This window comes from Dasypus novemcinctus, chromosome 1, assembly GCF_030445035.2.
Source record: "Dasypus novemcinctus isolate mDasNov1 chromosome 1, mDasNov1.1.hap2, whole genome shotgun sequence".
In the NCBI taxonomy this organism is placed as follows: domain Eukaryota; kingdom Metazoa; phylum Chordata; class Mammalia; order Cingulata; family Dasypodidae; genus Dasypus; species Dasypus novemcinctus.
In genome coordinates, this window is record NC_080673.1 from 137,190,488 (window position 1) to 137,262,576 (window position 72,089).

General features: G+C 35.9%; 2 protein-coding genes across 2 annotated transcripts in view; both read left to right on the plus strand.

The window, feature by feature from the left end:
* Positions 1–1,811: 1,811 nt before the first annotated feature.
* LOC101429936 (UDP-glucuronosyltransferase 2A3-like) lies at positions 1,812–47,968 on the plus strand. The gene is made up of 6 exons (XM_004478343.5): positions 1,812–2,590; positions 25,147–25,295; positions 29,658–29,789; positions 42,623–42,710; positions 43,171–43,390; positions 45,053–47,968. The coding sequence occupies exons 1-6, from the start codon at positions 1,813–1,815 to the stop codon at positions 45,330–45,332; spliced, it is 1,647 nt and encodes a 548-aa protein (XP_004478400.2). The 5' UTR covers position 1,812; the 3' UTR covers positions 45,333–47,968.
* A 22,727-nt stretch (positions 47,969–70,695) lies between these two features.
* Positions 70,696–72,089, plus strand: part of LOC101429198 (UDP-glucuronosyltransferase 2B31) — a 10,206-nt gene continuing 8,812 nt past the window's right edge. Inside the window, exon 1 of the mRNA XM_004478341.2 lies at positions 70,696–71,453. Coding sequence (XP_004478398.2) covers positions 70,730–71,453 — 724 coding nt within the window. The 5' untranslated portion in view covers positions 70,696–70,729. The remainder of the gene's footprint in view (positions 71,454–72,089) is intronic.

Sequence of the window (72,089 nt, forward strand, 5' to 3'; positions counted from 1 at the left end):
ATGCAACACATTAGAGTTCTCCAATCCTTGACCTTGGATTTATCTTTGCAACTGGTGAAAAATCTAATTTTTAGCAAAACAGAAAAAATATCAAGGATTTGAAATTTCAATAGTTTCTCTCTTCCACAAAATTGTGTGGCTGAATAAGAGCCTTGATATATTTTATGTCATGTTTCTTGGAACACAGATGCATCGATAAACTCTTTTACTCCCAAATAATACTTTTCAACCTGTTAAAATATCATTTCCTAAAGATGCAGCTTAATAATTATTTCATCATTCCCTTCCTTCACCAAGCAAACACTTCTATGGAATATGCCCCTCCTCATAATTTTCAAAGTCTTTGAATATAACTACTCATTATGTTTGTGAGTAGTTTTTGGTTAATAGAATGATAGTTAGTTATAATTCCATTTTAAATTGGAAAGGCATACTTTGTGTCACTTTATATCTTATGTGTAGTATAGAAATTTCACATAGTAAGTAATTTCTAAAAACTGCTTTTTGAAGGTGTGAAATGATAATGTATTTGGAAAGGAATTTAAATTGGATTGATAAATAGATATCCATTTTTAAAGCAAATCTGTATTTTTAAATACACTCTTCTCAAAAAACTGAAAGTATTCATGCCTTTCCTGGATTCAAGTGTATAGCCCAGTTTTGGCATGTTATTGGTCTTGGCTGGCACTCTGGTGGATGTGAACTCATTTTAAATGAGATAGCATCAAAATGTTAATTACAGTGAGCATGTGGCCCAGCTGAATCAGTCTTGGTTTTCAACCATTTTACTGGACTCCTTCATAAACAGAGTGAATGTCCAAAAGCAAGAAAACACCAGAAGCAAACAGAAGCTGGAAGTACACAGAACCTGAAGAAAATGAAAAAATGCCAACCTAAGTATAACCACGTGACAGAAAAACCAAAGTCTATACTCTTCTGGAAGAAACCATCCCCTTGCTGAAACATCAATTATTGACTTGTTTAACCTCAAAACCAAGAGCCAAAAATTTCCATTTTGTAAGCCAACCCACTGCATAGTATTTACTTTAACAGTTAGGAAATTAAAACAATGGGCCAAATATATATATATATCTACAGATGTGACTTATCTAATCTTTAACTTATATACTGCAGGACAAAAATATTTTCCCATAGCAATTTCTCCTTTCTTGTAAGATATCTTTGCCCAAATCATTTTAAATCTCTGGTTACACAAATTAGAGACTGAACCATTAATTTCATCTTGCAAATATTACTCACCTCTTACTTCTCATCAAAGAATTCTCATTCTATGCTTTTGATTCACACACCAGCATTATATACTCACATTTTCATCAAGTCTAGCTTTTCTGATATATATTTGTTTAACACATGACACCATTTTGTGCTCTCTTCTCCACTACTCAAATCCTATTTAGATACCATGTTTTTATTAAAGAACAAATATGTCAACTTCTAAACCTGCTTTTTAAATTTGAGTGGACATCATTTTATGAATATTAAAACTAGGCCTAAAGGAAAGGATTTGATGCTCTCCAAATTTTCCTTTTCTGTTCTGCTCCTGTGTCAAAATCTACTCCATAAATGCTGCTTTGATACCTGTCTGCTAAAGTAACCACTGTTTTTCTCATGCTCTCTGATTCACTTTTGGTATCCTCCTTCTGTAATCTTTGTATCTAGGCTCCCCTCCAGAGCAAACATCACATCATGCTATAGTCATCAACAATGCTGAACAAAGTTCAATGCAAAAATAACCTTGACAATTCCAGAAACTTAATTTTTAACTTGTTCTTTTATTAATTGTCACTTTATATGGGGACCCAGCAGCACAAAAACTACAGAGCAGCAAGTAAGAGAGCTACTGCCATGATGAGTGAGAAAAGGTTTATATCTCTTCTGCTTCTGCAGCTATGCTGTGTTGACTGTGGATTCTGTGGAAAAGTCCTCGTGTGGCCCTGTGACATGAGTCATTGGCTCAACATGAAGATCATTCTGGAGGAACTCACAGAAAGGGGTCATGAGGTGGCAGTGCTGGCTCCTTCACACAATTACTTCATTGACCACAGCAAGCCTTCCACACTGAACTTCAAGACGATTCATGTGCCAGTGGATGGAGAAAGAATTACAAATACAGTAAATGGATTTTTGGATCTAGTTATTAACGTAATGCCAAAATTGTCAAAATGGCAATCAGCGATAAAACTACTAAACTTTTTTCTTCAAACAACTGAAGATGTGAAAATCCTGTGTGAGACTATAGTGTACAATCAGACACTCATGAAGAACCTCAAGGAAACTAACTACAATGTAATGATCATAGATCCTGTAATGCCCTGCGGAGAACTGGTAGCTGAGATGCTCGCAGTCCCTTTCGTGCACACATTAAAGACTTCTTTTGGTGGCATATTAGAGAAACACTGTGGAAAACTTCCAGTTCCACTGTCCTATGTGCCTGTCCCCATGTCAGAACTAGGAGACAAGATGACCTTTCTCGAAAGGGTGAAAAATCTAATGTTTTCCCTTTTATTTGACTTCTGGCTCCAGCATTATGATGTTCAATTTTGGGATCAGTTTTACACTGAAGCTTTAGGTAAGAGACTGCTTTTCTTTTAAATTTGGTACTAAAGTGTGTAAAATGTCTACTAAAATCAAAGAAATCCCTTTTTAAAATCTGCCTATCCTCTAAAACTCTCCAAGTGATACCAATGAAATAATCATTAATAACTAATTGTGAGAGTGGAGAGGCAAGAAATAATTTACCACACGTAATCTTTCTTTACAATCATCTAAATCGTTCTGTATGTGACCTTGCTTTTATTTAATGTATGGTTATCAAAACAAAATGACAGAAAACACCCAAGTAGATATTAAAATAATGACGAGATTTTGTTTGTTACATTTACAAATAAGTCCAGTACACTGAGTTTTCAAATAGGATGAGGTTGTGCATTTATTTGGAAAGAGAGAGAATGCCTGTTATAAAAATGAGATCTTCCATGCCTGACAACAGTAATAAATGGATTGTAACCTACAGTAACAATGAGATTTAATTTGCTGCATTTTTTTTTATTTTACCTGAGCTTTCCTTAACAAACTTTAAGAATTTTTGAGAATCACTAGTTATTACACTTGATTTTAAACCATTTCTCTTGTAATAGGGTACCTGTTTTTATTAGCCTTTTCATAAATTTTGGGTGAAATTTCAGAGATTATTATGTGAACTGTTTCATCATGACTGGTCATACTGAAGAATTTTTTTGATACATTATATTTCTTGGAAGAATGTTAAACAGAGCCTTCAAAAATTAAGTAGAAAATATTAAAAGAATTTGCATTTGGAAGGGTTAAAAGAAAGAAGATTTCTCCTTCAATGATTTACTTATTCTACCTATTTTAAATTGACTACCATTTATACTAAAGGGTGTTTGCTTTTTAATTTTTATACACACAACTGTAATCTGAATTCATCAACTCAGGCAGGCTGTCACTCCCACATCTTTGAGAATGACCTAGGAATTCAACTAACAAAGAAGAGATCATATTAGGTCCTAAAAATTTTACCTAATTACTCAATGATTCTTAAATGGTAAATTGTTGCCCAGAACTAGTATTAAAAGAATCAACATAAAAAATTCACAGATTTAGACGTGATTTTGGATTTATACTGCATTGATGTCATAGTAAATAATTTACAATCAATAAGTCACCACCTAGGTGTGAGCACTGTTTGGCACAATGTATTTTAATTAATATGACAAGTATCTTGCCCTCGAGTCTGTATTCATATATAAATTGAAGAGACAGGATTATAAATATATCACTGTGAATCATCTGTCATATGAGGCATTTTAGTTTGCTAATAGCTTCTGGGAGCAATAGTTTTACTTTTATTATGGGAGTTTATTAGGTTAAAAATCTTACAGGGAAGTGGATGTGTCTCAACTGATAGAGCATCCACCTACCATCTAGGAGGTCCAGGGTTCAAACTCAGGACCTCCTGGCCTGTGTGGTTAGCTGGCCCACGTGTAGTGCAAGGAGTGCCATACCACACAGGGGTGTTCCCTGCATAGGTGAGCCCCACGCACAAAGAGTGAACCCTGCAAGGAGAGCCGCCTTGTGCAAAAAAAGCGCAGTCCACCCAGGAGTAGCAACACACACGCTGAGAACTGACACAGCAAGATGAGACACAGATTCCCAGTGCTGCCAAGAATGCAAGCGGACACAGAAGAACACACAGCAAATAGACACAAGAGAGCAGACAATAGGGGGATGGGGACAGGGGAGAGAAATAAAGTAAATCTTTAAAAAAGAAAATCTTACAGTTCTGAGGCCATGAAAGTGTCCGATTAAGGAATTAGGCAAAGCTCGTTCCTGAATTCGGCTGCTGATGATCCTGGACTCTTGCTATGTTGCAAGGCACTGTGGTGGCTCTTCTGGTCTGTCTTCTCCTCTAGGCTCACTTTCTCCCCCAGCTCAGCTGTGTGTGATCAGGTACATGTTGGTGTCCACTTGTCTCACCCCTCTCCTCTGGGCCTGGTTGCTTCAGCTTCAGGCTGCTCTGTCTGTGACTTTTCTCTCTCTTTGGGTTCTTCAAGTTCAGGAGGCTTTTCTTTGTCTCTGTGGCCTTCTTTCTGGGTCTATGGCTCTTTATTCCATCATTTATAAAAGATTCCAGCAGGAGTATTAATACCCACCCTGGCTCATGCCCTATGGAAGTGATCTAATCAAAAGAAATTTCCCATAACTGAATCTAGTGAAAAGGTCCCATTTACAATTAGATTTACATGTATAGGGATGGATTAGCTTTGAGAACAGGATTTTCTGGGTTTCACCCAGCTTCAAGGGGTCACATGAGTGTTATGAATAGATCTCTCTGGAAGGACAAAAGTTGAGGACAAAAGGAAACAGAAACTATCACTGGGGTGAGTGGGGAAAATAATTTTCCACTGAGCAAGTATCAGCAATCCTTGCACTGTTGGGATTCTCTTATTATATTAAAGTTTAAATATCATTCCACTGATGAAAAGATGTGGATGGCTCTCCATTTCCTCAGGTTTACAGTCTTACTGGCATCAGGCCCCTTACTGAACTTGTCTTTTCACCTTAGTCTCCCATTATATACATATATGTATAAACATATAACATATATGTTTGTATGTATAAACATATATTTAATATCACATGCTTGATACTCTAGGTTTTAAATTTTTATTTTCCTTACCTATTCTTTCATTTTTAAAAACTTGGAGCTAAAAATGTCATTCTATAAAATCTACTGAAATTTATTACTAATATCTATAAGATATAAAAGCATCTTTACTTCACAGATTACCAGGAGTACCAGGAGTAGAGTATCCCTCTATGCTTCCCCTGACCTTCATAGCTTTTAATGTACTTCTGTATCATAGATTTATTATATTTAAAGATATTAAAATATTACTAACTGTAGTCCATAGTTGCATTAGGTATAGTTTTCCCAAATACAACTATCATTAAAACTTGTAGTCATGGCGTGTATTTGCTATACTTCATGAAAGAAAATACCCATATGTCAGTACAGACATCGTCCCCTGCAGGATTCATTATGCTATACAGTCTCATGTTTTATCCTCTAGCTTTGCTTCTTGTAACTATGCAACCTTATACTTCCCTGAAGCAGTTTGATATGGTTATGAATTCCAAAAATAGATACTGGATTATGCTTGTAATCTGATCTGTACCTGGGCATGAGTTATGATTAGGGCATTGGTGGGTGGGGACTCACAGATAAAAGACATGGCAAAGAACATAGCTGGGGGTTTTTGATGCTGGAGTTTTGATGTTGGAGTTTGATGCTGAAGTCTTAAGCTGGAGCCCCAGGGAAAGAGAGCCATTTCCCTGAGAGTCTACAGCTGACCTTGTGGAGAGAGGCAAAGCCTACAGAGCCTCATAGTCTACAGCTGACCCTGTGGCAAAACCAAAGGAGCTGAGCCCAGAGGAACCCAGAAAGCCTGAACCCTCACAGATGTCGGCAGCCATCTTGCTCCAATATATGGAAATAGACTTTGGTGAGGGAGGTAACTTATGCTTTATGGCCTAGTAACTGTAAGCTCCTAACCCAAATAAATACCCTTTATAACACCCAGCAGATTTCTCGTGTTTTGCATCAGCACCCCTTTGGCTGACTAATACATTCCCCTTTCAACCTCATTTACATGCAAAATTCAGCAATGTTAATTATATTCAAAGTAATGTACTATCATCACCTCCATCCATTTCCAAATTTTTATGATCAATCTAATTAGAAATTCTGCACAAATTAAGCATCAGCTCCCAATTCTCTACCTATATTCTATCTCCTGGTAACCTATATTCTAGATTCTTCTTCTATGAGTTTACTTATTATAATCAGATCATAAAATATTGTCCTTTTATGTCTGGCTTATTTTCTTAACATAATGTCCTCCAGGTTCATTCATGTTTTACATGCATCAAGACGTCATACCTTCTTACAGCTGAATAATATTCTATCGTATGTATATACCATATTTTGCTTACCCAATCTGATGTTAATGAGAACTTGGGTTGCTTCAATCTTTTGGCCATTGTAAATAAGGCTGCAATGAACATTGTTGTACAAATATCTGGTTGAGTCCTTGTTTTCAATTCTTCTGGTTATATATTGAGTACAGAATTGCCTGATCATGTGGCAATTCCTGAACTGATAAGGTTGTAGATATTATGGAGCAGAGGAATGGAACTGCTTTACTTCCAGTTGATGATAATCTTTGCTTTCAGCATGTGGCTGGTCCATCATTTTGTTAGTTGTCCAGGGCAAGCCTGCAGAGTTGGCAATTCTATACATAGCTTCCTGAGGAACTGCTAAACTGTCTTCCACAGGGACTGCACCATTTTACAGTCCCACCAGCAGTGAATAAATGATTCTGTTTGCTCATATCCCCTGCAATACTTGATTTTTCTGCTTTTTTCCAATAGAGTCCAGTGTAGTAGGTATGAAATGACATATCATTGTGGTTTTGATTTGCATTTCTGTTTTGTTATAGCTAGTGAATTTGAGCATCTTTTCATGTGCTTTTTAAATATTTGTATTTTCTCCTTGGAAAAATGTCTATTCAAGTCTTTTGCCCATTTTTAAATTGAATTGTTTTCCCTTTTATTGTTGAGTAAAGGTTTTTATATATCTTGGATATTAAACCCCTATCAGATATGTAATTTCCAAATATTTGCTCACATTGAGTAGGATGACTTTTCACTTCTCGACAAACCCCTTAAATGAAGAATAATTTTTAATTTTGAGGTCTCATTTATCTAAATTTTCTTCCATTGCTAATGTTTCGAGTATAAAGTCTAGGAAATCATTGCCTAACACAAAATCCTGATGATGCTTCCCTACATTTTTGTAGGTGTTTTGTGGTTCTGGCTCTTTTATTTAGGTCTTTGATCCATGTAGAGTTAATATTTGTAAAGGGTATGAGATAGGGACCCTCTAATTCTTTTGCATTTGGATATCCAGTTCTCCCAGGACCATTGGTTGAAGAGACTCTTCTTTCCCAATTGAATGGATCAACTTTAGATTTTGTTAATTTTCTGTATTGTTTTTCTAATCTCAATTCCTGTCGTTTCTGTTTTAGTTTTTGTTATTTCTTTCTTTCTGCTTGCTTTAGGTTTAGTTTGCTGGTTTTTTTCCTAGTTCCTCCAGGTATGCATTTAAATCCTTGATTTAAGTTCTTTCTTCATTCTAGATATAAGTATTTAGGGATACAAATATCCCTTACTGCACTGCATTCGATGCATACCGTAACATTTTGCTATGTAGTATTCTCATTTTCATTCATCTCAAGATATTTACTGATTTCCCTTGAAATTTCTTCCTTGAACAACTTATTAAGAGTATTACTTAACTTCAATGTATTGGTGAATTTCTCCCTTCTATGGCTCTTACTGATTACCAGATTCATTCCATTATGTTCAGAGAAGATTCCTTGTATGATTTCAATCTTTCTAAATTTAATGAGAATTCTTTTGTGGACGAACATGTGGTGCATCCTGAGAATTTAATATGTATGCTTGAGAAGATTATATATCCTGCTGTTTTAGGATACAATATTCTGTATATGTCTATTAGGTCTAGTTCAATTATTATATTTTTCAAGTTCTTTGTATCCTTATTGATCTTCCATTTAGGTATTCTTTTTTTTTTTTTTTTTTTTGGTGAAAGTGTTGTATTGTATTCTCCAACTATTTTTGTAAAGGTGTCCATTTCCCCCTTCAGTTTTGCTCTTGTTTTCCTCAACTGGGGGTGCTGTGATTAAGAGCATAAATATTTATGATTGCTATATTTCTTCTTTGTGGGTTGTCCATTTAATATGTAGTGATTTTCTTTGTATCTTAAAACAGATTTTGATGGATATTCTATTTTGTCCAATATTAGTATAGTTACACCAGCTTTTTGGGGTACTATCTGCATGCAATATATTTTTCCATCCTTTTACTTTCACCCTATTTGTTTTGGGTTTTAAGGTGAGTCTCTTGTAAACAACATACTTGGATCATGTTTTTTAATCCATTCTGCCAATCTGTGTGTTTTGAATGAGAAGATGTATTAATTAATATTCAACATTTTTAGAAAAGTAATACTTACTTCAGCCATTTTCATCCCTTGGTTTCTATATGTCCATCTGTATTTCATCTCTCTTTTCTTTTACTGCAAGCTCCTTTTCCATAAAGTTGAACTTTTGTGATGCATCTGACTTATCTCATTCTCATTTCTGTTTCTGTATATTTTTAAAATAGTTTCTTTTTAGTTGCACTAGGGTTATAGTAACAACCTACATCAATAATTTAATTTGGAAAGAAAACAAAATAGGTTTTGTAGCATACACATTTTCTGTTCTCTCTGCTGCCCAAATTATTTGTCACACTTTACCACTTTATATTTTCCATAACAATTATCAAGAATGTAACATTTTCTTGTTCAATTGCCTTCTGATTCTTATATGAATTAGACTACAGTTTATATTGATCATACAGTACTACTGGGTATTGCAATTACCATTTTAGTTACCCTCATTGATGATCTTCACTTCTACACACTACTCCAAGCCACTTTTTTTTGTCTTTATTTATTTTTTTAATATTACATTAAAAAAATGAGGTCCCTATATACCCCCCCCCACCCCTTTGACCCCACTCTTCCCCCCATAGTAACAATCTCCTCCATCATCATGAGACATTCATTGCATTTGGTGAATACGTCTCTGAGCTCCGCTGCACCTTATGGTCAATGGTCCATATTATAGCCCACACTCTCCCACGTTCCATCCAGTGGACCATGGGAGGACATGTCTGGTAACTGTCCCTGCAGCATCACCCAGGACAACTCCAAGTCCCAAAAACGCCTCCACATCTCATCTCTTCCTCCCACTCCCTACCCCCAGCAGCCACCATGGCCACTTTCTCCAATGCCACATTTTCTTCGATTACTAATCACAATAGTTCAAGAATAGAATATCAGTAAGTCCACTCTAATCCATATTTTATTCCTCAATTTACTGTGTCACTCAATGGCTGAGTGGTCTAAGGCGCCAGACTCAAACCTTCACTTCCAAGCCACTTCCTTTGTTTCCTGTCAGTATACAGGACTCCCTTTGGCAATTCTGGTAGGGAAAGTCGTTTTTTTTTTTTCTCTTTTGGTGAACTCTCTCAGCTCTAGAGTGAGCTGTGAATATTTTACATTGAATGACAGTTTAGCCAGAGAAAGAATTTTGGACTGGCAGTTTTTGTCTTCTAGTACCTTAAATATGTCATACCACTGCTTTCTCACCTCTGTGGTTTCTGATGAAAAATCACTGTTTAGTCTTACTGAGGATACTCTATATGTGACAAATCACTTTTCTCTTGATATTTTCAAAATTCTCTCTTTATCACTAGCATATGACAATATGATTTGTATATGTCTTGGAGTAAGCCATTTAGAATGTATTCTGTTTGGGGTATATCGTACTCCTTAGAAATGTATATTTATGTCTTTCATAAGAATTGGGACACTTTAGGTTTTTATTCATCAAAATATTCTTTCTGCCACTTTTCCCTTCTTTTTTTTTAATTAGGAAATTAAAAAGAATTTATTGGGAAATGGGGTAAAAGAATAGAGCTTGCTGTGAAATGGGAGAGAGGACAGAAATACACACCAAGATTTGATGCAGGCTCCTCTAGGCAGAGAGAGCAGGCTTTGGCTTGTGTGATCATCTTTTAAGCTATTCATTATTTCTCTCCTTGCTAATGCTAAGGGGAGGGGCCCCAGCTGTTATTGGTTGCTGCACCAACGGTAGTTACCAATGGTGAGGCCTGTTTGGAATATCCAGGGCATCCTTTTGGCCCTAGACAGAATCTAAACTGAGACCCCACGATTGACTTCCAGATCTCAGCAGGGCCTCACAGCCACGTTATCTCTAGGCCATGTTGTCAGTCAGCCATGTTATCTGTTGGCCATGTTGTCTGCCAGGTCATCCGCCTTCCCCCTTTTACTATTCTAAACTCTCTCAACTCCTCATTCAGAGAATTCACACCCTATCCTTAAGGGGTACTGAGGGGCAATGATCATTCTTTCATAGTTACTTCCTGCTGGATAGGGCAGTAGTCCCTGCCTGACAGAGCATAAACCTCTCTGGCTATTCTATTGAGGTTGAGGAAGACAGGATCAGCTCTCTGGATGGAAATGGATGAAATCCCTGCATGAGTAATAAGGCTTTGATTCTGTACGAAATAAACTGAATTAGAATTTTGAAGAATACATGGTCCTCTTAAAAGGATAAAGGAGATGGTGGTAGGCATACCCAAAAGGGGGTCAGCCATAATGTACTGGACCACAAGACTGAGAAAGGCTAGGTGACTTCAATGACTGCATGCCCTCAAAGTTGATGGGAAACAGCATTTTTCCTTGAGTTCTTTTATGTTGTTGGTTAACTGTAGGGAGATATTGCGGTAGACCTGCTGGGTTTGGGTATAAATTGCCAACCCCATTATCCACAGCAGTGACTATGCTTAGAAGGGCTAGGCGAGGTATGAAGAGAGGCATTGCCCTTGACATTAACTCACAAAGACAATATAGGCAACAACAAGGCAACCATATGGCTAACAAAATTAACTCAGTACTGAAGAACACCATTCTTTTACATTAAAGGCACATTCATTAACTACTTAGAAAATGAATTAAGTTTATGAGGGCTTTTAACATGTTCAATATCCCTCTGCATATTATCTAGAATTTTAAAAATCACCATAATCACAGATATTTATCTTGAGTAGGAGAGATATAGGTACAGTACTTCATACTAATTAGTGTACTAATCAATGCATAAGTTTTTCTTTGAGCTGCATTGATAGATATAAGTTCCAGGTTTGCAATACCACACATGTCATCTGTCCTCGGGAGCAGGCCATATTGCCAATTGTGTTTAAGGTCTACTTACATTGCTCTGGTAATCATTGATCCATTGGTATGTCCTTCACACAGCCAGCATGCTGCAGCACAGTTGATCCTAGAAAGAGACTAGAAAGGTAAGGCTCCAATGTCTCATGGCCTTGTGCTTAGTGCCCTTCAACACTATGAAACAGAGCTAGTCTGGAGGCAAAGTCCCCTGCATATTTGATCATATTGAGCCATTGCTGGCAGCTGCAAGAGCCCAAAGCTCTCTCTCTACTTCAGGAGCATATTCAGAGATGTAGGAGATACTTTTATCAATTTAGGGGTCAATAACCAACCTACCCAATAACTTGAATAGATAGGCAACATACAAGGTGATAATACTGAAGTCTCTCTCTTTGGATATCTGTACACTTTTTAAACACTTCCAATTTAATGTATAACATATCAAATGAACTTAACTATTTTTCAGTACTTTGCTTTTTACCTATACACTTTTATCATGATGATGTTAATTAACAGGTATTTTACTTAAGCAGCACAAGAAAAACTACTTTCTCCATTATTTTATGAAAACTGTAGACTCCCAATGAAATTAAGATTATCTTTCCTTACCACCACTTTAACTTCAGATTGAGGTAGCCTTTGACAGGTTTCCCTGTTATGAAGTTTCTTTTTGTTACTAATATCAATTTAGGTTTCTATTTAATAATGGCATCCACTTAAATACTTCAGTTTAGAAGATACTTTTATGAAGTCCTTGTAATTAACCATAACCACATAGAGAAGTTACTTTACCTTTAAATAAGCTTATTATTAAATTACAGTTAGCAACCAATCAGAGCTACATTTCCTTCTTTAACTTAATTTCATTAGACATTAACATACAATTTTCATCATCGTAAAGATTTAATACATAGAATTTTCATTTAGTTGGTATTCAATAAACCTAGGGAGATAACACCCACATGAAATAAAATTGAAAGATTTATATTTTATGCGAGGAATATTTTTTTCTCCTTCCTTCCTTACAGAAGGATAAAACCTATTTTCTTTAATAATATTCTAAAACTATAAATAATCTAAAGCAAATACTGACTGCTAGGTTCTGGAATATATTACGGTTGTTTAATTTGTTTTCTTAAAATTTAGGAAAGTTCTTTCCATAGCTTTCAAGGACTTTTCCTTTACTTACTGAAATTTGGTAGTAAGGTTATTAACCACCCTTATTTTAAGGCTGTCAAAGACTTAATTTGGGGGACTACAGGGCAAACTGATTCTTAATTATATAGCCTAAAAGATGGAGTTTTAATATCACACCTACTCCCTCTCTCAGAGGTCTTGCAAAGAGAAGGATCTGTGGGTAGGGTAGGTCAAAGAGCAGAGGAAAATCATTTTTCTTTTCCCAATAGTTTCTATATTTGTATTTCTATATGACTTTTCCATCCTGCTTAGCCTAATTTGGGCTCCAAGAATAGTCATTCACATGTATAACTGCATATTTAATTTTTAGCAATTTGAATAGAGCTCTTTCAAGAATTTTCACTTATTAATTTCCTATTACCATCCCAAAGAATGAAGATACACACTGAGTCTTGGAGAAAATATGGCTCTTACTGGGAGACGGATTGACCATAAGCAAAGAATTTATTTATTGAGAAGCTTTCCCAATGGAGGGGGTCTGAAGAATAGATTTCAATTTCCCCACCAGCATGGTGGAGGTCTGAAGAGAGACTTCAGCTCACTCCTGGAAGGGGTACTTGAATTTATACAGACCTTTCCTAGGTGGGGAAATGATAGTTAGTGGGAGGGGGGTCGAGGGTCTGAGTGAGGTAGTGGGAGGGGCTTGAGGGAGTCTGTGGCTTCTCGGACTGCTGCAGGAGCAAATGTTTCTTTTGATCCGTAAGGTTTTAAAGGGTTTGTAAATAGTGACGTTTTCTGTCTTGGCCGCACTCTCCCTCTGATATGCAGGAAGAGGTAGTAAAGATTTCCATCTTTACATCTGCTATGCAGATGGTGAAGATCTCTATCTCCCTTTACTCCTATCTCTATGGGGTTCCTTTGTTTAACCTGTGGGAAAGTGTCACATGGGGGAGGGGGTTTACCTTTTACCCATTGTCTCAGGGAAAATGAAGGTACAGTTTAATTATTGCAAACCTCTAACACTGAGCAATAGCAGACATAAATAGAAAGATAAGATACGAAAATACAACTCACAAAATTTACTTTAACTTTTATTCTTTTAAAAAATAAGTTTAGGTGGCGGACTTGACCCAGTGGTTAGGGCGTCCGTCTACCACATGGGAGGTACACCATTCAAACCCCGGGCCTCCTTGACCCATGTGGAGCTGGCCCATGCGCAGTGCTGATGCCCGCAAGGAGTGCCCTGCCACGCAGGGGTGTCCCCCGCATAGGGGAGACCCACGCACAACAAGTGCACTCCATAAGGAGAGCCGCCCAGCATGAAAGAAAGTGCAGCCTGCCCAGGAATGGTACCACCCACATGGAGAGCTGACACAACAAGATGACGCAACAAAAAGAAACACAGATTCCCGTGCCACTGACAACAACAGAAGTGGACAAAGAAGACGCAGCAAATAGACACAGAGAACAGACAACCAGCAAATAGACACAGAGAACAGACAACCGGGGTGGGGGGGAAGGGGAGAGGAATAAATAAATAAATCTTTAAAAATAAATAAATAATAAGTTTAACTGTAAAATAACATTAAAAATAATTCTTTGAGGACTATTTCTAATTAATTTAATTTGCACTCTGACCACACAGTTTTGCACAAGAATTTTCTTTTAAGTATTGGTTTATAACCAAATTGTCCCCAATGCTTTAAAATACAATTTTCCTTTACTTCAAAACTTTACTTATTTCCCATTTTAACTTTGACATACCTTGGATGAGAAACTCTAATTCCAATATATACTCATGAGGTCATTGGAGCCTCAGAGAAACTGATTTCTCTCACAAATTGCTGCTTTTAGGAATAACAACATTCTAGGTGGGAGGCCCCCACTCCAAGTCCTTGGCTGCTGGACTGGAAGAGGAGATGTCCAACCCCAAGGGTTGAGAATTCCACCAGGCAGTTATTTAGTCCATACTTGGAGTCACAATAGAAAGGGTCACTAATACCAGCTGGAAGGACAGGAGACAAGGTTATCTTAAATTTTGCCTTCCCCTGAGCCATGGGGGTGGTTGGCATAAGTTGTCATGAAATAACCATAAGCAAAGGCAAGGGGTGGGGCTAGACATGAAGTAACCATAAACAAGGCAAATTCAGTTCATAATTGCCATCACAATAGCTTGAGTCTAAGGGAGACCTCAAGCTAGTCACAAAATAACCATAATCAAAGCTAAGTTTAGTTTTCCAATTACCATTATTATAGCAAACACAAGCTAGACCTGAAGTAGCCATAAACAAAGGTAAATTAGGAAAAAATTACCATTACAATAGCTGAAATCTATGCTAAACCCACCCAGTTATAGCAATTTCAATTATAACCTTCTGCTGTTTTATCATATAAAGCCTTCTATATAATTTTCAGCTCTCCTTTCATGCCCTTCATTCCCATAATTTCTGTTACATTTTTATTTATACTTTGAAATTGTCCTTTAGCTCACACATTGTTTTCTTAATATCCTTTATCTCTTCATGCATATTTTCTTTCATCTTCTTGAAATGATTTAGGAGATTGGTTTGAATATCTTTCATTAGTCATTCCAACTTCTGAGTCTCCTCTGAATTTTTAATTTGTTCCCTTGACTGAGCCATATCTTCCTGATTTTTAGTATGGCTTATCACTTTTTCCGATGCCTAGGCATCTTACTTTCTTGATGAGTAAATTCTGAAGATCCATTTCTCATTCATTTCTAAGGTTTTGTGGTTGGTTGATGTTTTGTTAAGGTTCTTCCTTGAGACTTTGTCCAACTTTTTCAAAACTTTCAGAATAGCCCTTGTTTAACTGTTCAGATTTTCTCACATCTTCATCTAATTTGTACCCTGGATATCTGGTGCAATTTATTAAAGATTGCACTTTTTGTGCAGTTATTTCATCTCCAGGAGAGAATTTTATTTATCTGTTCCTTCTCTAGGAATCAAGATCTGCTCTGTTTGCTTTCATGCAGGATTTTGTCCTCAGCTCATATGATTTGCTTAAATTCTGTCCCTCACTGAGTGCCCCATTTTCCTTACATTTTTCACTTCTGGGGTCTGTCTTATCTTACAGCAGATCACTTTTATCCCTTCCCTTTTTCCTGTGAGGTTTTTCCAGTTCTGGTGTGTTCCCAATTAGGGTATCCCACTCTTGGAGACCTAATGGGCTCAATCAAGAAAAGTGGCGTATTTCAGAATAGTTCTAATTAATTTAGATGATTCATACAACTGAAATCGGATTGAGTGGGCCCACAACAGTTCTTGACAACAATTTTATTTTTGTTTTTCCTTCCTGGGTGCCCTTTTATATGGAGCTCTGCTTAGTGGCATTTTTTCTGCCCTGGGTTTTGGTGGACTTAGGTCCCTGTGCTTGCATGTGCATGGAGTTCTAAATTTGCACTGTGAGCTGCTCTAGGGTCTGTCTGTAGTGGGAAGTGGCTGGGCCATCCTACCTCTGTGTGATGGCCAAGCTGTGCAGGATCAAGTGATGGGGAGGGGATTGGGAATGGACCAGTGGATTTATAGCAGATTTCAAGCAATGAAAGTACAATTTAAAAAAAAAAAAAAGAGCAAAAGGAAATTTTGAGAATTGTTTCTCCATTGCTGTACTTATTAACCTTCCAATACATACTACAGTAAGAAAAGGATGGGCATTCTAAAGAAACAATGTATCTGTAAAATCATTTTCATTGGAGCAGCTCTCCATTTTGTCTTTATTCAGAAAATTATGGATGCTGCCCAACATCTAAACAAATATTTACTAGGGGAAAGGATTGAGTGGTTTTGTCATATTATACATAAATAGAGGAAAATGATAAGTTTTTCAATTTAAAAATGCAGTGGGCTAATTTTATTTAGGATATATGGCAACTTTTTAACTCTGTCAACTTTAGCTTTTTTACTTTGACTCATTGGTGGCTTACTCCTGTATATTCTCATGTTTTTCATTAGACAAATTTGAATGAGTACGCATGGTTTAATTCCTGATGTCATAATAATATTGGTAAATACATGTAGTTAATCCAAATGGTGCAAATGTATATATTAGAAAATTCATGTTCATCTCCATTTTCCTCTAAACTGGCACTATTAACTCTTCTTTCCATCATATCAAGATATTTCTATGCTTTATTAAACATTGGTACTGTGTATATATTTTGATTTTCCTTTATACCAAACTGAAGAGTTTGCTAAATATACATTTCTTTTTATAACCAAATGTAGATTTGATGCTCTTCTCACATCAACACTTTAAATCAACATTATTCTTTTAATTGACTTCACATTACCTTGTATGGATGAAACTATTTGTTTGACTAGTCTAGTTAAGAATGCCTCTTGGCTTGTTCATCTGTTTGCCATTACAAAATATGTTTCCTTGAACTCTTTGTACAGGGATCTCTACTATGTTGTCATCCAAAATTGTTCATCCATTTAAGCTTTATCTTCATACCTGCCTGACAGTGGATATCATTTGTAAAATTTTCTTTTGGACTTTTAACTTACTGTTCTAAACTTTTGGCATTTAGGTAAATTAAGACTTTCTATGACAAATATTACAAAGTTTTTTTCAGTCTACCAATTGCCTTTGGAGTGTTTAAAGGATGCATATTTTAAAAATATTTTTACATCTTTTAAATGGCATGATTATATTTTCAGATTTTAAAATACTATAGCTTCAATAAATGCATAAGATATAAAATTAGATTGATTCATGAAATATTTCATATATTCTAGATAATCCTTTGCTACTTTTATGACTGCAGATGTCTTCTCCCAGTTTGTGTGTCTTCTCTATTTTTGCAGTAACAAATTTTGGTTGCATTCCAGTTTTCAAATAAAATGTAGTACAAATAATTATTTCCTTTAAAGTTTCCCTTCATATATTTGAAGAAATCCTCTCCTATCCCCAAATCATAAATTTTTCTTTATATATTGTTTTAAATTAAAAGATTTATTGGTACTTGGAAATTTTTGTGTGTATATTTTTGGGGGTCAATTTATTTCCTTTTCCTTTACTTCCAGCCCTTTCCTCTGTCTACTTTCCTTAGTACATCCTTCTTTTTTCCTCTTCTCTCCCTCCATACTTTTCTTTCTTCCTTCATTTGTAGTCAAATAAAGAATTGTCCTATCAGTATTTATTAGAGAGTCTTTTTCCAGAATATCTTGATAATTCTTTTTTCTCACCTTACATATCACTTCTCAGGTTCTATAAATACTCAAGTTTTATAAAATTGGAAATTTTGAGATTTTAAAGACATTTATATAGAATCTATAGATACATTTGGTAAGAATGGACATCTTTACGGATTTGATCTTACTATGCATGAATACAAATCTATCATTTTAATATTTGTGTAATGTTTCAAAGAGATTTTTATGGTTTAACCATAATATCTTAAACAACATTAATAAAGTTATTGAAATATTTTAAGTTAAATTATATATTTTTATTAAATACTCTGATTGTTTCCAGCGCATATAATTTGAAATTCTATTCTGTATTTATTTTTTATTTTTTATATATATTTTTAGGAGGTACCAGGGAATGGAGCCAGAACCTCACACATGGGAGGCAGGCATTCAGCCAACATGAGCAACATCCACTCCCCTCGAACTGTTTTTCTATCCAACAAAATTACCAAACTGTCTCATTCAAACTAAATATTTATGTATGTATATAGGACTTTGTGACATTACAGTCAGATAACTGAGAAAAATTTTTAGAACCCTAGATGGTCTGAATTCCTATTGTCTTCTTGTTTTTCTTTTTTGAATGCAGTGGATTAAGACTTTATAAAATTAAAGTAGTCATTTTGACATATCATTAACTTGTACTCACATTAAGGGAATTCTTTCAATAGGTCAACATTACTAATAAATTCCATTAGGGCTTTTGGTAGGTGCTTTTCATAAGACTAAGAGCATTCCTTCCAACTCCTAATCTGCGAATCCCTTTGGAAATGATGAATAAATATTGAACGTGTTTTGTTTTGTTTTGTATTTGCTTGATATAATTATGTTTTATTTTATCCCTTTGACTATTAATAAGGTAATTTTTACTTTCGAGTTTTAATATATTAAACTATCATTTCATTCTTAGTATCAACCCAACTTCTGTTTCTTTTAATATGTTATATTCAGTTAACTACATTTTTTAAGGGTTAGAACATATATTTATGAATGACATTGAGTTGGTTTTGGTTTTCAATTTTATTAATATCTCTTTTTTGTTGAACATTTTAATTCCCTTTTTAGTTTTACCTTCTCTTGCTGACTAAGTACATTATTTTATTCTAGATTATTTAAAACTACAAATTTATTTTAAATCCCAATTTGCTGTATTCCACAAGTATTTATTTCTAATATTTTTAGATCATTAAAATAAATGTTTTCTCATTTTTTCTTTTGGCAAGAGAACGACAAAATGTGCCTTTCAATTTTGAAGTATACGGGAGTATATCAATTATCTACTGTTCCAATAATGCTTTGTAACAAACTGCCTAAAACTGACTGACTTCAAGCAATGGTCATTTGCTATTCAAAAATCTATGCATTGACAGAGTAGTTCTGTCTGTAATGGGTTTATTTATTCAACTGTGCTCAACTGTGGATCTGGTTCATGGATTCTCTCCTCTTGTCTTAGACATTTACATGTTTCTGGGTGTGCCTGGTTCTCTTAATATATCTCTTACATCTATTCAGTAGGCTAGTGTTATAATGTCCTCTTAACAAGGCAGGGTTCAAAGACAAAGGAGAAATACTGAAGCACTAATTCATAAGCTGAACATGGATGCTGAGAAGGATGAAAATTTGAGACCATTAAAGCAATGCATCTACCACATAGAATTGTCTAGTTATTTTTTGTATTAATTTCAAAAATAATTGGATTGTGACCAGAACTATGGTCTATATTATAACAATTTTGAGTTTTTTGGACAAGACATATACGTATATGATAATTTCTGAAGCATAAGTGATCAAATATATATATATATATGGATATTTTAATATCTTTCTTTTTTTTTTTTTTTTTTTTTTTTTTTTTTTTAATTTTTTTATTTTTTATTGACTTTGTAATAATATTACATTAAAAATATATATGTGAGGTCCCATTCAACCCCACCCCCCCACCCCCCCTCTCCCCCCCCCCAACAACACTCGTTCCCATCATCATGACACATCCTTAATATCTTTCTTAAAAGCCACAGTTTGTGTTATAGGGATTAAAATTATACTATTAGCTACATTCATGTGTAGAACTATTAACTTCCATGGGATCTGAAAATATTTTACTATTTTTTAGGGTACTTTTAAATTCTGGCAATGCTCATTAATTTAAAAGCAAATTTTTAAACAGTACTATGGTTCCATCTTCCTTCTTTAGTCAAGGATATATGTGATGCATTTTCCAATCACCTTTAAAAATATTTTATGTATCTTAAAGTATGTGTTCTTTTCTGACCAGAATGTAACTGGATTTTTTCCAATTCAAAATTTCTGTGAAATTTTCTCCAATTGAATTTATTTTGAAAATAACATTTTTATTTAATTTCTAACATTTCTTCATGGTCTTTTTATTTTTAAATTTTTTTCACCTTCTTTATTCTGGTTTTATATGTACTAGAGTGAAATATTTGTTTCATTTATTGTTTTTTCCATATTTTCCTATCCTTGAATGGATGTTAAGTACTGCACTAATATTTAAAAGTGTATTTTGGCCAGTTTGTCCCTGAATTTGTGTTCATTTCATGTAAGTTCGATATCATTAACCTGGGATTTTTTATCTACTTACATAAATTGAACTAACTAGTGCATTTTACTTTACAATTGTTTTATATTTTCCCTCTATTTTTTCCACTTCCTTTGCTATTTTATGTTCTTCAAGAATATTTGGACTTTTCTTTATTATTTTGAGTGTTTTCATTCTACTTGCTAGGTAGATAAAGATTTTTGTCTGTTGCTTTAGTGACCAAGCCTATCGCAGATTTAAAATCCCTGGAGTTAACCAACATCTTCACTATATTGTTTAATAATGTAAAATGTATAGAATGTACTGGGTACATATCTTATCTTTAAGCTTATGGGCCTTTTTACCTTTGAAACACCCCAGGTTTTTGTTTTGAAATCTTATGTTTTGAATTTATGCCTATTAATTTCATTATCTCACCCAATTGAAGGTTTTTAATACAAATGCACGTTGAACACTACAAAGTTTACATTTCTTTGTGGCATGTGCTCCACTGAACTGTGTCCTAGAAATGCAGCTGCCTACTCCACATTTACATTTGGATATCAAATTTATTTCAGAATCTTCTCATTTAAATTTGACATTCATTTCTTACCTCATCCCGAACATGTTCTTCCTAATATTGTCTCTTGATTTAATGGCAACTCAGGTTTTCCAATTTCAGTCACTCAATTGAAAACTGAGCAATTCAATATGCATTTGACTCTCTTTCTCTTAATTCACAATTTGCCAGAGATTCCCACCCGCAATACCCACAAAATATATGCAGTTTTGCCATTCTCAGCATATACTTGGCATTATCCTGGCTAGAGCAATCATCATATCTCACCTAATTTAGACCATTTAGCTTTCCATTCTAAGCTCCAGTAAAAAAAAGAGAAAACAGATACCATGCCTTAACCTGTGCAGAAGTTTCTTTTAATGTTACAATTCAAAGGAAGACTGGAATTTCTGCTTACAAGGTCACCAAGTGTCCAGGACCTGAATGTATTATTATTCTGACATCTCTTAGAGTGTAGCTTTTGTCCATAAAGTTATGAAAGGACATTGAATCCTGGTCAGAGAGTAGTTTAAAGAGGAGATCAAGCAATATCCTTCTTTTAAAAGACAATAAAAGATTATTCATATTAGTTTATTCCCATTGCTTTGGAAAGAACTTAATTGGGAGAATAGGAGAGTTTTCCCCAGATATCCAGAAAGGTACTATGAAATACCCTACGAGATTAAAATTGTCACCCACTGAAATTCCCTCTAGTCTGCTTCATCTACAGTAAAGAAATTGGTCATGCATTGATGCTGCCCTCAAGAATTTTTGCAATTAAAAGTCATGTTGGATTCATTCTATAACATAATTATAAGATAGCTCAAATTTAATTTATGTAATTATCCATTGTTTTTATAATTAAATTGTATGTGAATATAATTCTGGGAAAAAGTTTAATGGTCAATTTTTAATTTGGAATTCTTCTTTCATAGAATAGTATTTGAAATAATTCTAAAGAATTTATTTATCAACTTTTAGATGCTCTGTTAATTTTCATTCTCTCTTGTTTTGATCCCATCATAATTGTCAGTGACTGCTTTTAATACAGAAATCTAGATAATGCTTTAAGTTCAGTCTTTCATAAAATGGAATCTAAATGTCATATGCATTGACATCGCCAGGAGATTGATAATTGCAAAAGCATGTCAGATACATAGATCAAGGTACCTTGAGGATAAAATACATTGGCTCTAAACCTGTGAAATCAAGTTCTCAGCTAATCTCTCCCAATCCCAATTTTATGTCTTTGAGCAAAGTTCCTTCATTATCAGACTAGGTTATTGGACAATTTGACCTCAGGCATAACTCTAACACTAATGTGTTATGACTCTAAAAGAGCTATACTTCTGACATATATATGACCACCAACTGAGTTTTTCTTTTCTTTTTCTCAGATGTAAAATATTTTCTGCATATGAAAATGATTTAACTGCAAATTTTTAAATTCAGTTTTCTTGCACGTAATTCATATGAATAGTACATAGAAGTGCAATGGCAATGACCAAAAAAGAATGAAGGTCCAACAATGAATCCTTTACAGTAATGACTATGCTTGTGAGCCTGTACACCTGAAATAAGAACAAGGCCTAGAGCTTCAGGGTGCCTAAGAGTTACCTCCTGAGAGCCTCCATGTTACTCAAATGTGGCCAGTCTCAAGGCCAAACTCAGCATTTAAATGCATTGCCTTCCCCCCAGCATGGGATATGACTCCCAGGGATGAGCCTCCCTGGTGCCAAGAGATTACTACCAAATACCAGCTGATGATGTAACTAGAAAATGACCTTGAATAAAAGGGTCAACTCAGACAAGCAGAATATCTCAGTCTACATATAATACCAGGAGTTAAAAATACTTTTTGACCCAAATGAAGGGGGAAATGGAAAGGACAAATGAGTTTATATGGCTATGATTCTCCAAAAAGAGCCGGGAGGTTATCAGAGGGGTTGCCCTTATGCACACCTGAGCAGAGTCCCAGAGACAGAGAAAGTAGATACAACCCAGGTATTGGTTCTTCTGAGGGGTACAGAGACCCACAGGTTCTATGGTCATGGCAGATGGAGTTCAGTGCCATGTCAGTTGGCCCTTCTTTGGAGTTTGTGTTTCTGTGTGATGGAGCTGGACTCAGATGTCATCTTTTTTCACAAGCCTTTCCTGTTACTTTTACCAGAACTGTAGTTGGTGCTGGGGTTTAATATATACCCAGGGGATCTGAATCTCTGGACTGACCATATGATAGCCAGGCCCTGAGCCTCAACAGACTTCAGCTCCTACACTCTGGTTTGTTGGACTTACCCCACTCAGCTAACATGGAGTTGAAGAAAGTCATCCACCACACCATAGAGCCAAGAGTGCCTACAACTGAAAGCAGGAGGATTGCATCCAGCATCCATGTGGAATCTAAGCCCCCTCTGAATATAGATGTGGAATGGACATGACCATTCCAAGGTCCACAGGATGGAGGAATAGAATATGGTTTAGAGTGGACTTACTAATACTCTATTCATGAACTATTGTGTTTAGTAATCAAAGAAAATGTGGCATTGGTGTGGAGAAAGTTGCCATGGTGGCTGCTGGGTGTGGGGAATGGGAGGAAGAGATGAGATATGGAGGCATTTTCAGGACTCGGAGTTATCCTGGATGATGCTGCAGGGACAGTTACTGGACATTGTATGTCCTCCCATGGCCCACTGGATGGAATGTGGGAGAGTGTGGGCTATGATGTGGGCCATTGACCATGAGATGCAGCAGTGCCCTGAGATGTATTCACCAAATCCAATGAATGTCTCATGATGATGGAGGAGATTGTTGCTATGGGGGGAGGAGTGGGGTGAAGGGGGTGGGGGGTATATGGGGACCTAATATTTTTTAATGTAATATTAAAAAAATTAAAAAAGACCAAAAAAATAGTACATAGAATCTGTTCCCTTTACAAAACATCATTTGGAGACATGAAGTAACATGTGATAACAGTATGTTCATGTGTACCTTAAATTCCAAAAGGGGGTCAACCTGTGTGTGAATTACACAGGGACTTGTAACTAAGAAAATAATTATCAATAGAAATGATGGAATTGACTAAGAAGGATAAGGTGGGACTCTTAGTGGGGGATATGACAAACATATGAGGTAGATTATACTCCTCTCCGGGGATTAGAAACTTCTGAGAGGTGATTTTGTATAGATATGTTGTGCCTGATCTATCATCTGCCATTTAATCAAAGAGAAAATAGATAATAAACTCATCAGCACCTTGGAGTTGTGGTTAAATTTTGATTAAATTTATTTTGGTGACAGTGTATTTCATATGGCTCTTCTTTTTCTTCCCAAAATGCTTTTTTCCATCACTCTCTTTTCCTGTCGTCCATTTTCTTCTCTCTTATCTATTTCTCTTTTTGCCTTTTACCTTCCTTCCTATCTCCCATCCTTCCTTATTTCCTCCTTCATTTTATTCTTTCTTTTATTACCTCTTTTTCATCCATCTTCTTTCTACCCAATTGACATTTTTTCTTTCATAGTTTCCTTATTAGAGTTCTAATGCATTCTTCTTTTTTTATTCTCTAGACTCAATGTATTTTATTTTATTTTTTGAGGAATCATAGATCATACAAAATGCTGCATTAAAAAAATATGAGATTCCCATATACTCCATTCCCCACACCCCCCACTTCTCCCATATCAACAACTTCTTTCATTAGTGTGGTACATTCATTGCATTTGATGAATACATTTTAGAGACTGCCACACAGCAAGGATTATAGTTTACATTGTAGGTTACACTCGCTCCAAGTCCATTCAGTGGTTTATTGCAGGATATACAATGTCCTGCATTTGTCCCTGCAATATCATTCAGGACAACTCCAACCTCCAAAAATGCCACTTAATCACACTTCGTTTTCCTTCTCCATGCCCTCAGCAACTCCAGTGGCCACTCTCTTTACATCAGTGATACAATTTTTTCCATTGCTATAGTCACAATAATTCTATAGTAGAATACCATTAAGTCCATGCCAATCCATATTTTATTCCTGCATCCTGAGGATCCTGGGATGGCGATACCCACTCCACCTCTCAGTTGAGAAGGAGGCTTTGATCCCAAATGCCTGATTCTAATGCACTCTTGTTTGTGATCTCTAGAATCCGTGAATTTCTGGAGAATTAGAAATTTAATTTCCTTTCATATTTTATCAGAAAATTAGGATCACTATTTTCCCCATTTATTTTTTATGCTAATTCTTCATCCACTATTTATCATTTTCTCTAGGAAGACCCACTACATTATGTGAGACTTTGGGAAAAGCTGAAATGTGGCTAATACGAACATATTGGGATTTTGAATATCCACGCCCATACTTACCTAATTTTGAGTTTGTTGGAGGATTGCACTGCAAGCCTGCGAAACCCTTACCTGAGGTAAGTCTATTAAATTGGAAGATTTTGTTTATTATGAGTTTATACCTGATCCTTATTTTCTTTTGAAGAACACTGTTTCAATAGCAGGCACATGTGTTAGATAAATTTGGATTGCCTTTCTGTTCTATTTTCCAGGTCGAATGTGCTCTTATGTATAATATTAAGAGGTTGACCTTTACATGGAAATTTTAAGCAGAAGAATGATAAATACACACTTGTCTTACTTACCACTGGGTTGCCAATGCAAAGTACCAGAAATGGGCTGGCTTTTATAATGGGAATTTATTTTGAGTAAGAGCTTACATTTCCAGGGCTGTAAAATGTTGAAATCAAAGCACCATAAGGCATGATTTTTGACCAAAGTAAGCTACCAGTGATCTTGGTCTCCTGACATGTAGCAATGATGGCAGCAGATTTCTCCTGAGTTCCCTGCCTTCCCCTCCAGAATCTTCTGTCTCCTGGAGGTCAGCTGTGGGCAGCCAGGCATAGGGCTTATCTCTTTCTGGGCCACCCCTCTCAGTCTCAGCGTCTCTGCTTTCTTCACAATTTCAGCTGTGGTCTATCAGGCATGTAGCTCTTCTTTTCATACTTCAGCTGCTCTGTGGGCTCAGCTTCTTGGGGGTTTCATGCTTAAGCATGGCTGCTGGTGATCCTGGAATCCTTTCCCACATGACAGGATCAAAATTGGCAGCTTTCTTTCTGTGTCTCCCTATCTGTGTCTCCATTTATATAAAGCTCCAGTAAGAGGGCAGAGATGAAACCTGAGCCACGCCTGACTGACGTACTCCAATCAAAAGGCCCACACATGCACAGAAACAGATTAGTTCAAAAACAAAATCTCTTTTTGGGCCTCAATAAATCCAAACCGCCTCAACACACCTTACTAATGTCCTTGTGGCTATCATTTAGGTGATGAACTGAGGGCGAGGAAGCTAGAGCCACAGATATCACTAGGAGACTAACAAGCGTGACACGTCTGAACAAAAATATTTACCATTATACGAAAGAGATAAAGTTACTTTCAAAAGAATTTTGGGTTAGATCCACAGATCTGGTGAGTAATAGCAAGTATTGAGGGAGGATATGAATTCCATGAGGACTCCACAAATTTTACAGAAGAATTTGTTGATTTTGGTGAATTTTACTGAGATACAGAATAATTGATGAAAAACTGTTTTGAGTTGAGCTCAATGAGTTTATTATTGAACTGTAATAAACTGTTAGTTTATTATAGTCACTGTGAGATGACTATATAATTTTCAGGTGGCATCAAGGAATCTTTGGACAGTATAAGACATCATTCTCAGCAGAAGCCAATAGAAATAGATTGAGATTCATCAGCAAAAATAGTAGGATTTATAAAAATGAGGGACACAATGTTGGACTGGTTTTTTACCAGAGCTACATTTTTGTAGTGAAAAGATAATTATATACCATACACCAAAGGATAAATGTAGTGCTAGGAATGTTGGAAGGTAACAGTATTGAGAATCAAAGAGAGTAGCAAAGAAGCATGATAAAAATATGGTACTTAATTATCAATAAGTGGTAAGAATACAAACCCCTTTTATTTGGGTTGTAGGAAAATGAGCAAAAACTCTTTAGGAATATATCAGGGTTAATGAATTTCCTAGGAGAGTTATTTATTTCTTTTTATGATCAGATGCATATTGATGTATGAAGTTTAATTTCGAGGTTCTGATTTTCCTTTTTTTACCAGTAAAGTTATAGCCAAACATTTACCAAGCTGAGAAATGGCTTTCTACTTTCAACTCATGTATTATATTACCTTTTCACTCAAAATTTTAATATCTGTAAACTGAGAAACATGGCATTCCAGAGGTGCTATAAACAATATATGACATATTTCTAGAGTGTAACATTATATAAAGTGACCCCAAACCCCGAGGCTGCTGTGCCAAACTACAAAAGTATAAGTGGTGCCTTAGGGAATTACATGTCAATTCTGAGATAAGACCCTAATTAAGACATTGTTTTCGTTTGCCAAAGGGATGTCAATGCAAAGTACCAGAACTGTGTTGGCTTTACAACTCTACTAAATAGAGGAATAACATGTATAGAGCAGCTATTGTATTTCAGGCACTATGTTTGGTGTTCCATTCAGGAAAGTTATTAATTCCCTCACTTTATGGATGAGGAAACTGAATAATTAGGATATTAAAAAACTGACTTGACATCACAAAAATATCATTGAAACAAACAAACAAACAAAGAGAAATGTGTTGGCTTTAATAAAGTGTGTTTATTTGGAGTAAAAGCTTACATTTCCAAGGCCGTGAAAAGTCCAAACCAAGGCACCATCAGAGATGCTTTCTCATCAAAGTCAAATACTGTAGATCCTGGTGCATTTGCCACGTGATGAAGCCAAATGGGCACCAATCTTTGCTGAAGTTTCAGCCTTCCCCTCTGGAATAACAGTCTCCTCTTGAGCTGCCCCATGGGAACAGCCTCTTGGGGCCTTATGCTTAAGCAACCTTCTCTCTTAGACAACAGTCTCAAGTATGCTGACTCCATTTTCCTCTCTCTATGTGAGCCCATTTGTATCAGACCCAGCAAAGGGGGTGGAGACTCAAGCTGAGTCTTGCCTCACTGAAGTGGAACAATCAAATGCCCTAAAGCAGTCTTATCACATAATCGAATCAATGTCCTCTCAACTAAATTTAATACAATCAAAGGGTATCACAACCAGAGGGACAGATTAGTTTACAAACATAATTTTCCCTTTTGGGGATTCATAAAATAATTTCAAATTGTAACAAGCATGAAGCCAGTGTTCCCTCTAGTGGAGATTTATACATCAGGATGGCAAAGAAGCACTGTATTATAATATTTTTTTCATGGTATAGCAGCAGTAACCATATTATCCTTTTCTAATATATATTATTAATTTTTCCATTTCTAATAGATTTCTTCTTATCCTGATTAATCAGGAAAAGTATAAACACAAGAAAAAAATCCCAAAACTCTCTGAAATGAGAGATGAAAAATTTAGTAATAATTCATTGTAGGAAAAATAGTTTACTAACAATTCTAGAAGCCCATTTCAGAAAGCCTTATTTGGTTTGCTTCCAAGTAATGGTGTTGTAGAATTTGAGAGAAGTTCAATTATTTGCCTATAGAAAGGCCAGGATGTAGGAATGATTTTGAGAAGGAAAAATGGTTTATTGCCAGCCGGCCCGACTTGGAAGCTCTCTGTTTCAAACCTGAGCCCCAGACAAGAATTCTGAGTTCCTTTTATACAGAGGAAGGGCTAAATCGTTCTTTGTTTCAGTGCTTAATAGGTTTGAATTAGCATATATATCTTCCACATCCTAGGTAAGCTTTTAGCATGGACCTCATACATTCTAGATAAGCTTTTAGCACATTTGGTTTGTATTTTTCTTGAATATTTAAAGTTTATAGGCGACGGACTTGGCCCAGTGGTTAGGGCATCCGTTTACCACATGGGAGGTCTGCAGTTCAAACCCCGGGCCTCCTTGACCCGCGTGCAGCTGGCCCATGCGCAGTGCTGATGCGCACAAGGAGTGCCATGCCACGCAGGGGTTTCCCTTGCTTAGGGGAGCCTCACGCCACTTGCAAGGAGAGCCCCCCATAAGGAGAGCCGCCCAGCTCGAAAGAAAGTGCAGCCTGCCTAAGAATGGCACTGCCCACACAGAGAGCTGACGCAGCAAGATGATGCAACCAAAAGAAACACAGATTCCGGAGCCCCTGACAATAACAGAAACAGACAAAGAAGATGCGGCAAATAGACACAGAGAACAGACAACCAGGGTGGGGGGGGGGGAGGGGAGAGAAATAAATAAATAAATAAATCTTTAAAATAAATAAATAAAGTTTATAGAGTTTGCATTGATAAACTGTTTCCTGGGACTGGAGTTGTTGCCATGGTTACCAAGGGCAGGGCTGCAGCCTCTCACCATCCTACACCCACAAGTCAGGACAGACAGCTTAGGTTAAGGTTATCTCCAAAGAGACAAAGAGCCTCCCACCCATAGCCCACATCAATAGCTTTACAAGGTTACAAGTAACTGGTTTGATCAGGAAGTTTAAATCTGGGGGATAAAATTGTCCATCAATGAGAAAAATACCTACCCACTTAGCTCTGCTTCTGTACAATGATTTGATTTAATGTGTTTCTTAACAATCACTGGTTATATATTTAAGTCATATATCAAAGAGATATTTCTCCTAAAGAACCTACGTGCTTCTACTTTACTGGAGACTTTCTGACAGTGGTTTTTATATTTTGCTTGACTCTTCAAGTGAAGAAAATCAGGTGATCTTTATTCTTTTCCCTTTGATGCTGTATTTTGTAATGGAGGATTTCTTTTCTCCCTGCAGGAAATGGAAGAGTTTGTCCAGAGCTCTGGTGAAGATGGTGTTGTGGTGTTTACTATGGGGTCAATGGTTCAAAACCTTCCAGAGGAAAAGGCCAATCTCATTGCCTCTGCCCTTGCCCAGATTCCACAAAAGGTTAGTTCAACCACTTAACTTTTGGGGCATTGTTTTAGTTTTTAAAAAAAACGGCCGCCTTTCTTCTACTATCCAATAACATATTGGTCCTTTCCTTCTAAGGATTCATCAGAAGTACATATTTTTCCCATATTTATGCCAAAACTCTCTCCAAAGCATTCTAAGCTTTTTAATCAAATGTTTCATAATTCTTCTACCCTTTCCCCATTATCCAATTCCAAACCCATTTCTGCATTTTAGATATTTTAAATAGCTGCACCCCATTCTCTGCTACAAAAAAATGATTTAAGTTTCCTAGCTATGAAAACAAATACAATGCAATGGTTTGGCTTGATGAAAGGAATTTATTGGCTCACAGTTTTGAGGTAAGAATTCCAAATATAGAAGTCTTCAAGTGGTGCTTTCACTCAGGACGTTGTCAATCTGGAGGTAGCTATCAGTTATTCTTGGTCCTTGGCTTTTCTGTCATATAGCAATGTACATACATCACACTGACTCTCTGAGTTCTGTTTCCTCCTGACTTCTTTCATGGTTTTTACTCTCTGTGCCTGAATTTCATTCTGCTTTATAAGGACACCTCTAATAGATTTAAGGCCCATCCTGATTCAATTTGACCACACCATAAATGACGAAACCATATCAAAAAGTCCTATTTACAATGGGTTCACACCCACAAGATTGGATTAAGATTAAAAACATGTTCTTCTAGGGTATATAACCCCATGTCACCATAAGCAGCTACTATAACAATTGGAAAGAAATGTGGTTAGAAATGCTCCTTTGACATGAAGGTGGAAACTCATTATAGAATTATCAACGTTAGCAAGAGCATTAAGTAAAATTCATTAAATATTAAAATAGCATAATTTGGAAGATTTGTCTGATCATCCTGGGAATTCCCAGGGGAATACATTTTTATAGTCATGTATTTTAAAGGCAATACACATGAAACATTAGGTTCATGCTAACATTTCAGTGTTTGAAAACAAAGACAGACTACTCCCAAAAGTTCTGAAGTATTTTGTCCTCATGGAAGAGTTGAAATAACTAAGAGTGGAGAAGTAATTATGCTCAAGAATATACTCCACATCTCTAAGCATTCTTATATCTCTGTCCAAGTGTTTTTAACAAGAAGTAGCACTCTAAAATAATTTATTCTTTCTGCATAGCAATTTCTACAGTTATAAATCATGTAAAATCTTAATAGTGTCAGGAAACAATATGCATTTTCTTTCATTTCATTGGTCCCTAGTGCAATGAAGGCCACTTGAGCCTCCACACCTTCCAGCACAAATACAGCCTTGGCTCTTACTGCACAACCAGCAATGGAGAAAGGACAGGAAGCCCTGAACTAAAGAGAAAAAGTGCACCCAGGAAAAATATGCTAGTAACAGATGCCAAGACAGCAACCAAAAATTATAATCCACCCTAAGAAACAGGAAGCTATGACCCAGTTAAAGAAACTAGATAAGCCTCCAGATGACATAAAGGGGTTGAGAAAATTAAACATAGATGTTCAAACAAATCTCCTTAATAAATTCAATAAGATAGCTAAAGAGATTAAGTATATTATGAAGACACTGGATGAGCACAAAGAAGAATTTAAAAGCCTACATAGAAAAAGAGCAGATTTTATAGTAATGAAAGGTGCAATAAATAATTTTGAAAACATTGGAATCAGGGAAATGGCCATGGCTCAAACAATTGGGCTCTTGTTTACCATATGGGAGACCCTGGGTTCATATCCCAGGGCCTCCTCATGAATGCAGGCTGGCCCATGCCTGCAGAGAGGTGATGGCTCGTGCACAAGGAGAGCTGGCACAGCAAGATGACACACAAAGGGAGACAAGCAGACACAGGAGAATGTGCAAAGAATGGACACAGAGAGCAGACAGCAAGCAAGCCACAAGGGAGGGGAGGATAAATAAATAAATAAATCTTTTTTAAAAACATTGAAATCATATAACAGCACATTTGAGGAGCCAAAATAAAGGTCAGTCAGCTTGAAGAAATGGCTTTGGGAAAGAATATACAAAAGAACAGATAAAGAAAAGAATGGAAATAATTGAACAAGGTCTCAGGGAACTAAAAGACAGCAAAAGGCATGCAAACATATGTGTCATGGGTGTCCCAGAAGGAGAAGAGAAAGGAAAAGGGGCAGAAGGAATATTTTATGAAATAATGGTAGAAAATTTCCCAGCCCTATTGAAGGGCATAGATATCCATGTCCAAGAAGCACAACATGCTCCCATCTGAAAATATCTGAATAGACCAACTCCAAGACACATATTCATCAGAATGTCAACTGCCAAAGACAAAGAGAAAATTCTGAGAACAGCAAGAGAAAAGCAGTGCATTACATATAAGGTGTACCCAATAAGATTAATTGCTGATTTCTCACCAGAAACCATGGAGGTAAGAAGACAGTGGTCTGATGCATTTAAGAGACTACAAGAGAAAAACTTCCAGCCAATACTCTTACATCCAGCAAGACTGTCTTTCACAAATGAGGGTGAGATTAGAATATTCACAGATAAATAGAGAATTCTAAGGAAGAGACCAAATTTTCAGGAAATACTAATGGGTGTCCTAGAGCCTGAAAAGAAAAGACAGGAGAGAGAGGTCTGACAGGGAGTCTAGAAATGAAGATTATATCAATAAAAGTAACTAAAAGTGTCAAAAGAGTGGTGAAAATAAAATATGACAGATAAAACTCAAATAGTCAGGAATAAACTTAACCATGTTGTAAAGCACTTGTATTCAGAAAGCTGCAACTCAGTGTTAAAAGAAATCAAAAATGGTATAAATAACTGGAAGAAGATTCCATGCTCATGGATTGGCAGACTAAATATCATTAAGATGTCAATTCTACTTAACTTGATATACAGATTCAATTCAATCCTGATAAAAATTCCATCAGAATTGAAAAAAAATTGAAAGCACAATTATCAAATTCATTTGGAAGGGTAAGGGGTCCTGAACAGCCAGAAACATCATAAAAAGGAAAAGTGGACCCTCATCTCCAGACTTTAAATGGTAAAAAGAGCATGGTACTGGCATAAAGACAGACACATAGACCAGTGCATCAAATTTATGGTTCAGAAACAGATCCTCACAGGTATGGTTAAGCGATTTTTGACTAGTCTGTCAAACCCACACAGCTTGGGCAGAACCATCCGTTCAACAAATGGTGCTGAAAGAATTGGATATCCATAGCCAAAACAAGGAAAGAGGACCTCTATCTTACACCTTATCCAAAAATTGACACAAAATGTATCAAAAATCTGAAAATAAAAGCAAGAAACATAAAACTTCTAGAAGAAATTTTAGAAATGTATCTTCAAGTCCTGGTGGTAGGTGGTGGGTTCTTAAAGGAGATAAGAGAAGGACTGAGTGGACTACTGGTGTTTACTGTATATAGAAGTTTTAATTAGCTTTACTGTAAAACTGTGGAAATGGGTAGAGTGGATGGTAAAACACAGTGAGTGACAGCTAATTTATAAATGGGGATGTGACTGAATATGATAGTCCAGGTATGTAAATGCCAATTGACAAAATGCTAGAGAATATCTAGGAACTGAATATCACAGTAAATCAAGAGGTAGATGAGAATTTTGGTTGATGGTACAGATGCAAAAGTGTCCTTTGTGAGCTAGAGCAAATGTATATCACTACTGCAGGGTGTTGGGAATGTGGAGAAGCATGGGAAAAATATACAGCTGGAGTGACCCATTGACTGTGGTTAGCAGTAATAATATAATATTCTTGCATCTATGTGAAAGATGTACTGTATTGATATTGTGGCAGTATGAAAAATGTGAGCCAAATGTATGCTATGGACATGGTAACAATCATATAGTATTATCTATCGGTAGCAAATGTTCTACCACATTGTGGTGTGTTAATGGTGGGAGGGGGGGTTGTTTCAGAATTCTGCACATGTGCACGATTGTTTTGTAAGTTTATGATTTCTGTCATAAGAAATATATTTTAAAAATAATAATAGGGTGAATTGGGGGAAAACATACTAAATGTAAGATACAGACTATGACTAGTAATGAGATTTTGACAATATTCTTTCATAATTTGTAACAAATGACTCACAACAATGCAAGATGTTGGTGGAAGGTTGATGTGTGGGACTCCTGCATGATGTTATGAATGTTTGCTTTCTAACTTATGACTTTTAATATATACTTAATTGTTTATATATGTTCATATGTAAATGATATAATAATAATAATAGAGTAGGTTGGGAGAAAATGCTTTGGTTAAAAGTAATATTTTCACAATGCTCTTTAATCATTTGTTTAAAAGGTTAACAATAATGCAAATTATTGTTTGTAGGGTGAGTTATGACGGTCCTGTATGAAGTTATATATTTTCGCTTTATAAGTTCACAACTATTTTTATACACTTATTGTTTATATATGAGTGATATACTTCAATAAATTAATTAAAAAATACATTTGAGGCATACAATAGCAGATTTGAACTGATAGAAGAAAGAAGAAGTGATATAAAAGATAGAATAGCTGAAATTGAAGAGAGAAAAGAACAAAGAGAAAAAAGAACAGGAAAAAAATGAGCAGGGGATCAGGGGGTGAATGTTAACATGGAATAGAACAATATATGAGTCATGGGTGTTCCACAAGAAAAAAAAAGAGGGGCAGAAAGTGTATTTGAGGAAATAATGGATGAAAATGTCCCAATTTTCATGAAAGAAATGAGCTTACATGTTCAAGAAGCACATCATACCCCTTTCAGAATAAATTTTTTAAAAATCTACTCCACGCACATGCTACTCAGACTGTCAGATGTCAAAGAGAAAGAGAAAATTTTGAAAGCAACAAAGGAGAAGCAAACCATCACATACAAGGGATGTCCAGTAAGACATAGTGTGGATTTCTCATCAGAAACCATGGAGGTGAGAAAGAGAGTAGTACAATACAATTATGATACTGAAAGAGAAAAACTTCCAGCAAGAATTCAGTAGCCAAAAAAATTGTCTTTCAAATATAAAGGTGAGTTTTAAATATTCACACATAAACAGAAACTAAGAGAGTTTATAACAAAGAGTGTGACTTTGCAGGAAATATTAAAGGGAGCCTACCAGGTAAGGAGAAAAAACAGGAAACAGAGACTTGGAGGAGAGTATAGAAGACAAGAATAACATAAAGGGGAGCAGTTTTGGCTCAAGCAGTTGAGTAAGTGATTCCTATATGGGAGGTTTCAGGTTTGGGTCCCAGTACCTGCTATAAACAAAAATCAAACAACAAGCAAACAAATGTAAAAGAAAAAGAAACCAACAACTAAGAGGAGCCAAGGAGCTCAGTGGGTGAGTGCTAGCTTCTTGTATATGAGGTCCAGGGTTCAATCTCAGCCCCAATACCTCACAAAGAAATTAAAAAATCACAGAAAGGAACATCAAGAGTAAAAAGAAGGAAATATGATACAAATGAAAACAAAAGAATAAAATGATGGAGGTAGAAAATACATTTACAGTAACATCATTGAGTATGAATGGACTAAACTCCTCAATCAAAAGATATAGGTTGATGGAATGGATAAAAAAAAAAAAAGAATATGAGCCACCCATTTGCTGGGGCGCCTAGGAGGCCATCGGGCACGCTGGTGGGCAGCATGTGCCTGGTGATGCTGCCGTAGGTGCCGCTGGGCCCTGTGGAGAAGGACGCAGCCAGGAGTGCGCTGTTCAGCTCGGCGCCTTGCAGAGCGTAGCCTGTGCTAGTGCTGGTGCAGGGCCCACTCTTAATGAATTGTATGTTTATTAACATGTATTAATTAAATTGATTTTTATTTTTAAAAAAGGGACAACAGATCAAGAAGAAATAACAGTCATAAATAACTATTTCATATGTTAAAAAACAGGGCAATCCACCAGGAAAAAATAGCAGTTATAAATATCTACGTACCTAACCAGGTGCCCCAAATACATAAACTCTGGGAAAACTAAAGGTAGAAATAGACATCTCTACAATAATAGTTGGAGACTGCAACACACCACTCACATAATTAAATAGAACAACTAGACAAAAGATCAATAAGGAAACAGAGAAGTTGAACAACATGATAAGCAATCAAGATCTAACAAACATATACAGAAAATTACACCCACACTCAGCATGTTATACAGTCTTCTCAAGTGCTCATGGATCTTTCTCTAGGATAGGCCACATGTTAGGTCACAAGGTACATCTCAGTAAATATAAAATGATTGAAACTATGCAAAGCACCTTGTCAGGTCAAAATAGAATGAAACTGAACATTAGTAAAATACGGGAAACGGGAAATTTGCAAATGTGTTCGGGCAAAACAATGTACCCCTAAATAATCAGTAGGACAAAGAAGAAACTGTAAGATAAATTAGTATCTATATTGAGACAAGTGAAAACAGGAACAAAATTGATGGCAAACAGCAAAGGCAATGCTGAAAGGGAAATTTATTTCTGTAAATACCTATATTAGAAACAAAGAGCTAAAATAAAAGATCTAACTGAACAACTGGAGAAACTAGAAAAAGATCAACAAACCATTGCCAAAGTAAACAGAAGGAAAGAAATAACAAATATTACAGCAGAAATAAATGAAATTGAGAACAAAAAAACAATAGAGAAAATGAACAAAACCAAAACTTGGTTCATTAAGAAGATCAATAAAATTGACAAATCTTAGCTGGAATAACAAAGATAAAAAGAGAGAAGATGCAAATAAATAAAATCATAAAGGAAAGAAATGAAGTTATTGTTAGATTAAAAACTCACTGGGGAAGTGGAATTGGCCCAGTGGTTAGGGCGTCCATATATCACATGGGAGGTCCACAGTTCAAACCCCGGGCTTCCTTGACCCGTGTGGAGCTAGCCCATGAGCAGTGCTGATGCGCGCAAGAATGCTGTGCCACGCAGGGGTGTCCCTGCATAAGGGAGCCCCATGTGCAAGGAGTGCACCCTGTAAGGAGAGCTGCCCAGCGCAAAAGGAAGTGCGGCCTGCCCAGGAATGGTGCTGCACACATGGAGAGCTGACACAAAAAGATGATGCAACAAAAAAGGAACACAGATTCCCATGCTGCTGACAACAACAGAAGTGGACAAAGAAGAACATGCAGCAAATAGACACAGAGAACAGACAACTGGGGCGGGGGAAAGGGGAGAGAAATAAATAAAAATAAATAAATCTTAAAAAAAAAAAAAACCTCACTGGGATGGAGACCAACATGATTGCAGACAGAAATTTTATTGGGAAGCTCTCCCAATGGAGGGAGCATGGTGGGGTCTGAACAGAGACTTCAGCGTCCCTCTGGTAAAAGCCATCATGAATTTATACAGCACATCTATAGGCGGGAGCATACATAGTCAGTGGGAATGGGCTGGGGCTTGTGAAAGACATGAGGGCCAATAGGGATGACTAGGGGCTGGTGGGCTACGGGTAGTGAATTTTGGGATGTGGGGGGGTTGGTGGTGTCATGTGGCTCCTTTGTCTGTTCTTGTGAGGAAATGATCTGTATCTGAACACATAGAACTGGGTGGGACCTGTTCTATGTCAAGGGAATGCAAGTTTCTGTTTGCTAACCATTGTAAACCTTGTGATCAGTTAATCATTATAAACCTTGTAAGGGAAAAACCTCTAACAGTTATGACTGACCCCACAGAAATAAAAAGGATCATAAGAGGATATTATGAGAAACAGTATGCCAACAAACTAGACAACCTAGATGAAATGGACAAATTCCTAGAAATGCACAAACAACCTACAACAGACGCTACAAGAAATACAAGAACTTAACAAACCAATCACATTTAAAGGGATTGAATCAGTCATAAAAAACTGCCAACAAAAAAAAATTCCAGGAGCAGAGAACTTCACAGGTGAATTCTACCAAGCATATTGAGAAGAAATAACAAGAAGCCTGTTTAAAATCCTGCAAAAAAGTATCCAATACATTTTATGAAGCCAGTCACCCTAATACCAAAGCCAGACAAGGATACTACAAGAAAATAAAATTACAGCCCAATCTCTCTAATGAACATAGATGCAATCATTCTCAATAAAATACTTCCAAATAGAATCTAACAACTTATCAAAAGACTTATACACCACAATCAAGTGGGATGTTTTTCCTTTCATGCAAGGGTGGTTCAACATAAGAATATCAATTAACATAATTTGTCACATTAACAAATTGAAGGAAAAAACCACATGATCGTCTCAACCAATGCAGAACAGGCATTTGACAAAATCCAGTATTCTTTCTTGATAAAAACACTTTGAAAGACAGGAATAGAAAGAAAATTCTTCACTGTGATAAAGGGCATATATAAAAAACCACAGCCAACATCATATTCATGGGAAGAGATTGAAAACTTTTACTCTAAGCTCAGTAGCAAGACAAGGATACCTATTGTCAACATTGTTATTCCACATTGTACTAGAAGTTCTAGTTAGACCAATTAGACAAGAAAAAATAAATAAAAGGCACCCAGATAGGAAAAGAGGAAGTAAAAATCTCAACTTCGTGGATGACATGATCCTATATTTAGAAAATTCTGAAATTCCTGAAAAAGCTACGAGTGCTAATAGATGAGTTCAGCAATGTGGCACAATACAAGATCAAAACACAAAAAGCAGTAATGTTTTTGTACACTAGTATTGAACAATCTGAGGATGAAATCAGGGATAAATTCCATTTGCAATAGCAACAAAAAGACCCAAATACCTAGGAATCAATTTAGCCGAAGAAGTAGAACCTATATATACAAAACTACAAAACAGTGCTAAAAGAAATCAACGAAGGGAAGCGGACTTGGCCCAGTGGTTAGGGCATCCATCTTCCACATGGGAGGTCCACAGTTCAAACCCTGGGCCTCCTTGACTCATATGGAGCTGGCCCATGCACAGTGCTGATGCATGCAAGGAGTGTCCTGCCATGCAGGGGTGTCCCTGTGTAGGGGAGCCCCATGCGCAAGGAGTGTGCCCCCTAAGGAGAGCCTCCCAGTGCAAAAGAAAGTTCAGCCTGCTCAGGAATGGTGCCACACACACGGAGAGCTGACACAACAAGATTACACAACAAAAAGAAAACACAGATTCCCATGCCACTGACAACAACAGAAGCAGACAAAGAAGAACACGCAGCAAATAGACACAGAGAACAGACAACTCGGGGCGGGGGAGGGGAGAGAAAAAAAGAAGAAATCAATGAAGACTTAAACAAATGGAAAGATATTCCAAGTTCATGGATTGGAACACTAAATATCTTGAAGGTGTCAATCCTACCCAAACTGATTTATACATTCAATGTCAGTCAAAATTCCAACAGTCTACTTTACAGAAATAGAAAAGGCAATTACCAAACTCATTTGGAAGGTAAAATCCACCTGAATAGCCAAAAGCATTCTAAGAAAGAAAAGTGATATGGGAGAAATTTCACTGCCTGACCTTGAGACATATTACAAAGCTACAGTTGTCAAACAGAATGGTAGATCCTAGCAATGAAAGAACTATTATGATGGATGTGGAGGTATTAGTCACTGGAGGTTCTGAAGGGTGGGAGAGGGAAAAACAGGTATAATTTGGGGACATTTTCAGGACAATGTCATTCTTAATGACATTGCAATGACAGATATAGGCCATTGTATGTCTTATAATGACTTGCAAAAATATACGGGTGAGAGTGTCAACTACAATGCAAACTATAATCATCACTTACTGGCAATGCCCCAAGATGTGTTCATCAATTTTGGCAAATATACCACACTAATGAAGGATGTTGTTGATCTGGGGAAATGTGGGAGGAATCCCCTATTTTTGTGTGTGTAATACTTGTGTAATCTAAGTTTCTTACAAAATAAAAAAGTATATTAAAAAAAAAATAATGAGCTCAAAAAGGAACGTGTTTGTAACAGGACTGAGGGAGGATGAGAGAAATAGATTTTTATCTCATTTCAAATGAGGAAACAGAAACCTAGTGGCCCACTTTCTACCAGAACCAACACCAACAAGTTTTTTTAACCAAAATCAAACATGTATAGTGAAGTTACATCTTCGGTATAAAGCAATGTGTAGATTAAAACTTCTATCAATTATTTCAGAGTAAAAATGGTATGTGCTTTCCCACTTACAACTTAGATGATCAAGATATGTTAAATTGAGATACAGAAAGCACAGTCAGAAGGTTATGTGAGAGGTGCTAATTGCCCTGGGAATTAAATACAATCTGATAGAAAACAAAAACAAAAACCCAGCATGGTACTGGCATAAAGATAGGCACATCAATCAGTGGAATAGAATTGAGAGTCCAGAAATAACCATGTTAATGGGATAAAACTGTCTCTTCAACAAAGAGTGCTAGGAAAATGGATATACATAACAAAACAATGAAGGAGGTCCCCTATCTCATTCCCTTTAGAAGAATCAACTCAAAATGGATATAAAAGCCAGGACCATAAAACTTCTAGAAGAAAATATAGAAAAACATCATAAAGACCTTGTGGTAGGTGGTGGTTTCTTGGACCTTACACCCAAAGCATGAGCAACAAAAGAGAAAAAAATAGACAAATGAGACCTCCTCAAAATTAAATATCTTGCATGTCAAAGGACTTTATCAAAAGTGTGAAAAGGCAGCCTAGCCAATGTGAGAAAATACTTGGAAATCCACATATCCATGATATATAAAGAGATGCTGCAACTCAACAATTAAAAGACAAACTGCCTGATTAAAAAATGAGCAAAAGACTTGATAGCCATTTGTCCAAAGAAGAAATACAAATGGCAAAAAACACATGAAAAAAATGTTCAACATCACTACTGATCAGGGAAATACAAATCAAAGTTATGAGATATAATTTCACAACTATCAGTATGGTCAGTTTCAAAAAGACAGAGAACTACAGGGGTTGGAGAGGATGTGGAGGGAAAGGAATATTTATTCACTGTTGGTAGGAATGTAGAATGGCATAGCCACTGTAGAAGGCTCGTTGGCAATTCCCAAGGAAGTTGAATATAGAGTTGCCATGTGACCCGGCAAAACCACTACTGGCTATATACCAGAAGAACTGAGAACAGTGACACAAACAGACATCTGCATGGCAATATTCACAGCAGTGTTATTCGTGATTGCTAATAGATGGAAGCAACTCCAGTGTCCACCAACTGATGAATGGATAAACAAATTATGGTGTATACAAACAATGGAATATTATGCAGCTTGTAAAGCATATGATAACTTGGATGAACCTGGAGGACATTATGTTGACTGAAGCAAGTCAGACACAAAAGGACACATACTGTATGATTGTGCTACTGTGATCTAAATATATTGGGTAATATCATAGAGTTACTAACTTGAATATGGGTCACCAGAAAGTAGACTGAAGTTAGCGAATGGAAACTGAGGGTTAACTTGTTCAGACTGGTTAGAAAAAAAGAAGAAAAATGTGTGTTAAGTTTTGGAAATGAAAAGAAAAGATACATAATGTTTGTGTCTAACAGTACAATTATATGGGTATGACAGTGGTTTAAACCCAAAGTCTAAGGTCATGTATATTAATAAAAGGAAAGCTAAAAAATATAGCATAGGAGTACATAGCACAGTAATAAAGCATGTGGAATATGAATATGACTAGGGCGCTTCCATCTTCACCCTGGCCAGTCTAACACCAACCTACAAAACTGAGCCAAGCCAGGCTTGAGCTGCAACACTGAGGGCACTTCCAGCTGATGCCTCAACTGAGTTTGAGTGGCAGCACTGAACTGTGATCAAATATATGTTTTACTGTACTGAGAAAAAAAAAAAGGATATGGGTAACATTGCATATATAAGACTATTTTTCTTTGAAACTGAACTAATACATGTTAACACTACAAGATGTTATCAGACAAAAAAAAAAAAAACATTATGCTTAGTAAAAGAAACCAGACACAAAGTGCTACATATTATATGGTTCCATTTATATAAAATGTAAATATAAATATAAATCAACGTATAAAGATGAAATTAAATTAGTTGTTATATAAGTCTGGGGAAGGAGAGAGATTGAGAAGTGACTGCCAAGAGGTGTGGGATTTACTTCTTACAGTAATGAAATTGTTCTAAAATCTTTTGAAGTGATGAATGTACAACATTTGTGATTATACTAAAAGCCATTGATTGTACACTTCAGATAGATTATATAGTATATGAATTTATCTCAATAAAACTTCTCTAAATAAATAAGTGTGCAAGATTAGCCAGAAATAGTAGTTATGTACAGCAAGGAAGCATAAACAAATTGAGAGGTGAAGAAATTCATTGTATTATTTATTTATTATTATTGTTGAAATAATTAAAATGCTCAAATAATTTTTGAAGAGATGTACAACTATGTGATATATGATTATACCAAATGCCATCGATTGTAAAAACAAATGAAAAAAAAAAAAAACCTTTAGCATGCATTTACCTGTACTGTTTTAATTTATCACAAGTCCTTTTTGTCCATATATATTATTTCTTTTCAAAGACAGGACTTATATGTTGTGTTTTGTATCCCTGAGCCTTAGTAGAATTCCTGGAAAGTGATGAAGTTTCAGTGTATATTAATGGAATGAACCAAAAGAGTTAAAAATAAATTTCTCAAAATTTATTTCATTTTAACAACTAAAAAAGTAATTTCAAACAATCCTACTACTTCTTTCACTGTTTGCAAAGAAACCATTTTTCACCACTCGCATCTAAAATCTGAAGTAGGGTGAAAAATGTGATTTTGTGTTTTGTCAATGCTCTAAATCCTTGTCATTATCTTGTATTTTACTTGTGAAAAAAAATGCATTTTCTCCCACAGGTTTTGTGGAGATACCAAGGGAAGAAACCAATCACATTAGGAAGCAATACTCGGCTCTATGAGTGGATACCTCAGAATGACCTTCTTGGTAAGGCTATGGGGAAGAACAGCTATAGAGTTCAATATGAGTGACAAGTTGAGGACCTGTTCAACAGCAAAGAAATTCAAGACTTATTTAATAATTGTAAGGCTTCATATTTTGCTTCCTGTATTAAAGCACATGTAGGTATATAATTACCCACTAAATTTGCAGAATCATGCTTCCTAAGGTTGACAGAAGTCATCTTCAGGTTCAGACTCCTTACCCTTCAAGTTTCAGGCTCAGTTCAGATAACATCTCTCCTGTAAAACTTTCCATGGCAATACAAAGGGGTTAAGCCAGTCTTTCCTAGGTTGCATTTTCTGTGCTAGCAATGCACCATGTTCTTAGCTTGTAAAGAAAATGCTTCTTTCTTAAGTGATTAATCCTGTTGCCTGTCTGTCTCTGAAATTGTATTAATATATTATAATGAAAATATCTCCCACTTCTAACTCCATCCCCAAACTAGGTCATCCCAAAACTAAAGCTTTTGTCACTCACGGTGGAATGAATGGGCTCTATGAAGCTATTTATCACGGGGTCCCTGTGGTGGGAATTCCTATGTTTGCTGATCAGCCTGATAACATCGCTCACATGAAGGCCAAAGGAGCAGCTGTGGACGTGGACCTCAACACAATGACAAGTGCAGATTTGCTCGGAGCTTTGAGAACAGTCATTAATGAACCTTCGTAAGTACTCCTGCTTTCTAAAGGGTCACCACGGATGTGTTAAGCATCATAGTAGAAAACACCCAGGGGTAACCTGAAAGGGTGTTCAGAAGCACCTTCTTCTCCCTCCACCCCATTCCCCATCCCACACTGGGGCCTGGAAATGTTGCATCCTTGAGCACACTTCAGTCCAAGCCTGCCCTGTCAGGACTGTTGTCTACTTTCGAAAATATACAATAATTTCTGAGATGCATGTGAAATGGCTGATGACAGGATGGAACCTACCCACCCCACTCTCTCCTGCCACTAGGGAGAGACATCAGACCACGAGCAATAAGGCCCAGGAGGACCCCTGACTCAAACTTCACTTCTCTGGAGGCCTCTGGCACAGAGCAGCCTTCTCATAGCCTAAAGCTGCAGATTTGTGCTCTAGCCATAGAAACACTCTTCAGTGCCGGCTTCTTCAGAAACCCGATGCAGTAAATATCTGTAATTCATAGAAAACAGATGGTTGCTCTATAGACGAAAGGTGGAGGAAGAGGTCCCACATCCCCCAACTGGGCAATGGGCAGCACCTCAATGAGTTTGCACACCCCTCGGCCCTACCTTCCTGACTCATGGAAGGAGAGTGTGTGAAAGCATAAGGCTGAGCTGGACAGCGGCAGCCAGGCTCTGTTGGCTCACCTGGCTCCTCCCCCTGCAGTTCCCCAGGCCCTGCCCCAAAGCCTAACCCCAAAGTAAACTGCCCTAAGAAGTTGAAAGTGATCTCCCAAAGGCCTGGCCTGTGAACAGAGCCTCCCTTGCCTGGAATGAACAAGGCAGAGGGGTGTTTTCCAATCTACTCTTAAAACAGAATGTAATGTTTGTAAATGGTTCATTTTCAAATAACCACCATAATATGACAATATGTTACATTTCATTAGTCTTACATTTTTTGAGTCTTTTACTATATTTGAAGAGATTCGATGTTTGCCATTATTCTCCAGTTAGAGAATCTTTGTAACAAATTATATTTGGATTGCTTTTTTTCTGTGTATTATGTAGGTTTTTAAATTTTATTTCGAATTTTTATATGATGTTTAGCAATGTTTGTTGTATTTACGTGAAAATGACCACTCTTTGAGTATAATAAACTTAGTTCTCACTTTCTTTCCTTCACAAACTAGTAAATATTACTCACAGAACTCTGCCTTAATTAGTTACTTTAAAATTGTAGGTCAGCTCAACCATTTCCATTTTTCAAAGATTTTTATTTTTTGACTGAAAAAAAGTAATTTTTCTAATTTGAAAATGAGTTGTTATATATCCTTATGAATCACCTCATTCATTTGCTCCTGGGTTATAATGTGTTCTGAAACACTGCAAATCAAGATAATAAATAATTCAATTTCCCTCCTCAGAAATTTCCTTTTTGCTTATAATTTATTAGAATAGCTTTTCCTTTCTATTTTTCTTCTCTACTTCAGAGATATCAGGTTACAGTTTCCTTTTGTTGAAGTATTTTGCTCTTCCTCTATTATTTTCTCTGTAATTATTCTAATCAATGTCTGTCCTCTTAATTCACAGTGATTCTGTCTTTCCTAAGAATTGGTAAATTAACCTTTTTTGCTTAAGCATTGCATGCTCTTTCTACTTTCTTTATTAATTTAGTAACAATCTTAAATTTTATCCATTTGCCTTCAGTTACAAAGAGAACATTATGAGATTATCAAGAATTTACCATGATCAGCCTGTAAAGCCCCTGGATCGAGCAGTCTTCTGGATTGAGTTTGTTATGCGCCATAAAGGAGCCAAGCATCTTAGACCAGCAGCACATGACCTCAGCTGGTTCCAGTACCACTCTCTGGATGTCATTGGGTTCCTGCTGGCCTGTGTGGCAACTGCTCTATTCTTGGTCACAAAATGTTGTTTGTTTTGCTGTCAAAAACTTAGTAAAATAGGAAAGAAGAGAAAGAGGGAATAGATCCTTCCATTTTGGCAAAAAACAAAATGGGTTAATTCTGTTTATACTAGGTACAACAAGGTTAGAGAGAACATTTTATCTCCTTCCTTTTATCAGATTTACTATTCTATGACATTAGCCTGGTGGCAATGGCCCAAATTCAATAGATCATGATCTAGTGAGATAGTCTTATTCTTTCTTTTTTTTTTTTATGCATCTTTTCCTTTCTCATCCCACTTTCCTGACACAGGGGAACTTAAGATGTACTATTTGTAAAGTCAATATTTTCATTTTTTAACCTTAAGTGTCATGCTGAGTAGCAAAATGGTGACTCCTGGAGAATGCAAAATATGTAAGCTGAATTCAAAGGATATAGGTAATGGAGCTGACTAAATTCTAATGTTCTTATACACCATGCAAATCAGGGACACACTCTAGAAGATTAGCTTATTATGAGAAAATTAATCATTTCATTTTTTTTCAAATAAAAATAACCACCTCTCTTTGTCACATGTTGCTAGAATTAAAGCCTGAAGAGATAATAACTGTTATAGAGCATCATAGTGTGAAAGGTTTACAATATTTACTTGGAGTTCCTCTCAACTATCTTGATCTATGTTTCAGTCTTTAGCTAACAAATATTCTTGTGACCCTATATTTGCAAGAGACATTTCTGGGTAATGCATTTAAACAATAAAGAAAACCAATGAGTTATTACTTTTTTTCAGGGAGAGAAAATATCAGCAATTTTTAAAATGTGAACATATAATATTCTGAGAAAAAATACATCAAATATTTTACTTATGTTATAGAAATAGACAATAGAACATCAACCATAGAATAGAAAAATTAGAATTAAATCTTGATATTATATTTAAAATATTCATAATTCACATGAATATTCATAATCCCTAATCACTATATATTTTTGAAGTTATACATTGTGAGAAAAAGAAGAAATAGTTGCTCTGAACTTAAGATCATTATATTGTTTTCTTGCCCCTATATTCTACAAAAGTAAACTCATCAATTAAATTTCATTTCGCTAAGTTGTTATGATACTGATGATTTCTTGACCAAGAATTTGGTATATTAAATATTTATAAATGTAAAGCTCTCAAATAAGACAAATATGTGTATATTTTAGTTACTTTGACTAATTTGCCAGATATATTAAAGCTTTCAGTTCTTACTCTCTTTTAATTTCAATGAGATACCTACTTAAATATTTAATTTTAGAGTTCCAAGATGGCAGAGTAGGAAGCAACAGGATGTGCTCTCCTTCCTGAAGCTGCAGGAAAGTAGGTAAACATGGGCAATACAAAAGATTTAGAATAAGTAGAACCAAGTGTCAAGGAGGACCCCTAACACAAAGCCACACAAAAATAAAACCCTAGGCAAGAGAGAGAGAAACTGACCAACAGAATAAACCCAACAAAATAAATAGATGCCTAGACATCAGCAAAAACTTACAAGACATACTAAAAATCAGGATATATGGCCCAGACAAATAAACAAAGTAAAAAGCAGGATAAGAAGTAGAATGTGGAACAACTAATCAAAGATGTCCAAACAAATGTAAATCAATTCAATGAGATGAGGGAAGCGATAAAAGATATTGAGACAATGGGTGAAAATAGAGAAGAAATTATAAACATACATAATAAAATACAGACCATTGGTATGAAAGGTATAATGGAAGACACTAAAAATGCACTAGATTCATACAAGAGCATATTTGAACAGGCAGAAAAATGAATTAGTGAAGCAGAAACAAGGACATCTGAAGTCATTGAGATAGTAAAATAGACCAAAAAATGGGGAAAAAAATTAGCAGGGACTGAGGTAACTGAATGATAGCACAAAATATGCAAATACATGCATTACGCAATACATCTCCCAGGGGGAGAGAAGGGAAAAGGGGCAGAAGGAATGTCTGAGGAAAAAGTGGCAGAAAGTTTGTAAACTCTTTTGAGGAGTATGGATCTACATGTCCATGAAGTGCAGCACACTCCAAACAGAGTAAATCCTAGCAGACCAATTCTAAGACACTTACAAATCAGATTGTCAAATGCCAAAGATAAAGAGTTTCCTGAAAGCAGCAAGAGAAAAAAGATACATCATATATAAGGGATGCTGAAGTCATGGAAGTGAGAAGGAAACGATATGACATAGTCAAGGTGTCAAAGTACTAAAATAAAAGATTGCCAGCCAAGAATGCTAGACGGAAAGCTAGAGGATAAACAGGCAACTGTATAATTCTGTGAACTCAAGGTGGTCAAGAATTGTAGTTAAGAATATAAATACAAAAGTATCCTTTCAGGATCTGTAACAAAGATACATCTCCTGGACAGGGTATTGATAGTGGGAAGATACATGGGGAAACTGCACTTATTGCATCCTTCCCTGGTTGATGAATGTGTTCATATTGTCTTAGGGTGTTTTCTCAGTGGGTGGAGACCCACACAGTAACCAACAAAACATTTAACTCCCATCCTGGGAAGTCCTACTGCTTTGTCAATTAGAGTGACAAAAAATATCTAGAGTTTATAGAAAGTGCCTAATAAAAGAAAACAGGCTAATATGCCAAGTCTTCTATTTTAATCTTTGTTCCTATGACTCTTATTCTGTAAAATTAAAACTCAGTCTAAAAATAACTAATGCCTAAGTGTTACCTCCTGAAAACCTACAGATCTCTAGTGTGACCTCTCTCTAAGCCAAACTTAGGAAATAAATTCACTACCTTACCCACAATGGGGACATGACTCCCTGGGGATGATCTTCTGTGGCACATAGGTATTATTACCAAGCACAACCACCGATGCTTTTGGAAAAAGACCTTAACAAAAAGGGGTAAACTTTTTTTAAAAAAGAATTTTAATTGCTAAGTGATATCAAAGTGATATCCAAGCTGAGATCATTCCGGGATTATGCTTATGAAAGTCTCAAACAGATTTCACTACTGCCGCAGTAAGCAAAGCCTCAAATAAGAGGGCACCTGAGGGCTCCAAGCACATCTGGATAACAGAGGCAAGGCACACAACTGCAAGAAATCAACATACCCTTGGCAGGACCTATTTGAGAATATAAAATAATTCTTATTTCCCCAATATAACATAGTTATACTCATTTATAATTCCTGTGCTCATGATTCTTCAATTTCTTTTATTTGAAACTATACTTTTATAAACCATAATTTATAAACTATAATTTTCAGTATACCATTAATCATATCTCCCAGAGACTTAAACAATATGAATTGCTCATATGCCAGTTGAGCCCTGAATCACACACAGCAGAGTAGTAGCCAACTCCTACTCTCCAGGTCTTCGGGCTTGCCCTGGGCAATCTGCAAAATGATGACAATGGACAAGTCCCATTCCAAAAGGTAAGGAGTATCTATATCTGCAAGAAAAACAATTCCATCCATCTGCCCCATAATATATAAGTGCCCTCTCAGCCTGAAGCAATCAGAATGGGCATCATCCTAAATCCCTCCAGATTGAGGAATGTACAAACATAAAGGAGGAGTGTAACAAGGGCCAAAGCAGAGTTATTTTTATTGGAGTTGTTACCTTGTGCTAACAGAAGAACATGTAGAACATGTAGAAATTTATATAAAGATATGGGTTGCCAGGAGTTCAGATAGGAGGGGTAGGATGAATAGGTGGAACAAGGAGCATTTTTAGGGCAGTGAATTTGTTCTATATGATGTGACAATGACAGACTTGTGACATTATACATTTGTCAAAGCCTACAAAACTACACAACATAAAGCATACATGATAATATAAACTATAGACTTTGGATAGCAGCAGTGCAAAATATTGGTTTCATCAATTGTGGCAAATGTGCATACTAAATGTGCACAATACTGTAATATGTTAATCATATGGGAAACTGTGTGTAGGTACAAGGGGTGGTGGGGAGAGTTATGTGGGAATTCCCTATACTTTCAATATGATTTTTCTGTAAATCTAAGACTTCTCAAAAAATAAAGTTTATTACAAAAAAAATTTAATTTTAGTATTTGATATATTAATAAGGAAATAAGTGACCTTTAAATGACTTACTGAAAATGTTGGATTTCTGATAAATTTTAAAGTATAATGTACATTTTATGGTATATTTGGAATTTACTACCAATATAAAAATAACTCTATGGTGGAAAATGTATTTCTTCTTGGTTTTGTACCTGACTAAATGTACAAATAAATTCTCTTTTTATGACACTGAATATATAAAAGTGAATTTTAAAAAATGGGATTCATTTTTGTATTGGCTTTGAATTAAATTTATTTAAATTAATCATTTTGAAGTTTGCAAGGAGGTATTTATCTTTGCTTTAATCACAGTCTGTTCACTGTAATTAGAAGATAGTAATAAATTAAGATACTCTGAGAAATCGGTGAGCCATCACTTTAGCTGTGAACTGCATACACTCAGTTATCTTCTTTGGCTTCTGAGACTGGCCACCTATTGCACACTATAACTTCCACAGAATAGCTACCCACTCCTTTCCCTTCAATGGCCATTATATTTTATTTTATAATTTTATTTTAATATCAATATGATAAGTTACCCCATTAACACAAGAAAATAACTACAATAACAATAAATCTACTTTGGTCCTTAATTACACTCCACCACTTTTTCTTTTTTTCCTCAGTCTTGAGGGATTTAGATATTAGTGCAGATGGAAGGAACTGATTTCCTTGCAGATGTAGATACTCCTTGTTTTGGGGATTAGACTTGTCCATCCTAAGTGTTTTCTTAGTTGGCCATAGCAAGCCCAAAGAACTGGAGTGAAGAATTTAGCTGCAACTCTACTGGGTTTCAGTAATCAACCAGCATATAAACAATCTGCAGATTTAGGTCCTAATTAAAATATTTAACATGTACATTTAAAATTATAGGTTCAAATGAAGTAGAAGAATCATAATTAGAGTAATTATAAATGAGCATAACTATTTTATACTGGGGAAATATATTTTCATATATTTCCAAATAGGGTACATTTTGAAATCAAATTCATGTTGGTTGTGTGGTAAATTCTATCCATGCCACCCAAATTACACTGTACCTTATAGGGTAGATAAGAGATTCTTTTGCTCTATATCAAGTTTTAGATATCTACTTGAATTCTAAGCATTTATGTATCTAAAATGAGAGGAAAATTCTGGTCTCATTACATAAGATTGGATGTCAACAATACAGAACTCAGTATGTTATTCCATATTACTGGGTGAGATCACATGCCTAGGGAAAAGAGAAAGGTCTATAAAGCCACTATTGGCATGGTAAGAAACAGTAACAGCCAAGATAATTCAACTGAAGTGTTTATGATGTGAAGACATCTAGAAATATTGGCAAGATGTAAGGGAAAAGCAAGATATGATGACTTGCACAGGCCATGTGCAATCCTGTGGCTGTCTTATCAAAGAGAATGCAGCAGAGAAAAAGCAGCTTAACTTCCAAGTCTCAGTTAGAAAAGACAATACAGTTTGCTCACTCTTTATCTCATTCTCTGCTCAGTGACTTTAGAGGCTTTAGCCATATCCAAAATCCCAATGATAAAGAGCCCACATCATGGAGCTAAGTCTAAGAAGCCCCAGTTGTTCCAGCCCCCAGCAGTTTGAATCTTCTCAGTCCAATCACCAGAAATGTGAGTGAACAACATTCAGATGATTACAGATCCAACCACAGTATGACAATAACCACCTGAGAAACCCTGTGCAAGAATCACCTAGCTCAATCAATCCTTCAGGACCTGCTAGTGTCAGCTCCTCAGCAAGTCATTCTCTGTCCGCTCTATGTAAAGAAATTTGCCATTAATATAACTTTATTTCAGCCCAGCACCCTGCTTATCACAAGTTATACTTGCTTATTTTTGTCTAGCGTCCCACCCCCACATGGTCCAACTAGACTACAATCTCTATAAGGGTAAGTCTCTTGTATGTCTTGTTCACTACTATATTAGTTTTGTACTTTGTTTGACAAATTATTCCCAGAATGTAGTAGATTAAATAATAAACACTGATTCTTTCATGTATATCAAAAAAAAAGATCACCTAGCAGAGCTTAACCAATGCCCAGAACTATGAGATGATTTTTTTTCTTAAATGATGGCTGTTGTTCTAAACTCCTAAATTTTGCACAGTTTGTTATGCAGGTATAAATGACTGGAATATTATTTGTACATATTTTTAATAATACATTTATAATAAACTTGAAACTAATATATCACTATATAAAGGGGAAATTATCAAGGCTATAATTTAAAAATAACTGTAACTCAGAAAAGGTAGTCCCCATAGAATGGTGGTTAAGAGCTTGATCTTCAGACCCAGACTGCCTGGAATCAAGTCCCTGAAAAACCACTTTAGTATTACGTAGGATTGGACTAATTCCTTAACTTTTCTGTACCTTAGCTTCTCTACCAGTGAGATGGGGATAACGGCAGTGCTATTACCTGCCTCATGGGACTGTAATAAGGATTAATGTTTTAACACAATAAAGTACTAAGAACAGTTGCTGTGTAGAGTTGTGGTATATAGCAAAACTCAAACTGCATTAACTGTTTTCATTATTAAACAGATAGAAAATTTTCCACAATGACCTCAGAAGTGAACATAAATTATCTAATAAGTTTTTAAATCTAACATGATTCAAATGCAAATAAGTAAGGTAAGAGTATTTCCTATTTCAAATATATAGGAATTAAATTTATGGTGTGAAACAGGGACAAACAAACTGGAACTTGTGGACCAAATCTAATCAGCTGTCTTTTTTTAATTGAAATAAAATTCAAAATGACATAAAATTCACTATTTTAACCATTTTAAAGTATAAAATTAGGTGTCATTTAGTATACTTATCATTATGTAGATCCAGAATATTTTCATCATATCAAAAGGAACTCTGGGGAAGCGGATGTGGTTCAAGCAAATTGAGCTCCAGCCTACCACATGGGAGATCCTGGGTTCAGTTCCTGGTGCCTCCTAGAGAAGGCAAGCTGGTGCTGGAGAATGTGTGCTGGCACAACAGGCAGGCACGGCAGGCTGGTGTAACAAGATGACACAACAATGAGACACAAAGAGGAAAGACATTGAGAGACACAACAAACCAGGTTGCTGAGGTGGCTCAAGCAATTGAGCACCTATCTCCCACAAGGAAGTTCCCAGATTCAGTTCCCAGTGCCTCCTAAAGAGAAGACGAGTAGATACAGAAAGCACAAAGTGAATGGACACAGTGATAGCAAATAATGAAGGGGGGTGGAATAAATAAATAAAATAAATTTTTACAAAAAAAAAAAAAAAGGAACCCTCTACTTATTATTCAGTCATTGCCATTCTTCCCTTTTCCAACCCTCTGGCAACCACTAAAATTATGTCATATGCTCTATGAATATTGATGCAAAAATCCTCAACAAAAATATCAGCAAACCAAACCCAATAGTGCATTAAAAGAATTACACACCATGATGTCTCCCAGATATGAAAGGGTAGCCCAACATAAGAAAATCAATTAATGTAGTACATTAATAGAACAAATGGGGAAAAAAAAAACATCATCATCTCAATTGATGCAGAAAAGGTATTTTACAAAAACCAGCATCCCTTCTTGATAAAAACACCTAGAAAACTAGCAATAGAAGGGAACTTCCTCAACATGATAAAGGGCATATATGAAAAAATACACAGCTAGCATCACATTAAATGGTGAAAGACTGAAAGTTTCCCTCCTTATATCAGGAACAAGACACTGTCACCACTGTTATTCAAGATTGTAGTGGAATTTCTAGGCAGATCAATTAGGCAAGAAAATGAATTTCAAATCATACATATTGGAAAGGAAGAAGTAAAACTTCCCCTATTTTCAGATGACATGGGGCTATATATAACAATCCTGAGAAATGTGCCACAAAGCTAATAGAGCTAATAACTTAAATTAGCAAAGTGTCAAGGTTTAACATCAACATGCAAAAATAAAGTAGTGTTTATGGGAAGCAGAAGTGGCTCAAGTGATATAGTCCCATCTACTATACCGGGGGGTCCCAGGTTTGTTTCTCTGGGCCTACTGTTGAAGGATGCTGGCCCGCACTGTGGAGAGCTGACCCACCTTGGACAAGTGGCCCACACTGCAAGCTGATACAACAAGATGGTGCAACATAAAAAAGACACAGGAAAGATAATGAGAGACGAAACAAACCAGGAAGCTGAGGTGGCTCAAGCAATTGAATGCCTCTGTCCCATGTTGGAGATCCTAGGATCAGTTCCCAGCGCCTCCTAAAGAGAAGACAAAAAGAGAAGACAAACGGACACAGAAGAACACACAGCAAATGGACTCAGAGAGCAGACAGCAAGTGCAAGTGAAGGGGGGAAGGGTAAATAAAATGAATCTTTAAAAAAAAAAATAAGTGTTTCTATACACTATAATGAACAATATGAAGAGGAAATCAGGGTAAATTTATATTTATAATGGATACTAGAAGAATCAAATATCTAGGAACTTTTTTTTTTTAGAAGACCCCAGGGTTTGAACCCAGGTCCTTTTACATGGGAAGCAGGCACTCTACCAGCTGAGCTATATCCACTCCCCAGGAATAATTTTAACCAAGAGAGTAAAGGACTTGTAAACAGAAAACTAAAAAACATTCCTGAAAGAAATCAAAACAGACAAAAATAAATAGGACATTCTGTGTTCATAGATTGGAAGACAACGTATTGTTAAAATACCAAGTCTACCCAAAGTGAGTTACAGATTCAATGCAATCCCAATCAACATTCCAACAACTTCCATATAAATTTCGCTTTTCCATATCCACAAAGAAAGTTTTTGGATGAAGTTTCCTGATGAGCTCTGGGAGATGTTGGCTGTCCAAAGATAAGTTGGGAAATTCTCACTCAATGCTGGAATCACCTCCCCTTTTCAGGCATTCAACCGATTGGGTAAAGCATCATTCATTGCTGATGGCAATCTCCCTGACTGATGTAATTGTAATCAGCTATCTATGATTTACCACTGCAGTAAAGTCAATGGTGACTAAAGTCCATAAATGTCCTTGTATAATAGTTAGCCCAGGGCTTGCTTGACCAAACAACTGTGCAAAATTACCTGGCTGAGTTCATACATTAGCCTAGCCATCATAGTGGCCACCTGATTTTTCACAATAGTGCAAGTCCATTTAATTGACAAAGAATAGCTCTTCAACAAATTGTGCTAGGAAAACTGCATATCCATAGGCAAAAGAAAGGTGGAGTCCTACCTCATACCATACACAAAAATTAACTCAGAATGTACAAAAAACCGAAATATAAGAAAAATAATATAAAACTCCTAGAAGAAAACATCAAAAACATCCTCAAGATCTTGTGTTAGCCAATGGCTTCTTAAATTTAACACCAGAAACACAAGAAAAAAAAATTAGACAAATGTGAACTCATCAAAATTAAAACCTTTTGTGCATCAAAGGAATTTTCATAAATATAAAAGGAAAATCTACAGAATGGAAAAAAAATACTTGGATACTACATATCTGATAAAGGTCTATTATCCAGAGAACATAAAGAAATCCTATATCTCAACAACAAAAAGACAAACAACCCAATTTAAAAATGGAAAAAAAACTTGAAGAGTATTTCTCCAAAGAGGATATACAAATAATCAGTAAACTATTTAGGGAAATGCAAATCAAAACCACAATGATATGGACTACTAAAGTAGACATTATTATACTAGCAATAGAAGAATTTGTAACATTGATATAAGTCAGTGGTCACCAGAAGTTGTGAGGAGATGGAGAGAGAAGAATAGGTGTAACATGGGATAATTTGGGGACTTTGGAACTGTTCTGCACGACATTGCAATGATGGATAAAGACCATTACACATTTTTGTCAAAACCTATAAAATTGTTCAGTGCAAAGTGTAAACTATAATATGTTAATAGCAATGCTTCAATATGTGTTCATCAAATTGTAACAAATACACCACACTAATGAAAGATGTTGTTAATGGGGAAAGTGTGAAAGGGGGAGAGGCTGGAGTATATGGGAATTCCTCCATATTTTTAATGTAGCATTTATATAATCTAAAGCTTCTTTAAATATAAAAAAGTAAAACCAAAATTAGATACTATTTCATATACACCTGAATAGTTACCTTTTAAAAAGTGGAAAATAAAAAGTGTTGGGGAGGATGTGGAGAAATAGGAGCACTCATTCACTGTTGGTGGGAATGTGAAATAATGCAGCTGCCATAGAAGACAGTTTGGTGGTTCCTCAGAAAATTAAGTATAGAATTGCCATATGGTCCAGCAATCCCACTTCTGGGTACCTACCAAAAAGAATTGAAAACAGGGACTCAAACAGATATTTTCACACAGATGCTCATGCTGACATTATTCATAATTGCCAAAAGATGGAAGTAACCCAAGTGTCCATCAACCAATGGATAGATAAACAAAATATGGTATAGACATATCCTGGAATACTATTCATCCATAAAAAGAAATGAAGTCCTGATGCATGTAAAAACATAGACAAACACTGAAGACATCATGTTGAGTGAAATAATACAGACACAAAAGGACAAATGTCTATGATCTCACTGACACGAAATAATTAGGATAAGCAAATTCATAGTTAGAAACTAGAAAGGAGTTTACCAGGGGTGAGGTAGGAATAGGAAGAGGGGAAGCAATGCTTAATTTTTACAGTTTCTTTTCGGGTTGCTGAAGAAATTTTGGTAATGGATGGTGGTAATGGTAGCAATGTATTGGGAATGTAATCAAAACCACTGAATTGTATATTTGATAATAGGTTAAAAATGGGAAATATTAGACTGTATATATGTATGTATATATAACCAGTATAAATTTTTTTTAAAAACACAAGGAGTGAATTCTAAGTAAACTATAGACTATAGTTAATGGAATAACTAAACTATATTTGTTTCATCATTTGTAACTAAAGTACCATAGTAATGCAAAATGAAAATAATAGGGAAAATTGTGCATAGGCAATGATTGTTTCATAGGAACTCTGTACTTTCTGCATGATTTTTCTGTAAACCTACAACTTCTCTAATAATAATCAATTAGAAAAAAAGTAGCATATAAAACAATTAATTGTATTATGTCTGTAACCTATTAGAAATGTAATATATTTGTCGATAACAGCACTAAGGAGATAATCAGAGTAATTTTATTGGAACAAGGAAATGACACAAAATGACAAATCAAATCCTCAGTATTAAATGAAGAGAACCAGAAATGGTAAACAGAAAGTTTGATAGAATAAATACTATAAAAATATACTTGCTTTCTGTATCCTATTGTGCTATACTAATGTTTGAGCCTCATTGGGCTCCAGATGCTTAGCTATGGTTTTCCTTGCTTTCTCCTCACATATGCTCCCAATATATAAAGGCTCTTCACCCAGCCAGTTCCCCTTTCAGCTGTACCAGCTGCACACCCCATGGTCCTCAACCTAACGAATTTCTCTGCAGCCTGTGAAATTATTCAAACAAGACAATCACAGTCTCCCACAGGAACCAGGGATCACTTCACCCTTTTTTTACTAGGAATTCTTCCTCCCACAGTTTTTGTTTGTCAACTCTATTCCTGACTGCAATCCTATGTGGCCCTGCATGGCATGCAGTATCCTCCTTTTCCATGTTGTTAGTATGTGTGACCAATAAACTGCTCTCAGTCTCATTTGCCCAATGTTGATTTAGGTGTATTTGGTTAGCCCAGAAAACTAGGATGGAAATCTTTCACACATCAATTTGGTGGAGAGGTGAGGAATGAAACATTCTCTTTTCTTGTCTCCATTTTTTTAAAGATTAAAATATATAAATTAATAACTATAACATGCATTTTGAGTTTGTAACAAAAATAAATGTAATGTTTATTGATAATATAAAAGGGAGAAAGAATAGAGCTATATAGGCATAATTTTCTTATTCTCACTGGAATTAACTTAGTAAGAATCTGAAGTAGAATCTGTTAAGTTAAGCTGTATATAGGAAGCCCTAGAACAACCACTTACAAAATAATACCAAAAAATATAGTGGAAAAAATCATTAAAGAAATTTAAATACTGCACTAGAAATTATTCACTTATTTCAAAATACCAGTAAAGGAGAAATAGACGAATGAAAGAAATGAGTCATATAGAACACAAAAATAAGATGGCAAATGTGAATCCAACTATATCAATAATAAATTGAATGTATTAACAATCCAGCCGAAAGACAATGATTGTGAGACTGGATTTTAAAAAGATCCAATTATATGCTGTCTACAAGAGGCACACTACAGATTCAATGGGACAAATAGATTTAAATAATAAGGTTTATCATGCTAACGGCATCCATAAGATAGCTAAAGTGGATATACTGATATCAGAAAACATAGATATCAAAACAAAAAAAATTGCTAGAGATGATGAGGAACATTTTATAATAATACAAGAGCCAATCCATCAGGAATATATAACAGTTACAAACATACACACACCTAATAACAGAGCTTCAAAGTTTAAATGCAAAAAGGAGTGAAATAAGAAAAATACAATTCAAAAATAATAGCGACTTCAATACTCCACTTTTAATAATGGATAGAATTACTAGGGAGAAGATCAACAAGGAAATATAATATTTAAACAATAATAGTATAAACCAACAAGAAAACTAACAAACATCTATATGATAATCCAACCAATAATAGCAAAATATACATTCCTCATAAGTGCACAATGGACATTCTCCAGGATAGACCAGGCTGTTTAAAAAACCAAGCAAATTTTAAAAGATTGAAATCATACAAAGTACGTTCTCCTACCACAGTGAACTGACATTGGAAATCAGTAAGAGAAAGAAATTTGGGAAATTCACAAATAAGTGGAAAATAAACAATAGACTACTAAATAACCAGCAGGTCAAAGATGAAATAAAAAAGGGAAATTAATACTTTGAGGCAAATAAAAACAAAAGCACAGCATACCAAAACTCACAGGGAAACTATTTTTTCAATGTAGGTGTGAGCACCTACATTAATGAAAATGAAAGAAAGTCTCTACATTAAAAACCTGAAATTTCACTGAAAGACAACAGGAAAAAAAGCAAAATTAATCTAAAGTAATCCAAAGGAGGGAAATAATTAAGATTGAAGTGAAAACTTATAAAATGGAGAATGGAAAACAGAAAATCAACAAAACCATAGTTGATTCTTTGAAAAGATCAACAAAATTGTCAAACCTTTAAGAAGACTAAGAAAAAAAGAGAAAAGACCAAAATTGCTATAATCAGTAATGAAAGAGAAGACATTGCTACCAACCATACAGAAATAAAAATAATTATAAGGGAATACTATGACCAATTGTATGCCAATAAATTACATAACTTATATGAAATGTACAAATTCCTAGAAAGACACAAACTGAAACTGAAAAAGAAATACAAAATCTGAACAGACCTATAACAAGAAAATAGCTTAAATTTGTAATCAACAAACTACCCACAAAGAAGAGTCTAGTCTCAGAAGGCTTCTCCGGTGAATTTTACAAAGCATTTAAACAAGAATAAAAGGAAGAGGAGGAAACATTTGCAACTTATTCTATGTTACCAGTATTTTCCTGACACTAAAATCAAAATCAATATATATAATAAAAAGATAAACCAATATCTCTAAGATATTGCAAAAATCCTCAACAAAATGTTAGCAAACCAAATCAAGGAACATTAAAAAAGAACCTATACCAGAAAGAAAAGATTTATTTTTCAACTGATAATCAATTAATACAATACGTCATAACAATGGAATGAATGACAACTAATACATTATGTCAATTGAGACAGAAAATCATTTAACAAAATCCAACACACATCATGATTTAAAAAAAAAAAATCTCAACAAATTAAGAATAGAAAGGAACTTCCTCAAACTGATAAATGATGTCTACAAAAAATCCAAACCTAACTTGATACTTGATTGTGAAAGACTAAATGCTCTCTTTCTAAGATAAAGAACAAGACAAGAAATCTGTTTCCACCATTTCTATTGAACATTGTTGAAAAGTCACATTAACTTAGGCAAAAAAACATGAAATAAATGGCCAGATTTATTCATTTCCAGATTGAAAAGAAAGAAGTAAAACCAAGTCTATTCAGAGACAACTGGATCTTTAAAAATTAAAAAAAATTATTTGTTTATTTCTCCCCATCCCTCTCACTGTTTGCACTTGCTGTGTTTATTCATCTTCTTTGTTTCTGTAGGAGGCATCAGGAACTGAACCCAGGACCTCCGATGTGGGATGGAGGTGCCTAATTGCTTGAGCCACCTCTGGTCCCTGCTTTGTTGTGTCACTCATTGTGTTTTTCTTCTTGTGTCTCTTGTTTCATCATCTTATTGCCTCAGCTTCCTCTGCCTGCCCATTGTGTCAGCTCACTGTCTTGCTTATCTTCTTTAGGAGGCACCAGGAACCTCCACTCCCTGCTTTGCTGTGTCTCTCATTATGGTTTTCTTCTTGTGTCTCTTGTTGCATCAGCTTGCCATGCCTGCCCATTGTGCCAGCTTGCTGTCTTCTTCAGGAAGCACCAGGAACCGAACCAGGACCTATCGTATGGTAGGTAGGAGCTCAATTGCTTGAGCTGCATCCACTTCCTGACAGGATCTTGTATATAGAAAATCCCAAGGAATATACCAAAAAGGACAAATGAAATCAAATAAATTCAGCAAAGTTACTAGAAACAAAATCAATATATAAAAATCAATTGTTTTTCTACACACTTGCAATGAACAAAACAAAAATGAAATTATGATAACAATTCCATTTATGATAACATCCAAAAGAACAAATTACTTAGGAATATATTTAACAAAGAAATTGCAAATTTTATACTCTGAAAACTACAAAAGTTTGTGGAAAGAAACTACAGAATATGTAAATAAATGGAAAGATATCCCATGTTCATGAGTCAGAACATTTAATATTATTAAGATAGCAATACTTCCCAAATTGGTTTACATATTCCATGGAATCCCTATCAAATTCCCAGCTGGCTTCTTTGCATAAATTGTCAGGTTTTCCCATAGTTCATATAAAAATTCAAGGAATCTAATATAGCCTAAACAATCTTGAAAAAGAAAAGCAAGTTTGGAGGACTCACACTTTCCAATTTCAAAACCTACTACAAATTTAAAGTAATAATGCAGAATGAAACAGGCAAATAAAGTTGTATATTTCAATGGAATAAAATTGAGAATCCAGAAATATACCTTCACATTAATTGTCCAATGATTTTCAACAAAGGGTGTCAAAATATTTCAGTGGAGAAAGAACAGGCTTTTTAACAAATAGTGCTGGGAAAACTAGATATCCACATGCAAAAGAATGAAGTTGGACCTCCCATCTCAACCAATATACAAAAATTAACTCAAACGGGATCAAAGACATAAATGCAGGAGTTAAAAGTATTAGAAGTAAATTTTGGCATAAATTTTCATGGCCTTGGATTTGGCAATGATTTCTTAGTTATATAAAACCAAAAGCACTAGCAACCAAATTAAAAGTACATAAATTGAACTTTAACCAAATTTAAAAGTTTATCCTTCAAGTTGGAAGCAACCAAGTATCCATCAACAGTTGAATGGATAAACAAAACATGGTATACACATACTGTGGAATATTAATCAGCTGTAAGAAGGAATCAAGTATTGACACATATGACAATATGGATGAGTCTTTTTTTTGGTCTTTATTTTTTTAATATTACGTTAAAAAAATATGAGGTCCCCATATACCCCCCACTCTCCCTCACCCCACTCCTACCCCCATAACAACAATATCCTCCATCATCATGAGACATTCATTGCATTTGGTGAATACATCTCTGAGCACCGCTGCACCTCATGGTCAATGGTCCACATCATAGCCCACGCTCTCCCACGTTCCACCCAGTGGGCCATGGGAGGACATACAATGTCTGGTAACTGTCCCTGCAGCACCATCTAGGACAATTCCAAGTCCCGGAAACACCCCCACATCTCATCTCTTCCTCCCACTCCCTACCCCCAGCAGCCACCATGGCCACTTTCTCCACACCAATGCCACATTTTCTTCGATTACTAATCACAATAATTCATGAATAGAATATCAGTAAGTCCACTCTAATCCATACTCTATTCCTCCACTTATGGATGAGTCTTGAAGACCTTATGTTGAGTGAAGTAAGCCAGTTGTTAAAAGACAAATATTGCATGACCTCACTGATATGACCTAAGCATATTGAGCAAACTCACAGAAATAGAGTATGGAAGATAGGCTAAAAGGAGACAGAAAGGGAATAAGGTGTGGTGTGTTGATGATCATCTGGGCAGAGCCTATTATAAGGTAGAAGGGGATGGTTTGGCAGTGGATGAGGTGGTACAAGGATATGAATGGGGTGCTGGAATGTGGGGGCAAGTAGGGTGTTGGTGTTGAGGTGAACTATCCATGAAAATGGGGGTGGGTGGGTGCTGGAGGAAGAAACAGGTGAACTCTGGGGTTTTTGTAGGTCTCTGTGAATGTTCTTTTGGCAAATATGGCAACGAACAGCCACCGGTGGTGGTGGTGTGTGTGGGAAAGTATAGACCTGGGACATGCTTCTATGGAATATGAATGTGTTCATCATATCCGAGGGTATTATCTCAGTGGGTGGAGAACCATACAATAACCAACAAAATAATAAACTCTCATCCTGGGGACTCCTGCTACATTCTCAAATAGAGGGTCAAGACTCTCTCAAGTACATAAGCAGTGTCTAATAAAAGAAGACAGACCAATATGTCAAGCCCTCAATATTAGTACATGTAACTATGAACCTTATTCTTAAAAAATTGAAACTTAGTCATTACCATAGGTTCCAAGGGAAGGAGGGAGGAAGAATAGGTGGAACATTGGATACTTTTAGGACACCTGGAATTTGTTCTGCATGATTTTGCAATGATGGATACAGACCATTACACATTTTGTCAAAACCTATAAAATTGTATGGTGCAAAGTGTAAACCATTATGTAACCTATTGATCATGGTTCATAGCAAAGCTTCAATGTTTGCTCCTCAATTGCAGCAAATGTACCATACTCAGGCAAGATGTTATTATTAAGGGAAAATGTGAGAGGGGTAGAGGATGGAGTATGGGAATCCCTTATATTTTTGACATGACTATTCTGTAACCTAAAGCTTTTTTGAAAACCAAGTGAAAAAAATAAGAAGACCCTGGGGGACCATACAGAAGAAATTGTAAACGTATATAAAAAATAATATATCTTATGGTGATGAAAGAAACAATGCAAGAAATATATTTTTTGGCTTTGTTTTGGGTGAGTTTTTGGATTACAGAAAAGTTACAACTATGGCAGGGGAGGATCACTAGTGCAGGGTAGGGTGTCAGTAGCAGGGGAGTGTGTGGAGAAGAATGCACCCAGGGAATGCCTCTGTGGAATATGAATGCATTCATGAGGTCACAGGGTGTTACCTCAGTGGGTGGAGCCCCACAAAAGAACCAACAAAATATTAAATTCCCATACTAGGGAGTCCTGCTACATATTCTTATAAAGTGGCAAGAATCTCTAGAGTAGATAGGCAGTGCCTAGTGAGAGACAATAGACCAATACACTGGGCCCTTGATATTAATACTTGTACTTATGAACTTTATTCTTGTATAATTGAAACTTAGGCTAACAATATATATTACCTAAGAGTTACCTCCTGAAAACCTCCTTGTTACACAAATGTGGACTCTCTCTAAGCCAAACTCTGCATATAAGCTCACTGCCTTCCCCTTCCCCCACAACATGTGGGACATGACTCCCAGGAGTGGGCCTACCTGGCACTGAGAAATTATTACTAAGCACTAATTAGTGATACATTTGGACAAAATCCATGACCAAAAGGGGGAAATATTAAATACAAATGAGTTTTTATTGCTAAGAGATTTTGAAGTAAGTAGGGAGGTCATTCCAGAAGTTACACTTATACCCATCTCAGAATGATCTCACTGACTGCCACAATAAACAGTGCTTCAAACAGTGGTGCTCCTGGGGGCTCTAGAGACATCTAGACACTGTAGTCAAGGCGGACAAACTGAGGACATCAGCACCCCATTGGTGGGTCTTACCTTGGAATATATGTTAACCTATCTTCCCAATGTTACAGAGCTAGACACATTTATAATTTTCTTACACATGATTCTTCTGCTCCTTTTATTTGAACCTATAATTAACACTATACCTATTAGATATATGTCCCAGAGACTTAAATCTTCCTGGCGTTCCTATGCCGGTTGAGCCCTCAGTCTTAGCAGAGTGCAGCCAACACCTACTCTCCAGATCATCACACTCGCCCAGGACAACTAACAAAAGTCTGATGATGGACAAAGTACTGATTCATGCTGCAAAATGAATGAACCTTGAACAGTTTATGCTAAATGAAAGAAGCCTGTCATGAAAGACTACATATGGTATGAACCAATTTACATTAAATATCCAGAACTGGCAAATATAGAGAGACAAAAAGAAAATTGGTGGTTGGCCAGGTCTGGCATGATAAGGACATTGGGGAGTAACTGCTAATGGGTAAAAGATCTCTTTTTGGGATGATAATAATGTTCTGAACTTATCATCATGATGATTCCATAAATTTGTGAATAAATTAAAATTCATTGAATTGTACACTTTAAATTTCTGACTGTATGGTATGAATTATATGTCAATATAATTTTTACAACATAAAAAACAACTTTGAAACATGTTATTCAAGAAATACAAAGTGTTAAGAATATCACAATACCTGGAAAAATTAAAATTAATGTAACTTATGGATGATAGTTAACAGTAATAGAGTAATATTTTTGCAGCAATAGCAGAGAAGATATATCAATTCTAAGGGAAAAAATAGGGGGGAATAAACGGGAATGGGATTTTTCCTGTTGTAGTAATGAAAGTGTTCTAAAATTGACTGAGGTGAAGATAGCACAACTCTGTGATGAAAACGAGAGGCACTGAGTTCACTCATAGAAATGGGATTGTACAAAGCATGGGGCTGTATAGCACAGTGAATGCAGTTGTGGAAGATGGACAATTGTTAACAGAACAAATATGAAAACATTCTCTCATGAACTATATAAAATATATAATACTAATATAGGATGTTAATTGAGTGAGTTGATAGAAAAATATACCCAAGTTAGATATGGGCTATAGTTAGTAGTAATATTTTGATGATGCTCTTTCTTAGTTTGTAACAAACATTTCACGACAATGCAAAATGTTGGTAGTGGGGTGATGTATGGGAGCCCTGTATGATGGTATATGTTTGGTTTGTAAGACCACAACTTTTACTATACACTTATTGTTTATATCTGGGTATGCATGAAAGGTATCTTTCAATAAAATTTTATTTTTTCTAAACGGAAAAGAAAGGCTGATGCAGCAGTATAATTACTATATCTCTGATTCTGTATCAAGTAGGCTGAAGACACAGGTAGCCTTCCACTTGCCACTATTCTTGGTACTCTTCTAAGAATTATTTTTATAATATGTCAAAGAGTCACACATTTAAGTTTATTGTGATGGTTTAGCTCATGTGTCAACTTGGCTAGATTATGTTGTCTAGGTGTTTGGTCAAGCAACCAGTAACTACCAGGCTTGATAGTTACCGTGAAGGTATTTTGTAGATGGATATGCATCTATAACCAGTTGATTACATATAGAGTTGACTGTATCCATAATCGACAAAGGATATTACCCTCAGCAATGTGAAGAACCTTCTCATCCCATCTGTTTGAGGCTATAGAAGTCAGAACTGAGGATTTCAGAAGTCAGAAGAAGAATTTCTGCCTCTTCTTCAGGCAACCAGTTTCCCTCAGGATTTTAAGTTCACCTTCGTTGGAGTTTCCAGCTTGCAGCTTGTCCTATGAAAAAGGGACTTGCAAATTCCCAATCAAATGTGCCAATTCTTTTTATAAATCTCTTTATATATAAACACACAAATATTGGAACTGAGAGTGGTTCTTCTCAGGAACAGATTGTTAAGGATGAGATTTCTAAATTAGTTCTGGAGTTTTGGGAATTGCTTTTGTCATCTGATTAGATTTAAACGCACTAATTACTCTATTTCCAATGATCAAGAGGTTGCTGATAGCCAATGGTGAGAACTGGCATAGAGATACACCAAATATCACCATTTAATACTCCTACTCAAATGCTTATAAGAGGCAAGGTTCTGTGTGGCAGTGTATTTGATACCTTTGCCAATTTTTGCAAAATAAAAAATATATTAGAGTTGGATGATTGTCCCTAAATACAATGGGAAAAATTGTTAAAGGAAAGGAAGAGTTCATGCTTCAAATTCCCAGTTCAAGCAAAAATGACAAGAATTTCTATGTCTGCCCTGACAGAAACTCTTATTTCTTGTAGCCACATAGTTGAGATTTCTGAAAACCAAATACAGTCTCATCATGCTGGTTGCTGAATTACAATGAAAATTGAATTCCCAACTTTGCAAGTTGTCTCAACAAGTGGCAGAAGCTCCACATTATTTCCCTGACCTGTGAAGTGAGGGCTATTATATTAGGAAAGGCCAAGAGGAAGCCACTACTACTACCTCTTCCTAGTAAAATAGTGAATGAAAAGTAATACTGTATTCCTGGAGGAATTGCAGAGATTAGCAGCACCATCAAGAATATAAAGGATTCATGGGTGGTGAGTCTAACCACATCCCCTTTCAATTCTCCAATTTGGCAATTGATCATGGAGGAAGATGGATCATAGTGGATTATCATAAACTTAAAACCAGGTGGTGACTAACTGCAGCTGCTATTACACATGTGGTATCAATGTTTGGGCAAATTAATACACATCCTGGCATCTGGCAAATGCTTTTTTTTTAAAGGTAACTGTTAGTGAAAACTACCAGAAATGGATTGCTTTCAGCAGGGAAGACCAGCAAGATATCAACCCATCCTGCCTAAGACTGTATCAATTTTCTAGCCCTATGTCATAATCTAGCATACAGAGACATTGATCACCTTTCCCTTCCACAAGGCATCACAATAGTCCATTATATTGATGATATGATCCTGATTGAACATAGTGAGCAAGAAGTAGCTACTTAATCTAGACTTAATAAAACATCTCCTGTCAAAGGATGGGAGATAAATCCAACAAAAATTCAGGAGCTTTCCACATCAGTTAAATATTTAGGCGTTCAGTGGTATGGGGCATGTTGCAATATCTCATCTAAGGTGAAGGATAAGCTGTTGCATCTGGCTTTCTTTACAGTGAAAATGGAGCCACAGTGCCTAGTTGGCCTCTTTGGATTTGAGAGGCAACATATTCCACATTTGGGTGTGCAACTCCGACCTATTTACAAAACAGCCTGAAAAGCTGTTTTTCAGTAAGGAGTGGTTAATAAAAAGATACTTCATAATAAATCCAGGCTGCCATTCAAGTTGCTCTGCCACTTGAACTATATCCAACATTGCTTGAAATGTCAGTGGCAAAGAGATACTATTTGGAGACTTTGACAGGCTCCCCTAAGAGAATCACAGCACAGACCCTTAAAATTTGGCGCAAAGCCCTACCACACTCTGCAAATAACTACTTTCCTTTTGAGAAACAGTTTTTGGCTTGCTGCTGATCTTTAGAAGATACTGAACATTTAACTATGGGTCACCAAGTTACAATGAGACCTGATTGCCCATTATGAACTGAGTGTTGTCTGACCCACCACATCATGAATTTGGGTGTGTACAGCATAACTCCTCATCAAATGGAAATGGTGTGTACAAGATGGGCTTGTACAGGCCCTGAAAGCACAAGTCATTTACACAAGGGAGATGCCAAAGCCCAAGGGCCCCATTCTGTCACATTACCTTCTCTCTCTCAGTTCACAGCTATGGCCACTCAGGGAATAGTTTACAGTTGTTTGACTAAGGGAAAAAAAATGCTGGTCTGGTTTACAGAAGGCATCACCCAAAAGTGGACAGCTGCAGTTCTACAGTCCTTTTCTGGGAAATTCCTGAAGGACGGTAGTAAAGGAAAATCCTCTAAGTGGGTAGGACTTTGAGCAATGAACCTGACTGTTCATTTTGCTTGAAGGAAAAATGCCTGGATGGGGTGCATTTGAATATTGATTAACAAACTGTGGCCAATGGTTTGGCTGAATGGGCAAGAATTAGAAGGAACATGATTGGAAAATTGGTGACAAAGAGGTCTGGCAGAGAGTTATGTTGATAGACTGTAATGAATAAGTAAAAACATAAAGATATTTGTGTCCCATGTGAATATTTGCCAGAGGGCAAAACTCAGCAGAGGATGTCCTGTTCTATGGATACCAGGCACGTCTTTCCCCGGCTATTACTGTCATCCTCAATGGTCTTATGAATAAAGTGACCATGCTTGTAGGGATGGAAGTTATACATGGGCTCAGCCACATGAACTACCACTCATCAAGGCTGACCTGATTACAGCCACTACTGAGTGGCCGTTATGCCAGCATATAGCTCCATTTCCCAAAGTGTCAACTTTGCTGTCTAATAGCAAGTTGATGTTATTGGACCAATTCCATCATGGAAGGGGAAGCATTTTATTCTTCCTGGAGTAGACATTTACTCTGGATATAGATTTGTCTCCCCTGCACACAATGCTTCTGACAAAACTAACATCCATGGACCTACAGAACGCCTTATCCACCATCATTGTACTCCATACAGTATTACTTCTGATGAAGGAACTCACATCACAGCCAATGTAGTGAGGAAATGGGCCTACACTCATGGAATTCATTGGTCTTACTATGTTCCCCATCATCTTAAAACAGCTGAACTGATAGAACAATGGAATGGCCTTTTGAAGACTCAACTAAGGGGCCACCTAGGAGCCAATACTTTGCTGGGCTGGAGCAATGTTCTCCAGGAAGCTGTATATGCTCTAAATCAGGACACTCTATGGTGCTATTTCTCCCATAGCCAGGATTCATGGGTCCAGAAATAAAGGGGTGGGAATGAAAGTAGCACCACTTAGCATTACACCTACTGATCCAGTAGAAAAATATTTTTATCCACATAAAAATTTATTTCTGTGACCTTTTGATATGCTGGTTGCAGGTGTTAGTTCCAAAGGAAGGAATACTTCTATCAGGTGACACAATAATGATTTCATTGAATTGGAATTTAAGACTGCCACCCAGCTCCTCATGCCTCTGAATCGACAGACAAAGAAGTAGCCCACTGGCTGGAATGATTGATCTTGATTACCACAAGAAGATTAGACTGCTATTACACAATGGAGGTAAAAAGGGCATATACATGGAATACTACCTTTCCCTGTGATTAAAGTCAATGTAAAACTTCAACAACCCAATCCAGGAAGGACTATTAATAGCTGAAACCCTTCAGGAATGAGGGCTTGGGGCACTCTATCAAGCAAAGAACCATGACCAGCTGAGGTTTTACTAAGGGTAAAGGAAATATGTAATGGAAAGTTGAAGAAAATAGTAATAAATACCAGCTGTGACCACATGAACAGTTGCAGAAATGAAGACTGTAATTTTTGTAAGTATTTCTTCTTTATTTTGTTATGAATATATTTATGTGTATGTATCACATTGTTTTCTTTCCTCTATCTGTTTTAGTTTCCTAGGCTGCTCAAAGTAAATTCATGAAATGGGTTGGGTTATACAATGGGTATTTATTCACTCACAGTTGTGAGACTAGGAAAATGCCCAAATCAAGGCAATGCTTTCCTCCGAAAGATTGGTGTCAGCAATCGCTGGCTTCTCTGTCACATGGCAAGGCACATGGAGGCATCTGCTGGTCTCTCTCTTCTCTTCCAGTTTCATTAACTTCAGCTCCTTGCTTCTGTGACTTTCTCTATATGAATTTCATTCTCTTATGAAGAACTAATAAATAAGATTAAGATCCATACAGTCAGGGTGGGTCACACCTAATCCAAAGTTACAATGGGTTTACATTCACAGGAATGATTAAATTTAAGAACTTGTGTTTCAGGGGATACATACAGCTTCAAACTGCCACACTCTTTTATTTCCCTATCATATATGTTGTATTAACATCTTGTCATAGTATTTGAATTACAGAATACCAAGGATAAGAATGAATAGTACCCAATGACTTGAATTCTCTTCTGGGGAAAGAGATAATGGATTTATGGTTGTATGTAGGACTATTGTATTATAGTAAGTGAAAGTATAGCAATGTTATTGCCTTTATTTGGAGATTAAGAATCTTTTAAGGAGATGTGTATGGGTGCCAAGTTAACAAGAAATGGAATGTGTTGATATAATTCATGTGTCAGTTTGGCTAAGTTATGGTGTCTAGTTGTTAGGTCAAGCAAGCCCTGGCCTGATTTTTACTGTAGGAGTATTTCTTAGATGGATTTGAATTTATTACCAGTTGATTGCATCTATAGTCAAAAAGGAGATTGCCTTCAGCAATATGGGAAATCTCATCAATGAGTTGGCGGTGTAAAAAGCCAGAAGCAATATATATATCTTCAAAAAAAATACAATTTACAAAAATTATGGGGTGGGGGGTGTTGAGCAGGGTATATGGAAACCTCTTATGTTTTTTTATTTTTTTTTAATGTTTTTTAATGTAACATTCTTTGTGCTCTATGAACTTTAATTTTAAAAAGTGTTTAAAAAAAAACACTTTCTACCACACTATGGTGCATTTTTACTTTCTTGATAATATCACTTGCAAGACAAATGTTTTTAAGTTTGCTGAAATGTATCTGCTTTTCTTGTGTCATTTGTTCTTATGATGTTTTATCAAAGAAATGTTTGCTTAACCCAAATTTATAAAGGTTTACACCTAAAAAATAAAAATTAAAAAAAAAAAGCCAGAAGCAAGAATTTCAGAAGTCAGAAAAAACAATTTCTGCCTCTACTTCAGCCAACTAGGTTGTCCTGGGGAATTCAACTTTGCCATCATCGGAGTTTCCAGCTTATGGCCTGCCCTATGGAATTTGGACTTTTGAACTTGCCAATCCTTAAGGTTGCACAAGTCATATCTTGTAATAAATATGTATATTATATTTATATATAAATATATACATACAATTCGTTCTGTTTCTCTGATACAGGCATCAACTTTTAATACTAATACAAGCATCAACTTTTAACTGGGTAATAGAACTTATGATGACAACTGAGACCTTAAATGCACTCATACAAACACAAGGTCATCTACATTTTGCTTTTTCTACTTGTCATCCACATGTTCTGACTATTCACATAATGTGTTTACTCTGATGTGTATGAGTTATATTTTAACTTCTTGATTGATTTCTACTTCAATATAAACATGAGCAGTGGCAGAGGGAAGAAGAAGTATTCCAATCATCCAGGATGTCTGTGAAATGGATTTCAGTTCTTGTGCTGATACAGCTGATTTGTTACTTTACCTCTGGGAGTTGTGGAAAGGTGCTTGTGTGGCCAACAGAATATAGCCATTGGATCAATTTAAAGACAGTTCTGGATGAACTTGTTCAGAGGGGACATGAGGTGACTGTTCTGAAACCTCTAGCCTCCATTCTTATTGATTCCAACGAACCCTCTGCTCTTAAATTTGAGGCTTATTCTTCATCTCTTACTAAAGATGATATGGAAATTCTTTTCACACAATGGTTCAAAAGATGGGCATATGATCTGCCAAAAGATACATTGTGGACATATTTTTCATCAGTGCAAGAAATCTCTTGGGAATATTCTGATTACAATAAAAAGCTCTGTGAAGATGCAGTTTTTAACAAGAAACTTATGACAAAACTACAAGAATCAAGGTTTGATCTTGTTCTTGCAGATGCCATTGGTCTTTGTGGTGAGCTGCTGGCTGAGATACTTAACATACCCTTTTTGTATATTGTCCGGTTCACTCCTGGCTATACCTTGGAAAAATATAGTGGAGGACTTCCACTCCCTCCTTCTTATGTTCCTGTTGTTTTGTCTGAATTATGTGATAGAATGACATTCATGGAGAGGGTAAAAAATATGATATATATGCTTTATTTTGACTTTTGGTTCCAAGCATTTAATGAGAAGAAATGGAATCAGTTTTACAGTGAAGTACTAGGTAAGTCATATTTTTCTTGATACTGTAAATCCCTAAATTTCCTTGTAATTTTGAAGAGAAGCTTGTTAAAGTATAAAATCAGAATAATTTAGTTTTTATAAGTGAAAGGATGAAATTAAATATAAGTTGATCTATCAATCTCACAAATATTGTGGAAAGGCTTCCTGTATAGGGTCAGTTAAAACCCTGCACCTCATCACAAGAACAGGACATTCCAGGAAACCATAAAGTCACAATTAAGACACTTAGGATTTCTTTAAGCAATTGTGTATCAGTTTACTATACCAATTTTTCATCTTTTAAAAAAAATAATTAGAACCTTCACACTAAAGAGATAAACATAGGCATGTAGATTGAGGAGTTACACACCTATTTCTAGCATAAGTATCTACACAATATTGGAAAAATTGTTTCCACTGGTGTAATTCCGTTTTCTTATTTAAAAATTTAAATATCTTGCTATATTACCTGAAGGATTCCTTCTCAGTGAGAGATATAATGGCTCTATCTCAGGCTCAAAAACCTATAATTTGTGTATTTATAATTTGTATTTATTGTCCTTTTAGCAAAATAATACTGATTAAAGTAATATAATTCTACATAATTTATACTTATTAAATCTTGAAATTACTAATG

Excerpts from the sequence above, each read along its gene's own strand:
- LOC101429936 (XM_004478343.5), top strand. The coding sequence starts at position 1,813 with ATGGGGACCCAGCAGCACAAAAACTACAGAGCAGCAAGTAAGAGAGCT. Across the intron at positions 2,591-25,146 it reads GTTTTACACTGAAGCTTTAG|GAAGACCCACTACATTATGT; the intron begins GTAAGAGACTGC and ends CATTTTCTCTAG. Across the intron at positions 42,711-43,170 it reads ACCTCAGAATGACCTTCTTG|GTCATCCCAAAACTAAAGCT; the intron begins GTAAGGCTATGG and ends TCCCCAAACTAG.